At 41.3% G+C, this 72089-nt stretch overlaps 1 protein-coding gene across 1 annotated transcript; it reads left to right on the forward strand.

Moving 5' to 3' along the window:
- Positions 1–6927: 6927 nt before the first annotated feature.
- On the forward strand, positions 6928–44646 carry SMAP2 (small ArfGAP2; the record flags this gene model as incomplete). Its single annotated transcript, XM_084241558.1, has 10 exons — positions 6928–7194; positions 30091–30224; positions 32087–32172; positions 33472–33550; positions 36522–36608; positions 37650–37731; positions 38736–38845; positions 39629–39794; positions 40555–40871; positions 44521–44646. The coding sequence occupies exons 1-10, from the start codon at positions 7092–7094 to the stop codon at positions 44644–44646; spliced, it is 1290 nt and encodes a 429-aa protein (XP_084097684.1). The 5' UTR covers positions 6928–7091.
- Positions 44647–72089: the final 27443 nt, after the last annotated feature.

Below are 72089 nucleotides of genomic sequence, written 5' to 3' on the forward strand. Positions count from 1 at the left end.
GTTTTATGTGAAATTATCTGGGGGAGAGAAGGAAGAGAGAGCTATTTGATAGATGTGAGGGGCACAGTTTGCTTAGAGGAAAAGAGTGAGTGGTGAAAACAGTGGGTGGTGTGGCAGGAAATCTTTCTCCATCAGGCCACTCAGGTCCCCGGCAGTGAGCCATGTAATTTCACTTATATGTAGAAGGTAAAGAAATCAAACAAATGAACAAACAAAACATAATGAAGTCTTAGATTTTAAGAACAGCATAGTGATTATCAGAAGGCGAGCAGGTAAGAGATGAATGGGTAAAAGGTCAATTGCATGTTCACACAGGCGGAAACTTGACTTTTGATGGCAAACAGTGTAGTATATACAGATACTAATTTATAATGCTGTATTCCTGAAACCTTTATAATGTGATAAACCAGTGTTGCTTCAATTTATTAAAAAAAGAAAAAAAAGGAAATAGTGGTGGTTTCTGGTTGGAGTCAGCCAGTGGGAAGAACAAGCAGGAAATCAGAAGGCAGGGGTGGAGAGAAGTTGTTTATTTCCTGTGCTCTATCTCTGCTGGCAGAGCCTGGAATCTCTGCAGTGACAGCCCAAGCACCATGATCACACACGGGTTTTCTCAGCGAGCTCCATCAGCAATGGAACCGAGGCTCTTCTAAACGTGTCAGGCTGTGGAACGGCACACAGGGGAAGTGGAGTAGAAGAGGAGAGGAGGGGCATGTAGTTCAACCCCAGAGCTCAAAGAACTGGCTTGTAGAGCATATATATTTATGTTTTCAAGAGCAGAACGCTCAATCCACTCTGTGAGGCCGTGAAGACTTTTAAATCATGTCAAGTTTTCTACATGAAAAAAAATTTTAAAAGTTAGCTGAAGAAAGTTGATTAAATGGACTAGGAGTCCACATACAGACCTAGCCATAAAATGGCAACAATATTATCTAGCTTTTAAAAAAATATTTATGTATTTCTGCATACAAGAACTGGGGTGCAGGCCAGAAGGGGTGTGTGTGTGTGTGTGTGTGTGAGAGAGAGAGAGAGAGAGGATTCACCAAAGACAGAGTGAGGAACAGAACAGGCGGATTGACTGAAATACATGGCTGAGGGGAGCAGCAGGCAAGACAGGAAAGGTTTGTGACCCATGTGGATCACCTCCCTGGCCAGGGATCGAGCTCGTGCTGCAGAGGCTGTGGGTAGCTTCACAGTGCTGTGTTTTAACCCCTTGTGTCACCAGGAAGGCCCCTATTATCTAGCTTTGTTAATGAAATTTATTTTACGAGTGCTATCCTAAATAGGCACAGTGACTGATTTGTGGATTAGAAAGTTTTTAGTTCAACAAATGAACATTTCATCCAAAGATAGCAATCATCCAAAGATATTCACCACACTACCATTTAGGTAGCATTATAAGTATTCTATCACAGTTATTCTAACAATTTAAACACCGGTTTCTATTATATTTTGTTCTCTTATATCTGTGAGTTGGGGTTTCAAAATACACTAACATAAAAACCAAGAAAAGAAATCACCGAGGTCAAGCATGATGTGTAAGTCTCTTCAATGCATTCCTATTTCAGAATTGTATTCATAGATTAAATGCTACCAAACTGTCCAGTAGCCACTGAAACAGGAAACTCTTCTCTCTGGTGTGAAACAGTTTTTTTGATAACACAGTCATATTAAGGAACACAGGGAACATTTCTGTGAGAACTGTCAACGCAGCATATTGTATCAGCTGACTGCGCAAGGGAAGGCTTATGAGCTCCCAGCACTGGGTGGCAGGGTGTCCTGTGAGCTCCCAGCACTGGGTGGCAGGGTCTCCTGTGAGTTCACAGCACTGGGTGGCGGAGTCTCCTGTGAGCTCACTGCCTGAGGACTGGCCTCTGTCTTGAGCTCACCACTGTTCTAGGCCACCTCAGGCCTTACTGGCAGCGTCTCACGTGACCTCACTGTGTTGGGGGTGGCATCTTGCTTGAGCTTACCTCGTTGAGGTGTAGTGTCTCCCGTGAGTGCACTGCCTTCAGGACCACGGTGCCTCCTGGACGCTGGGATCACACAACCTTAGTCTTGACCCCATGCTGAGGGCCGGCAGGCATCTCTGGTCTATCACCATGGTGAGAAGCCTTGCGCAGAGGCTGAGATCAAGGCTGCTCAGATCACGCTGCCTTCCTTGGTCCTTTACCCTCTGCGTGGAGTGAGTATGGGAGGAGGAGGATGTGATGAAGTTCCTCTGTACGGTGAGGAGATTGAAATTTGGGAGGGTGCTGGAAGCTGACAGAGACAAGATAGTCAAAGCACCAAGAAGCATAAAATGGGCAGCTGCATCACAATGTTTATAAAAACCTACAAGTTCAGTCCACCAAGTGTTACTCAGCATCTCAGAAAACATTTCTCAGCAGTAAATCATACAATGCTTTGTAGCAGACATTGGGCAAGAAAATTATTCAAGAGATACCAATTAGAAAGCAACTAAGTGTTCACAGCATTTTCATCAGGAGTGGATTCCGTCTCAAGAAACAACTTTCCTTGATCATCCACAAGGGCATCTCCTCTTCTGTTCAAGCTTTACATCTTCAGGCTCCACCTCTAATCCTGGGTTTCTTGCTGTTTCTCCCACATATGCAGTGACTTCTTCCTCTGACATCTTGAGTCCCTCAAAGTCATCATGAGGGGTGGTGTCCACTTCTGCCAAACTCCCTTCAATGCTGACGTTGGAACCTCAGCCCATGAATCCTGTATGTTCTCCCTGGCACCTAGATTGGTGAATCGTTTCCAGGAGGTTTCCAATGACTCTGCCCAGATCCATCGGAGGAATCGCTATCTCTGGCAGTTATAGCTGTAGGAAATGTATTTCTTGAATAACAAGGCATGATCCATGAGCTGCAGAAGGGAGAAAAGCATCATCCATCTCTTTGTACATCTTCATAAGAACTCTCGGGTGAGAGTTTGTCAATAAGCAGTGTACTTTGAAAGGAACTCTTTTTCTGAGCAGTAGGTCTCAACAGTGGGCTTAAAATATTCAGTAAACCGTGTGGTGAATAGAAAAAAAAAGTAAACCTAGAAAAAAAAGAATTGTCAAGACAAAATTTAATATTTTTAAAAAATTGTACTTGGGAAGGGAAGAAGTTAGCTTTGATCATATTTTCAGACCTTGGCATATGCATTCACTTTAATATGCTATTAATATGATAATAATATCGGGATAGAGTAGGTTATACTACAGTAAACAGAATTCAGTGAGTAAATACAGAAAAATGCTTCTTTCTTGCGTGTGCTATGCATTTTTTATGTATTATCACACACGGGGTTCTTGCTTATCAAGTTCTCAGGAACTCAGGTTAATAGGGCAACCACTATTATGGACTGAATGTTTACATGCTCTCAAAATTCATATATTAAATAGAGCCTGCTCCCCAATTTGCAGGCCTTTGGGAAGTAGGCCTTTGGGGAGGTGATTAGGTCATGAGGGTCGAGCCCTCTTGAATGGGGTTAGTGTCCTAAGAAAAGAGACTCCAGAGAACTTTCTCTCACCTCTTCTGCCTTGTGAGGATGTAGCATGAAGGCTCCATCTGTGAATGAGGAATGGTTCTCACAACAGGCATGGGATCTCTCAGCACCTTGACCTTGGAATTCTCAGTCTCTAGAACTATGAGAAATAATTTTTTTTTAAGATTTATTTATTTATACAAGAACTGGGGTACAGGCCAGAAGCGCAGGAGGGTGAGAGGATTCACCAGAGACAGAGCGGGGAGTGGAGCAGGCAGATGGACCAGAAATACAGCTGAGGGGAGCAGCAGGTGAGCCAGGAGAGGTCTGCCGTGCCATGTGGGTATCTCCTTGGCCAGCCAGGAACCAAACCCATGCTGCAGAGGCTGTAGACAGCTTCACAGCACAGCACTCAACCTGCTGCACCACCAGGTAGGCCCAAGAAATAAATTTCTGTTGTTTATGAGTCATACATTCCATGATATTCTGAACTAAGGCATTTACTGTCTTCAACATTGATGGCCAGAGGGAAAGAGAATCAGAAGAAACTCAAAGCAGCAAATAAATGTTTAAGTTATGAAGTGAAATACCTTTTCTGCTCAAACTCATTGGGCACACCCAACAATAAGAGGATCAGGAAATAAAATCTCAAGAGATTCTGCCAAGGAGGCAGAAAATAAAAAAATGTTTAGTGAAGAACATTAGTTTTCTATCACTCAATATGCACCAAGACCTACTGTAAATATATACAGGTATTATGTCTGTTTAGCCTCACCACAATCCCATGAAATAGGTAGTATTAATATAATCATTTCCATTTTATAGATGAAATAACTGAGGCACAGGTTAACTAAACTGCTCAAAACTACACAGATAGTAAATTGTGAAACTGTGGGCTTAAACCCAGTCATTTTGGTCCCATAATCTGTGTGCTTAATCACCAGACTGTGATCTCTCACTAGATGGGAAAATATGAGAAGCATTGCTGATGGAGAGCCACTAAAGGATTTTTAAGCAGGAGGTGTGACTCACTCAGATTTGCCACTTAGGCAGTTCTCTAAAAAGTGATGTGGAGAATCCCTTCAACTAGGGTTGGACTAAGGCAGGAAGGCTATCTGCATAGTGAAGAGATGGAGGTAAAGAGGACTTCAAATTAAGGCACAATTGCCACAATTAATTATATAATCTTGAGCCTTTGTTTTATTGTTTCTTTAAAAATGGTTATAGTAACACCCACTATTTACCCAGTAGGTGGGTTTTTCTAAGGATTATAAAAGATAGCATTAATGAAGACTCTAACTATATTAAGGCTCTGCAGTCACAGAGATCTAGGTTAAAAATCCCAGCTCTACTACTCCTAAATGAGGGAGCTTATTATCCTAAGTCTCAGTCTGTTCATTTATAACATAGGTGTTAAAGTAAGAAAAGTAAGTTAAAGAAAAAAATACTACAAACTTGTAACAGGTTGAGAAAATCAGCTTAGATGGGAAGGCAGAATTCTTGCTAGAGAAATAACTGAGATTTTGTTTAGGAAAAACACCTTAATACACGTGTGCTTATGAAAGTCAAGTTTCCTACGCATGACTAGAAGGGAAGATGGAGATTTAATGTTTTTTTTTCTTAAAGATTTGTTTATTTATGCATACAAGAACTGGGGTGTAAGCCAGAGGTGGGGGGGGCGGTGAGAGGAATCAACAGAGAGAGTGGGGAGCAGAACAGGTGGCTCTACTGAAATGCACTGCTGAGGGGAGCAGCAGGCAAGGGAGGCAGGAGAGGTCTGCTGCACCCATGTGAATTGCTCCCTGGCCAGCCAGGGATCTACTTGTGACAGCAGTGGCTGTCAGTAGCTTGATAGCACTGTCTTTAACCTCTGCATCACTAAGGAGGCCGGAATTAAATGGTTTTGATTAAGAAACAGAAATTCTTAGTTTTTGAGTGCAGTCTGGTCTTGAGAGAAGGTAAACACAGAAGAAGGGGTTTCACTGGAGATTAAGTAACTAAGCATCTACTCTTACCAACTTTCCTGATCTGGTCTATCCATGGTAGCCTCAGTGATCTTTTAAAGCCACAAATCAGATCATAATGTTCCCACTCCCCCAGAAGGTCCTTGATACTTAGAAGTTTCAAGTCCTTGATTCTTAAAAGGTATGAGTGAATGAATAAATGAGTGAATGTTTGTCAGATGACAGGAGGATCCTTAAGAAAAAGAAGAGCCACTGAGAAATTCTCTGCAGCAAGGGTGACTTTGGACAATGACGTTTAACAATTATTTAAAAATAGTTGCCTATTCTGTACTATGCTGTATTCATCCCTCTACCACTCCCCCGAATAACCTTCAGTAAAGATCTGCTGCACCAAACTGCACTGTTTGGAGAAGATTTCAGGAAAGAAAGAACAAAGTATCTAGGCACCAGGCAAAACCATGTCCAAAGATGGCAGCAATTGCAAAAGGAAAGCTAATGATTACAGGGGCTGAGAATTCAGTGGGGAAAAATGTATTCCAAGTGAGAGGAGAGGGGACCAGAATCCTCTGAAAATTTGGGAAGGATCTAATATCTTGTGGGTTAGGGACTGTTGAAGGGAATAAATGCCATCAGGAGTTTGGAGGTATCCACAGGCTCAGGTTATATAAGGGTCCGAGGATTATATTGGGATATCTTGTTATGCGCTTTAGTACAGTGCCTGGTACATAGAAAGAGCTCAGTATATATTAATTGTTCTTTCCCCTTCCTTTCTTCCACCCCCTTTTTTTTTAAAATACAAGAACTGGGGTACAGGTCAGACCCCCTTTTTTTTTCAGAGGCACGGGAGGGTGAGAGGATTCACCAGCGACACAGCAGGGAGCAGAACAGACAGATGTACTGAAATACACTGCTGAGGGGAGCAGGGGGTGAGACAGGAGAGGTCTGCCGCGCCATGTGGGTATCTCCCTGGCTGGCCGGGACTCGAACCCGCGCTGCAGAGGCTGCAGACAGCTTCTCAGCCCGCTGAGCCACCGGGGAAATCCTCTTTCCACTCCCTTCCGTCAAGGCTTCATTCATTCTTTTCCAAGGACATGCAGGGGCGTGCCCGCGGCTCCTCCGTCCGAGCCCAAGCTCCGCCCTCATCTAGCCCCCGGGTTCCCGAGAGGCGGGGCCGCGGGAAGAGCCGGCGCGGCGCCGGGGAGGCGGAGCGCATGCGCGGGCCTGGCTGGGTGGCGGCGAGAGGAAGAGCTGCCGGAAGTAGGGGGCTGAGGTGGTGGCAGAGCAGGCGGCAGCTGCCAGGGAGACGAGGCGCGGGACGCGCGGCCCGCGGACAGGCGGGGGAGTCGTCTTCTGCTGCCCCCACCCAGGCGGCCCGGCAGCCCCTCAGTCTGGGTGACGGACCCCTGGTCCGGCCGCCTCCTCTTGTCTTGGGCCTGCGGGGGGGGGGCAGGGGCCCACACTTGGGGGGCTGCAGAGTGGGGGGCGGGCACCGCTGACCGGAGAAGGGGCGCCGGGGCTGCGTCGAGGAGCGGTTCTCTCTCGCTCAGGAGGTGCCCCTGGGCAGGGAACCGGGATCCTCACCCCCGAACTGCGGCGGAGGTTGCTGGGGGCGAGGAGGGCGAGTCGCCCTCTGCCCCCGCCGGCACCCTGGCCATGACCGGCAAGTCGGTGAAGGACGTGGATCGGTACCAAGCGGTCCTGGCCAACCTGCTGCTGGAGGAGGATAACAAGTTTTGCGCGGACTGCCAGTCTAAAGGTAGCGCATCCTCCCTGGGGGCGAGGGGTCCAGGCGCGGGGCCGAGCCGGGGAGGGGGCCCTCCTGGGGCGGGGGTGTCTGGGGCTTGGGCCGCCTGAAATGGAAACGCGTGCTGCTCTTGCTAATGAGGCTGGTGGGTGTTCTGCAGCGCCTGCTTTGGTGTGGGGAGAGGTTGCGAGGGCGAGTGTGTGTGCTTGGGGGAGGGGGTGGTGAGGGTGGAAGTGTCGGGAAACGTGTAGGTGAGAATGTCTGTATTTCAGGGCTCTGAATGAGTGCTGGGCCACCTGGCAGCCCAGAGGCAGCGCGGAGCTCTCAGCATGCCCCCTTGCAAAGCTGGGGGGTGAGCTGCAGTGTGTGTGTGAGTGTGTGTGAGAGAGAGAGAAAGAGAGAGAGAGAGAGAGAGAGAGAGAGAGAGAGGAGAAAGTGAGACACAGGAGGAAAACTGCTTAAATGATTTTTAAAGGTGGTGATTGTTGCTGCTATTTAATTAGCAGCTCCTGTCATTTTACAGCCTTTCTGAGATCTGACAGAGCCTCCGAGCCCTTCTTCCTGGATGTGTGCAGTCAGAAGCTGCCTTATGCAGTGACACAGTGCGGATTTCTAGACAGCCTGGCCCTGGTTTGTGGAGTGCGTTGGAGGCCTTATGTGTGTGTGGTGGGAGAAACTAGCAGATTGTGGCTGTAGTGCAGGATCTGCTTAACCAGTGAGGGAAAGGAAGCAAGGGATGCATCGAATTTGTCGCTTCCCTGGTGATTACCCTTCTAAAGGTGACATAGGATCATTGTAAAATGGCAGAGCCATTTAACCTTTGTTTTCTGTGGCCTCAAAGGTTCATGGTTTGATAAAATTGATATGACAGGAAAGCTTGATTATTCGAGAAATGTTTGCCCTCAAAAGGTACACATACCAAGTTCTGTAAATATTTTGTTTTCTTGTTTTCTTTCTGCATTCTTTGGTATATAATTGAAGGAGTTGGGATAATTCTTTTCTGCTTGATTAGGGGAAAAGAGATTGTTGCATTTGGGGAGCTATTGTTAATTTACTTTTGTTCATAATGCAGTGGATTTGCCAAGGTTATTGGCCATCTGCTTATTGAACGTATAGTACCCAGCAAAGATTCACATGTATTTGTGTTTATTAATATTGAGAAAGGAAGTAGATGCTTAATTGATACTTTCACTCATTTATCTTTTATTTTAGAAAAATAAGGTCATTTAAGGAGAATAAGGGAATTAAACATTGATTTGGATACCTGCTAATATAGTTTAGTGCACTTTAGGAAAACAGGTTCCCAGACTTCTTTCCTGAATTTTGTTTTAGGAAGAATGGATTTTGAAAAGTACCTTAGAATCAGCTTATTTGGTAAAGTTGTTTTAACTGACTTTTGTTAGATCTTGTATTAGGTCTATTGAAAGACTTGGTTTAAAATTTAGGAGTGTTTCTCTTGGCTTTACTAAAAATCCTGTGTCCTCAGTTGACAGATCTTGAGTCACAGTGAAACAACCAATTGGAGTGAGCATTGTTACATTTAGGGTGTCAAATGCCATTTTGATGATTCGTACTACCCCCAGCCTCCATTTCTCAAGCCAGTCTGATACTTACTCATATTCCAATAAAATATGGCATATGGGAGAGAGAGGTTGATTCGTCACTTCCTCCAAATTTTCCATTGCTTTTTATCAATAGCATTACTGGGGATCAGGTAAGGAAGCATTAGTTAATACTTAATAAGAACTAGTAACTGCTGGCATGTCAACTTTATTAACTGCTGTTCATGGTAGAATCCTGTTTCCTAAAACAATTGCTTTTCACAAATAAGTTTTATATTTTAATTTGGTAGCTTCAGTGGCTTGGTCATAATAACAAAAATCTTTTAGTTCAGTTAAATAAATCATTTATTGAGGCCTCAGTTTACCCAAATTGTGAATGATCTAGCCCCTTCTATAACTCCTCTCCTTTTCCCTAATTTTGGTTGTCTTAGTGATCACGTGAACAACTATCAGATCATGACTTAAAGAAAAAAGATACTATCACTTGCCATAGGTCCAAAGATGTGGTTTCCTCATCACCCCAAACTATCAAGTTATTGTGACTTTCGGTTAATATTTTAGGCATAACTTAAGTAGTGATACAACAGAGAACAAACATACTGAAAATTTCAAATATGTTCATAGTAATTCTACATATGGGTCTGCCTGGTTTTTGAATAAATCCTTGGTGATGTTGCTCAAGCTTTAGTTTTTAGGTCTTCAGTTCCACATTTTACCAGTGTGCCTGGAATGACTCGTAATCAACCTTTTCAGACTGGTTTCAATTAAATACTAACTTATTTACCATGAAAGGATCTCCCATTCTAGTGACCTGAATACTTGTGTCTGCTATTGGAACACTACTCGGTATCAAGTCTTGTAAAAAATTGAGAGCTGCTTAATGAACAAAGAATCACAATGGAAGAAATTTGATGGTCTTCAGGAATATTTACTTTAGACTCAAACACCACAAGAATTCTGGAGTCTGACAACACTTTGTAATAATTTTTCACTTTTCTTTCTTCTGCCACATCTAATTTCTGAAATATTTTACCTGAATCACCTAACATTGGCTTTACCTTTGTGCCATGAAAGGATATAAAATTTAAATTTATATATAAATTTGCTTTTTGGACAAGATAGCACTTCCATGTGGTTCGAAATTCAAAAGGTACAAAAGGGAATGAGTATAGTGAAGAGTTTTATTTTTGACCCTGATTCCTTAGCCACCATTTTTCCTTCCTAGAAGTAACCACAGTTGGTAATTTCTTTTGTGGCTTTAAGAGATAATATATACATAAACAGACAACTACAGTTAAATCTGTATTTTGCAGTGCTTTTATGCAAATAGTAGCATATCACCCATAGTTCATGACACCTTGAATTTTTCAATCAACAGCATAACATGGAGAGCACGAAGATTCTCCATGCACATTGAGGAACTTCCTCATTCTTTCAAGGTATTTTCTAAGGCTGTATCTAGGTTATCTAGGTTATCTGTATCTAGTCCAGTTGAACTATTTGCTTAAGTGACTTGGAAGACATCTGTTTTCATTGAAGGTTTTTGAGAAAGTATCCTAGATCCATCCTTAATTCTTATAAGCCCATGTTTCAGGTGACAAGCAGTTGTGGAGGGACTGGAGAACAGCCAGTTAAACTCTTTTATCCTGCCTGTTTTAGCTTTGTGACCTTCAGCTCATCACCTGACTTTTTCAGTTTAATTTTCCTCATTTGAAAAATCAAAGTGCCTCAAAGTAACGTGTTAGACAAATGTAAGCATTATTTATTGTTACCATTACTGGTCTTCTTATTTTATGTTTGTTTTATTTGCTTCACTTTCTGATTTTATTTTCTTAAATACTCTGGTTATTGGAAGCCCTGGTTAGAATGACTCACCCATCAATCCCCTAGTCTTTAAGCCAAAGCCATTTCCTTTATATAGGGGTTCTGGCTTTTTTTTTGCAAATGTTCTCTGTGGTACCCTTGAGCATGGTCTCTGCATGTTTCCTGACTTTTCAAACATGTAGGAAAGATGAGACTAGGGATCCCTTGTGTAGAAATTTTCTAATAGTAGTTCTAAATTTCATCCCCAGTAAACGTATCTCTAGCTTTGCTTTGTATTTGTTTTCCATAGATAGCTAAATCATTACTTGTTAAATGACACTCCATAGAACATGAACATTCCCATCAATTTTTAATTATTTTAGCTTTATCTGTGGCACATTTTAGAGTTAAAAAAAATTCCAACAGATCTAGACAACAGATGGAGTTTCTTCTTCCATTTCCAGTTGTTAAACACCCTTCTCCAGCCAAGATCAAATAATTTGCTGGGGTTTTAGAGCTAATGCACTTTACTCTGACAATTGTCATTAGGGCGACACAGTTTTACTGAAAGTAATTTTTCAGAGTCCCCATTAGATTGTCTTTTAATATCAACTTGTTAAACTTGTTCCCTGGGAGATACTTTTCTATTTGTTCTCCGTGTCCTTTAAATATCATCTGGGGCAGTGGGATAATGTACAAAATGCCATCTCTTTTTAGAGAAACTATTTGCAAGTCTGCAATACTGTACTATATATATTCATCTAGAAAATATTACTTAAGCACCTACTTTGTATTAGACACAGTATCAGATTATATAGATTAAAACAGGGCCTTTGGTCTCAACGATTTTACAGTTTAATGGGTAGCAGATAAGTAAACATATATGATGCAATGTAGTAATTAACATTAAGGCAATGTGTGAAGGGAGAAGTGAAAGCATTGAAGACATAAACAAGTCTGCCTCAGGAAGTTGTGGCTTTAAAGCAAGAAGTAGACTGCGACTTTAATGATAAGCATGACTTTGCCGGGTGATGTTAGGGGGCTTTGATTATAGACAGAAGAAACAATGTGCCAAGGTGCCAGGGTATGCGGTGTCATGTATTTGTGTGTGCGTGTGTGTGTGTGTGTGAGAGAGAGAGTGTGTGTGTCTATGTGTGTGCACGCGTGTGCACAGGAGGGGATTCTTTAGTATATTTTGACTACATGTTGGGGAGTACAAAGGAATAAAGTTTTTGACAGGTAGGCAGGGACCAATAAACTGAAAATCCAAGCACTGAAGTTGACTTGCTAATATGCTTTAGACCCCTTTTGTGCCAGAAGCCCATAGTCTGAGAAGTTCACCTACTCAAGTAGAATTATAAGTATTGCAGACATGAAATGTTTTGTAATTGTTAAGAGGAAGGAAGGTCTGAGTGTTGTACCCACAAGCTCTCCTGGGAAATGTACCTTCCCAAGAACATTGAATTATTTTAGAAAAGCCTAGTGAAATGCCAGTGGTAGTTATTATATCGTTTTTGGAGTTGATGAAGTTGACTTTGGAGAGGCTGAATATGCTTTTTATATTCAAGCAGTTGAAGAGCACTGAATATTTGATGTGTGCTCTTGGTTGTTCAGTGCTTGGGATGTGTAAACAGGTAGCTACAGTCACATTTCTCAATACACTTTTCAATGCCTTATCTGTAGTTTTCAGATAAGTCAGAAACCTACCTCCTTTCTGCGTTTTTCATCTGATGTCATTATGGTATGTAGGTGGCAGCTTTCTTGGGCACAGTTGTCTGTATAACTATTCAACACATGAGTCATTATCTGTTTCTATTCTTCTGCCTGAAAATACCATCTTAGAAACGGTGCCATGCATTTGGTGACTGCAGCACTACTCACCATGTACATTGCAGCTGTCTTTATGTTATGTTGATGGAATCTACCTGTGCCACAGAAAAGGGATAAAGTGACTTAGTAAATTGACTCAGACTCAATTCCTCCAAATGGTATCCCCAGTGAAAAAGATGCCATGCAAGAATCTGCATAAAACACACGTTTCACATTCTAAGTATACGACGCCTAACTTTTATTGTTGTGTCTGCTTAACTCCTTATCACAGTTATACTTCTGTTTGAGCAAGTGGCCAGTTTAAGTAGATACTAGCTTTGAAGAAGTTCTGTATTGGCCCCTGGAATGTGAAAGTTCAGCATACCACATTGAAAAGGTAGGAATCAAGCCTATTTAGAGCAGAACATCTTAAGCTTAATTCATTTTACCAAACTCCTCTGTTGTTAAAGAAATATTTCTATATTGGTTCATTTTTTTTTGAGCTGTAATTTGCCACATGTAAGCTCCGTAAGGGCAGGGATTTGTGTCTGTTTTGTTCACTCTAGTATTCTTAGCACCTAAAACAGCGCCTGGCACAGATTAGGCACTCAGTAAATATTTGTTTAAACTAATGGATTGCTTTTGCAATCTATAAATATTTTATTTCTTGTTAGAAGAAGTCTAAGGTTATCTTAATAATTATTTAATTCTTAGGAAATTATTCATTTTCTGAAAATAAGTTTAAAAAGGATTTTATATTCAGGGCTAGTCAGGGAAGCAGGAACCACTGTAGGTCATACAAGCAAAGGGAATTTAATATATGGACCAGGTCGCTGTAAGAGCAGAGAAGGTAAATGGGCTGGTGAGACTACCCAGAGACTAGCAACACCTGGAGCTGCCGTGCCCCTAAGGAAAACAGAGGCTGCTGGTGTCTCCAAAGGCCAGAAGCCTGAGCCATCTGGTATGAGCCAGGAACCTGGAGAGAATAGCTGTCTGGTGGCAACTGGAGCTCAGACACAGAGGAAGAGCGGTATGAGGGAAGGAGGGAGAGAGATAGCACATTACCTTGCCCTCTCCCCTCCTCTTGCTGCTTATCCTTATCGGTACCTCCCATTGATGAACCTTAGCCAGACACCAGTTGGCAAGGGAGCCTGGGAGATGTGGTTCCCTATGATGGAATGGGCAAGGACAGGATGCAAGTGGACACCGGCAAGGGCACTTAAAAAATTTCCCCAATATAATTGTTTCTCCTTATAAGTAAATAGTTGAATTATTTTAGATCAGAAGGGTTTTCAGGCAGATACAACCTGTGTGCTTTTAAAGGATTTTATCTGCTGCTGAAACAATAATTAGTCCCAGGAAGTAATGTAACTACTCAGTCATTGCCTATCTAATTAGGGTCTGTGAACAGGAAAATTGCTTCTGTTGATTTGGTATCTGACTGTTGGCTGCTGCCTGGAGTGAATTATCATCTGGTTACTCAGGAGATAAGTTCCCACCCTGTCAATTCTGGGAAGCCTTAGGCATGATGTATATACATGGAACTTGTCCCCTTTACAGCTGGATGACTTGCGTCAGTAACTCAGAAGATGTACAAAGAAGCTTTGAGGATTGCAGCTTTAAAATATGCTACAGATTAGTCTTAATAGTTAAGGTAATGATGGTGGACTCATTTCCCTGGTGCCAACATACTTTTGCTGGCTTCTCTGTCCCACCCTACACCCACTCCATAACTTCAGGTCGGGTAGCACTGGGAGAGGGAGGTGGGTTCACTAGATTCACTTAATTCTAAACTGAGCTTGAAAAGAACTTGGTCTAGTAAGGAAGGTTGCTGCTGTTCCATTTAAATGCAAAACTTCTGAAGTATTGCTACTAGTATCTAATGAGTTATAAGATATAAGTTCAGCACTTCCTAGAGGTGCTTTTTTTGTCAATCAGGTCACCTGCCTTTGGGCCCCTGCTACATTAATGGAATTGGTGGAACTAGGCCAGCAAATGATTTCAGTGGTGTGTGAATATGTTTTGCTTTTAGGCTGTTATTTTCTACAGAGGCCATGGATAAGGAGCGCTGATTGTTTAAGTAAAGTTACCACCTGTGAAAACTGCATAGGTTTCATTGTTTTTCTCTTTTCTCCAAAAGTTAATTTCCCCTTGGCAGGTATTGTTGTAGAGCAACCCCGATACAAAACGGGGTGCCTGACTGTGGGTCCTCATCCGCGCGCTTAAAAGGACTTAGTAATGCTCTACTGCAGGCACACACGAAAGGTTAATAAAAGGTTTATTTACAAGGGAAGGGGAAATGAGGAAATGTACAGCTTAGGGAGAAAAGTGGGAGACAAAGTTTTAAATGAGTCCTACCCGATCCCCCGATCAGGAATCCCAAAATGGCACTCTGAGAGCTGGCCGCCAGCCAGGAGCCCTGAAGCCAGGAGGCGAGCGATCGCGAGCCCCCCAAGACCCACGTGTTTGGTTTTTATATCCAACCTGGCTGTCCAACTCCACCCTCAGGTCCCAGCCACCTTCTCTTTGGTGGTGATGGGATTTGTCTTTCCCAATGTCTTGATGGCTTTAGTCTGGAGTGGGGGTGGGGTCCACAAAGCCTGTATGGGATTAATTCAGGACATCATTTCCCCCTAACAGTATGACTATGATCCACAGATGTGATTAAAATATGATTTGGTATTTTAAAAAGCATATCGGACTGCTTCCCAGGGTGCCAGTCCTTTTCAGCCATTTCATTTCAACTTAAGAGGTACATCTATGCATTTTTTAAAAAAAGATTTTATTTATTTATTTTTGAGTAGAATAACTGATGTGTAGGCCAGAGGTGTGGAGGATAAGAGGATTCACCAGAAACAGAGTGGGAAGCAGAACAGTGGGAGGCAGATCTCAAATACACTGCTAAGGGGAGGGATGGGTGTGACAGGAGAAGTCTGCTGCGCCATGTGGGTTAGCTCCCTGCCTGGGGATCAAACTCAGGCCCTCAGGGTGAAAGCGCTAAGACTTAACTCATAGGCCACCAGGAAGGCCCATATCTATGCATCTTTGAAGACTCATGCTGAATAGTTGTAACATATCTCTACCGTATTTGACGATTCCATTTTCCAAACTTTCCCTTTTCCTACCCCCACTCTTCTGGATCCTGTATCCACCCACAGGCTTTGTGGATGCTGATCTTTGATGGCTGAACTGCAGGTCCTTCCCCAGTGGAAAACCCCAAAGATGAGCCAACTCTGCCTTCAGTTGTGGCCACCCATCAGCATAAGGCTTGCCCTGGTGGTTGTCTTCAGTTTGTCCAACTCTACCCTTACGCCATCATCCTCCCTCACATGTGGCTGAAACTTGCCCTGAAATCCTACCTTGGTGACATATCACTTTTTGGAAATAGGATTTTTATTATTGGCTGCTTCTTTCCTTTTCAAGTAATGTTAAGTAGTTCTTTGGTCATTTGATTGACCCTTGCTCTTGTCCCCCCACCTGCCAGTTGCCTATTTTATGTGGGTAATCTGGTTTGCCATATACAGAGAGTATAGTTTTTTAGAAAGTGCTGGATTTTACAGCCCACATGGAGAATACTTTTTTATCTTTTTTAAAATTTTAAGTCAAAACTTTCAAAATGAATTTTCTTAATCCAAAAAAAGAAGAAATTAATCCTTCAGACTCCATGTCATTTCTCCAATCTTCCCCCCTCCAAAAAAATGTGCAACATGTTTATTTTATGATGATTTATTGAAAATAGTAAAGGAAGTAAGGGAGAAAGAGAAACCTACCCTCAGCTGTAGCTGTCCTAGCAGAGTAATTTGAGAAAATAGAGCAGCTTTTCTTTTCTTAAATAGCCATTCTGTTTGTTTGGGGTTTTTTTTGCAGAAATTGTTAGTGATGGAAAGACCGTAAATCCCCAAAACTCTGCCTCACTGTTTTCGTCTTTATATGTGGGTTTACATTAATCCTACAACGTTACTTCCTGAAATATACATGAAGTAAATTTTAACGTCTTCCTCTTTTCTTGTCTTACTGGAAAGTCCCCCAGTGTGGATTTAGAAATGAGTTCACTAGTGCCTGAAGTTAAAAATTTTGTCTTAATAGTGTCTGGATGGTTGTTTTGTTCTTATGTCTTCAAAAAATAACTTTTTACTGAATTTTTCTTAGGCTGCAGTATGAAGCTTGTAGGGCATTGGCATCTTTTTCTTGTTGCTACTTTACCACTTAGGTTATAACCGACACAAGCCCTTTAACAAGGACAGGAAGGAAAATTTTTCTTACCATGATGCTTTTGTTCAAAGTAACTGAAAATAGCAGAGCTAATGAAAGCCAATTTATGTGTGACAGCTGATATGAGGAAGAAAAATTAAAAGATTCAGGCTTTTCTGTTATGTTGTAAGCATTTTTCCTAAAAGAATAGCTGTTTTGGAACCAGTGACTTTGTCTCTCTACAGGTAAGCATGAGCAGTTTGGTTAGAGCAATTGTTTTACACCAAGGAGAATTTTGAGACAAGGTCTTTCTTACAGTGTGAGTGATATGTTAACGTTCCAGCTTGTATGTGAGAGAAGGGATGCCTCATTAAATGCAGCACTGGCATCTGGAAGACTCCAAATCAGCTCCTCTGAGCATTCTGACTTGGTTCTGAGCCTAGTCTGTGAACAGAAGCAGCTTGACACAAGTGGCTGAAATCAAGGGTCCATATTGTGGGCAAAGTAAAAATAGGATGGAGTTTCATAGACACACGTTTATGAAATTTAAGGGGGAAAAAAGATTTGTTACCATGGGAACAGACTCCAGACCAGTTGTATATTGGATTTTGGAGGTTGGAGAGGCAGGAGAGTCCTTGAGTGCTTATTAACTAAATATCATTAAATGCTATTTTTTTAAAAAAACAGCAAAAGCTGTTTTTCTCTGATTATGGAAATTATATCACACTCGTGATAAAAAAAATCATTGGAAAGTATGAAAAGTATAATGACACAAGATATTTCTCACAGTCCTAATAATAATGGGTGATAACCCATTTTTCACCTGTTTATACCATAATAATTTTATATAATCAAAGTTTTGTTTAACATTTAAACACTTATTGTATTCAGTCACTTGAATATGTCATTTTTAACTCTTGTCCAATTGTTGGACATTTGGATTTTTAGTTTTTCAATATTTTTTTAAAGATTTATCTATTTATGCATACAAGATCTGGGGTACAGGCCAGCGATGCAGGAGGTGAGAGGACTCACCAGAGACAGAGTGGGGAACAGAGCAGGCAGACTGACTTAAGTACACTGCTGAGGGGAGCAGTGGACGAGTCAGGAGAGGGCTTTTGCGCCATGTTGGTTGCTTCCTGGCCAGCTGGGGATCAAACTCGTGCTGCAGGGCCTCCCCGGTGGCGCAGCGGTTGAGCGTTGGGTTGCGAAACTGCGCGCGGCCTCTGCGGCGCAGGTTCGATCCCCGGCTGCTCCCAGGCCACCAGAGGAGGGTCCCACATGGCGTGCAGACCTCTCCTGCCGCCCGCTGCTCCCCTCAGCAGTGTACTTCGGTCCTTCTGCCTGCTCTGCTTCCCGCTCTGGCTCTGGTGAATTCTCTCACCCTCCCGCGCTTCTGACTGTACCCAGTGCATGTATAAACAAAACAAACAAACAAACCAGCAAACAAATAAATAAAGCATGCCTCTATAAAAAAAAAAAAAAAAAAAAAAACTCGTGCTGCAGAGACTGCGATTGCTTCATAGTGCGGTGCTTTAAAAACCCTAGCGCCACCAGGGAGGCCCAGTTTTTCAGTATTATTATTAATGTTACAATGTGATTTTTGTATTGCTATTAGACTGATGGGTTATTTATGTATTCAGAGTTGAATAGTCATGTGGATCTTCAATTTTAAAAAGTGTCAGGGAGGGACTCTTCTAAGTTGTACCCATGTAGAGAAGGCCTTGCTGTGGGTGCTATCATTCTGACCTACTTCACTACAGTGGATATCTGTAGAGAACTGGGAGAATCCTGCCTTGACCATAAAGAACAACTTTATGTGACATGTTCATAGCAAGATAGGCCAAGATAAATTCTCACGTCATGCACCGTCTTCCACATTATACACTCTATATGCGGGAATATTGTGCCATTGTCAGCATCTTACGTTGTTTGTACAGGCCTCCTTTACTTAATTAGTCCACTGAGGAGGTGGGTTAGAGGCCCTCCACTGGTAGAAAGGGGATAATAGCTACTGCTTTTGTTGTTTGCAGGACTTGCCTTAGACTGTAAATTCCAGGAGTCCAGGCACTGTATACCACGTATGTCTATATGTCTAATGGTCAGTGTCTGGCACATAATGTCTCTGTCTCCATCATGAACACTGTTATTTAAAAAGATCACATTCTATTTTGTTTTGCTTTGAAAGTCACCTTTATACTGTTAACTCAGGTATTTGAAGATCTGTGACAATCTAGAAAGTCGAGCAGGTGAATCTCAGGGCTGCTTTGTAGTAATTTTTTGCCACTTTTGTGTGCTTCTGCATCTGTGCCACGTTGAAAGCTGGAGCCAGTCATTAAGCTGGTACTCTGCCCTCTCAGTAGGAGGTTTTAGTGTGACACATCATCTTGGAGAAAATGTGGCATGGGGTGTGAAACAAGAGGCTGAAATAGCAGTCCTACAGCCTTTTTGTGGGATGGGAGTAAATATTTAGACACTGTTCTCAGGTGCTATAGAAATTAATAATAACCTTGCAGCACTTTTAGAAACTCTCCTTATACCCCTTGAAATAGGTTTGTTTAATTTGAAGAACCTTGCTTTGGCTCTTTTGGAGCTGTGATTTTTTTCCTAGACACCTGCCCTGGCTTTTTTTGGCAGGATCTTTCTATCTACATGGCTGGCATCTTTGTCCCACTCCCTTGCACCACACCTTCTAACCTGTCACCCAATTCTGAAACAACTAAGTTTTGAAACACTGTTGTGAATATTTTCTTTCTCAAAGGGCTCAAAGTACCTTTTGCTCTGCTCCCTAAGCCAGGGCTCTTTTTTTTTTAAAGATTTATTTATTTATTTATACAAGCACTGGGTACAGTCAGAAGCGCGGGAGGGTGAGAGAATTCACCAGAGCCAGAGCGGGGAACAGAGCAGGCATGTGGGACCCTCCTCCCCTCCAGTGGCCGGGGAACATCCAGGGATCGAACCTGCGCTGCAGAGGCTACTGGTAGCTTCACAACCCAGCGCTCAACCGCTGCGCCACCGGGGAGGCCCATAAGCCAGGACTCTTTTGATGATAAACATTCAGCTTGCCACGAAACCAACCATCTGTACTTTGATCCCAGATTTCATTTCTGTCCTGCTGTTTCTTTAGAAATGAAAGTTGTCTAGCTTATTTGAATATCATCCCGATTCAATTAAATTGACTCTGATTTTTTTTTTTTTTTGGGGTCTGTTTGCCATTGGTAGTGGCCCCTCTAATGTGCTCCGAAAGTTCCTGCACTCCGTTGTGGAAAGAAGGTCACGTGTCGGAGGTCTTGCACAAGGGTTAACTTGCTGACTCAGAAGGTTTTGTGTAAAGCCTCTGGGTAAAAGACATGAGCTTCCGTTCAAACATTCCCTTTCCATATTCTGCCTGGCCACATATTCTTTAAATCTAATATGTTATGCTCTTCTCCACTTCTAGGCTTCCTTTAAGGAAGAGGAATATGGTGGGACAGTATGTGAATAAACCTTCATGTGCAGTCCTAGATGGCGGCCTTCCCAGTAGCAGAGGAAATTGTATTGTGTAATAGAAAAGAACACCAAGAGAACAAGATTATCACTTTGGTGACTATTTTCCAGCACCTACTATGTGTAACAAACATTTGGGGTGTGTAAAGATGATTCTAATTCCAGGCCAGCCAACGATTTCTTCCATGAACTTGGGTAAATTACTTGACCACTCTAGGCCTTAGTTTCCCTAACTGCTTCAATTAAATCATCCTTAAAGTTTTTTTCCACCTTTGGAATTTTGTATGTGTTTATCTGTTTGTTATAGAACAAAAAAGGAGGCTTTTCTGTAGAGTTGGAGTGTTCTTGTATCTTACACGTCCCAAAGTAAATGGTTTCAACATGGTTCTTTTAGAGCAGGGCTTCTCAATTTCAGCACTATTGACATTTTGGATATTTCTTTTTTGTAGAGTTGTACTGGGCATTGCAGGGTGCTTAGCAGAGTCCCTGGCATCGCCCTCTAGATGCCAGTAGCACTGTCAACTAAAAATGTCTCCAGACAGTGACATTGCCCTTTGAAGGAGAAATTATTTTATTGAGCGACTGCTGGGAGAAGAGTGGTAATGCTTGAATATGGGCTATTTTTAATATTCATTTTCATATTGTTCCTCCTCTGCTTATTACCTACCTTAGGGCTGGAGGATGAAGAGGGATCTCATAGGTCAGTGGCCATAACATCCTTTAGTAGCTTAAAATAAACATCCTTTAGTTGCTTAAAATAAACATCCCCTAAAGTGGGCAAGCTCATTTTGCATCTTCAGTATATTTTTTCAGAATATGTATAGATGCTGGTTGTTTCAAAGAGGAAGTTAAGGCTTCAAACTGAAGTGACCTAAGAAATGTAAAGAACTAAATGCCCCCGAAGGGTAAAGACTTGGTTCTAGTGAACCAGCGTAGCTTCTGTTTCCTGAAGTGAGGTCATGAATGATAAGAAGTTAAATGATAATAGCAAGTTTTGAAATGTGAGTTTCATCTGTTATAAGTAGACTTTGAAATAATTGCCTAGCTTTTAGCCTAGCAATTCTTCTACACCTCTCTCTCCAGCCTGCCATTAGCTATTGAGGTAGTCAGTGAACTATATTAGAGCTCTTATGAGATCTAATATTTATACTTGCTGCGTTTGTTATAAATTTCAGTTTAGAATAACTCTGTGTTAGCCTCAGTGCCATCTTTTTTTTTGTCTCTTTTAAGTTTTGAGTGGGTCAGGCGCAGAATGACACTGCCTGGGGTAAATTATGTTCTGTGAGCATCTTTCCTGGGATGCTCTGGGTTCCCAAAGCCATGACTGAGACACTTGGGCCTGTGTCACTCCCTCCTGTCAATTCTGGCAGGCTCTGTGTTCTATTCCAGCTGAGCCTTTGCTGGAGTAATTGGCCACATGGAGCCTTCAAGCCAAACAATTGTTTGTTCTGAGATAGTCTCACTGTTTAGCTCCTAATGAAATAATCTCCTTCCTGCCCCCAATGAAAGCAGCTATTTTTTTATCTGCTCCCTCCCCCTTTCAGAGAAACCATGTCTCAGCTGCCACTCTTCTAGCTGATTCATAGTTGCTTTAAGTAGGGTCTTTGTACAAAGGAAATTGGCTAGAGCCAAAATATCATAGGCTAACCAGGAGACAGGGAACATTAGGGATGCCCTTTTCTCTAACTTTCTTTGTAGGATATTTGAGTTACCGTTGTGATTTTCTGACTAATAAATGATTTAAGCCTCAAACCCATACAAGAAAAATGCTCCCACTAGGGTTTTATTTATTTATTTTTTTTCCCACTAGGGTTTTAAGAAAAGTATTCTACATTGTTCCCTAAAGGTGCTTACAAAAATAAGCAAAACCAAAAATATAACCCAACAGCGGAACAACTCTAGATGAGTCCATAGGACAACAGTCAAGTACTGTGGGAGTCAGAATATGAAGGAGAAAAGACTGGTAGAAAAAGTAGATGGAGCAACATTTTCACAAAGTAATGTGTTGCAAATAGTAGTCACCCATGTAAAGCTAGTGGGGAGAGATCTTAGACCAGAAAAGTGTAAGTAGTCCAGTTTTCCCTTATTGGTCCTCCAAAATATGAACTTAGGAAGGAGAATTCACAAAATGATGAAAAGTTGCCCAGGAAGCCTCTGTGTGTCCTGCTTCTTCCCACTTAGGGTTCTTTCTCCTGCATTATCAATGCTTCATTACATTACTGCGTCTGTTCTGAAGCTTCGGCCTCATGTATGAACACAAATCATTTTCTTTGATTCTTTCCCCTTAACCCTGCTCAAGAGTGTTCAAAACCTTGAGTGCAAGGGAGAGAACAAAAAAGGACTTCATCACAAACTATGCAAAACTAAAAAAGTCACCCTTTCAGGTTTAATTGCTGATCCTAAACTTGTTCCCAGCCCCTATTCTGCTTCATAATCCTAAGGTCTCTGCCTCTTGGCTTTGTAGCTTTTTAGTTACCTTGCTTGATTTCTTTTTTTCTCAGCACCAGGCCCTCCTCCTTCATGTGAGAGGTGCTGTCTAATGCCACCCCACCCAGAATATGGTGCAGTTCTGGTGTGTACCACTGATGTTTTTATATACTTTGGGAAGTTTCATTTCTAACAAGTAAATTCCCTTCTTAATTAATTTTCTCTTTGTTTATGTTCCTGATACAGTTCAGTCAATAGTTGAAGTTTCAGTGGAAACTTTTGAATCTCATTTACACACTATGAATATTCAAACTACAAAGATGCATGCTCAATTTGGAAATTTCTTATTTGATCTTTATGCTCTTCCATTTGATTTTCTTCACATAATTTTTAAAATGCTCCTTGTTTTTTTTTTTCCTTGAGTCTTTTTAAGGGAACATGTCAATAAGTTGCTGAGTTTCTTTGAACTGACTTGACTCATAGTCTAGGTGGTCTCCATTTTCTGATTCATTCTTTTTGTCTAATCCCAAATCACCATCATTCATTTTATCTTCTCTTAGAAGAGCAGGCATAGATTTGATCATAGATTTTTTTTTTAACTGGCTCTGTTTATCATTTTCAACCTATTTCATTGAAGTTTTTAAGCATTTCATGGAAATTTACATTTTTCCCCCCTTCAGCTCTCTTCACTTACGTCCTGTGGCTTCTTGGGAAAGCAGTTCTAGTTGTTCCTGAACATGAACATTTCCCGCCATACCAACATTCTTTCTTTCCCTTGGAAATTGCTTTGCATTTTCTGAGATGCTTTTAGTTTGTTTTGGGCATCATTCACCAGGGGTTGGAGAGATTTTGATGCATCTCTCAGTGACCATGTCTGTCCTTGAAAGAGCTGTCATATCTCCATGCAGTGAAAGTTTAGTGTGTGTTGGTAGTGTCCCGAGATCAATTTCCAGCAGGGATGTGGGTGGACTTCCCTACACTGACAAGTAGTTTTTAGACACCAGCCAGGTGTCCAAGAATTCGACTCAATTCTGACTCTATTCACCCAGAGATAGTGTCAGATTACACAGATGGAGGGCTCAGTCTCCCAACACACCTTCCACTTCAGATGCTGGCCACCCCAGTTAAAACTGTGCTACAGACAGACGTTCTGGCTCTACTTATAGAGCCACCTCAGTAGTCACCTGGCTGTATAGAAGTCCTTATGTCCTCCTCCTTCAGGTATCTATTGCAAGCCCAGATTATATTATTGTGCTTCTGCCTGCCTATATGTAAATCAGAGGTCCCCAGGACACCCTCCTCAGATTTGATTCATTTGCTAGAATGGCACCAGAATTCAGGAAACTGCTTTGCTCACTAGATCACTGATTTATTACAAAGAATACAAATCAGTAGACATATGAAAGAGATGTAAGGGGCGGGTGTGGGGAAGAGGTACGGAGTTTCCATGCCCTTTCTGGGTACACAGTTCTCCCCAAATCTCCATGTGTTCACCAACCCAAAAATTCTCTGAAACCTTCTCCTTTTGAGTTTCATCAGATAGGCATAACTGATTAAGCCACTGGCCACTGAACTCAACCTCTAGTGCCTGTCCCTTTCCTGAAGGTAGGAGGTAGAGAGGGGCAGGTGGGACTGGAAGTTCCAACCCTTGTACATGTTGGATTCTCTGGCAATAAGCTTCCATCTTCAGATGCTTCTAAAAGGTTACCTCATTAACATAGCAAAACTCACCCTTGTCACTCACATCGCTTAGGAAATTCCAAGGACTTTTGGAAGTTGTAAGCTAGAAACTGTGGACAAAGACCAAATATGTATGAGAAGTATAACTTGGTCATCTGAATGACCAAATACATATATTTCCTATAAAACACAATATTGCAAGGGGGCTTACTTTTCTGTTCCTTTTCGATAAAATCTACTCAAGTGATAGGTGGACTTGCTCAGATTTGTATTAAGATTTGCCATATTTACTACACTTGATCTTCGCCAAAAGGTCGAGAAGCGATGGGATTTGCCATATTTAATGTTTGTTACGTCACAGGCCTGGTCTCCACTGGAGGCATCAGCTTGCATAACCAATTAGTGTAATCTAACCCACTTCATGAGATTCTTTAGCCTGGGCAGAAAATCTTTTAACTAGCTCTTGTCCTGTCATTGAAATATGTTGGTTCTTTACTATTTTAAAAGAAAAAAATCACAGCAGCACATACTAGAAATTCCCAGGGAAACCCCAAGAGATTTGGACCTTGTCTCAAGCTTTCAGATAGCACCACCAGGAGCACTGCACAGCTACTCCAAGACTGACTGGAAGGACATGTTTGTCACAGCCATGAGGACCTCTGTTTGGAATAGGACTCACTGTGCCCAGGAGTCCTTCTGATGGTGTCCCACCCCCGAATCTTTGGATGTATGTGGGTAGGATTCACGGTCTCAGGTTTCTCCATGTGGCTAGAACATAGCAGCTGGCATCTGTATACTCAGTTTTAAGGGGAAATGATGTCTTTGTTGGTATGTAGAAGTAGTCTGAGGGGTAGAGTTGGTAATAATAGTACAGGTTTGTTTGGTTTGGTAGTGCTTTATTACCAAAAATATCACCTAAGTATACACTAGTTACCGTCTACTGTGGGTATGGGCAGGAAGAGTGATAGCCTCGCCTACAGAAAATTTATATCTACTAATAACAAACCCAGAAAATAAGACTGATGTAGAGCTAAATTTACTGAAAGTTAACTGCCCTTCCATCCTTCTTTTCTGAGTGGTTTAATGAATTTTGGAGGTAAATTTTTAGAGATAATCTATTCAAGGTAAGAAAATTGATTCAGAAAAGTGAATAGACTTGCCCAAAGTCACACAATTGATTCGTGGCGCACCTTAGATAACTTTAACGTAACATACCTTTAACTGTAAACAGGTGGCCAGTAAATAACATGAGTTATGCGCAAGCTTGGTACTGTATTAATTTAGAACAAGGACGGTTTTCACTAGGATTTGAAAGGAAATGAATAGCCAGTGTACAGCGGAGCTAGGAAAGCTGCTGCCCTCATCTGTAGCTATGTCTTGTTTTAGCCGCTGGCCTTGACTGTTTTAGTGCTTTGAGCTTACTCCTTTGTGTAGGTTCATTTGCAGTTGTATTTGTGGTCCGACCTTGCATACAGGCTGAACACAGTCAAGACAGATTGTTGTCTGTAAGATGGTTGACAACTAGAGCAAGATGAAGAATGTCCCCTTCTTTTCTTCCACTAGTCCCCAGTCTGCTTCCCTAGTGATTTTCCAGTGTTAGAAACAATGTTTGTAGAGAAAAAACATTTTACGTTGACTGCTGAAATAGGTTTAGATGTAGACCAATGATTTTATCAGTGAATGCTCAGCAGTATCCTACTTCACCAATCTTTTTCTGGTTATCTGCAGAAGGATAATGTTGCTTTGTCTCACATCCATTGATGTCATAGCAATCTGATTGCTTAATCTGCTCTGTAATTTGCCTCAAGGATTAAGTTGGCTCAACTGGCTTGTATTTGGGTTGAGTATATGACTAACTGCTCTTGCCTGCTGAAATTTCCAAACCTCTATCTTTATCTTTCATACTTTGCATATATTTTATGCAAATGTAAAAAAGGAGACTAAAACTACCACCAGGAGGTAAAGTTGGTAAGAAGGCAGATCAGTGGGACTCAGAATAGGAAAAGCATCTCTAATAAGCAGTGCCATCTAGCAGAAAAGCTGATTACCCTTTGAAATGACACTTAACTGACATTTACCTCACATACTACTAGACCTGTTCAAGGCAAAACCAAGCGGTTGCTTGTAGAAGACTCTCCATTCAATGGAAGGTGAGGTACTTACCACCTCTGATTTTCTAAATTGAAACTTCTTGGGATAGTACCTTTATTTTGTGATCATTCTCATAAATGTTTCTATTTACCTTGTCTCCGACATTACAAAAGCTTAACTTCTGCTTTCTTTAAACATATAAATGTGTACAATCTCTGACAAAAGGAAACAGCTTTCTTTTTTTTTTTTTTTTTTTTTTTTTTTAAACATTTGTGCTTTATTTATTTACTTATTTATTTTAATTTATACAAGCACTGGGTACAGTCAGAAGCGCGGGAGGGTGAGAGAATTCACCAGAGCCAGAGCGGGGAGCAGAGCAGGCAGAAGGACCGAAGTACACTGCTGAGGGGAGCAGCGGGCGGCAGGAGAGGCCTGCTCGCCATGCGGGACCCTCCTCCGGTGGCCAGGGAGCAGCCGGGGATCGAACTGGTGCTGCAGAGGCTGCGGGCAGCTTCGCAACCCAGAGCTCAACCGCTGCGCCACCGGGGAGGCCCGGAAACAGCTTTCTTGCAAGATGCACTGAATGGAAAAGGACTTCTCTTGTAGAGCATTCGGAAGGCAGAGGTTGATTGAGTAAGTCTTTATTTTGGTTTCATGGTTCCTTAAAATGTTTGTACTTACAGAAGTTCAAAGTTACTGTTTATTGCTATTTTGGGTTAGATGAAATCTCTTGTATAGATGAGAATAGCCTGGTAAACATACCTCTCAGCAGCCTTACTTAATTTCTCCAAGGTGGCCCTGGTGTTTCTGCGTATTTTTCTCTGTAGTGTATTGGGGGACAAAGGTATATAATGAGTGTAATGGAGGCTGCTTGCATTAGATTTGTACTCAAAACAAACTCTGCTTCCTCTTTTACTCCCAAAGTTTGTGTTGGAGTTTGTGACAGGCAAGGTCAAAGAGAATTAACCTTTTTTTAAAATCAAAGTTTGTTGATATAAATTCTTCCTTACATGTTGTATCTGAGCCATGAGCTGAATTTACTTGCTGTTTAGGTTGCTCAAGACCTTATATTTTCATAAGTTGACTACCTTGTTTTGCATTTTCAGAACCATTGGATGTCAAGCAAGGTGGGACCTGAAAGTTACCTACCAATCAACTAGTAGAACTGTAGTAGCAGAGGAACCTCAGGGTTCATTGTTCACATACCCACTACAAGGATCATTTTTCTACCATGCCTGAGAGTTGATTATCTAGCTTCTGCTTGAATACCTGCACTTACTGGGATTGTACTATTTCCCGATACGCTACATTTGTTTTCACACAACTTTAACTGTTAGAAAAATCCTTCCCCAGAGTATGCTAAAATCAGCTTCTCTCATCCGTACTTAAATCCTGTCTTTGGAGCCCCTGTGCCATATTTTTTTCTGCAGCTCTATTTATTATTATGCCTCTATATTCTAACTACTGTCAGGTGGATATTGCACACACTTTATAGACGGGAAAACTGAGACTTAGGGAGTTTAAGTATCTTTCTGAAGGTTTCACCTAGTCATCGAGGGAGTTGACATTCAATCCTAAGCTTTTTTCTGGCTGCAGATTGTTCTTTTAAAAACAACACCATTTCCCCACATTTGCAGTCATATAAACAACGTTTGTCGCTTGTGTTTTTCTCTTCTCCAATTTCCTAATCTTTTATGGAGCCTTCAGTTACTGACTAATAAATCCAGTGGCTTGAAATTAAAGGAGGCCTAATGTCCAAGATAGACTGTCACTGTTTCACTGGGCATAGGTGGTGGGAGAGAGGGAGGAGGGATGAAAGGAGATGCTCCTCTGACTTTTCATGAAAATTGCGTTGCCTGTGTGTCTGTACTGCAGCCTTTGGAATTGGCTTCAGAGTATCAGGTCTTGATCTCACATTCATCAGAGACAAAGAAATTAACTGCTCTGGAATGGGATCTGGAGACAGTTACGACAGTGGTGTAGATGACTGGGAATTGCCTTCTCCAGAACTGGGGCCAGGAAGCAAATAGTGTAATAGTCCATGGCTAACTTTTAATGTTTTTGACTTCTGATTTTGTCAACAAGCACATATTTTTAACTACTTTATTTTGAGTTTCAGACTCTAGAGTAAAGGGAAAATAGTAAAGACACATGAAATACTAACTTTTGGTTCCATTTTTAATCCTATATAACTTAGATTTTATCAGAGTTCCCATATGAAACTGTATTTAAAATAGATATAGAGCATCCTAAGAAACCTCACCCACATCTGTTAGGTTTTCCCTTTTCTGTTTGCATGACTTTCCACCACCTGAGTATATGAATCATTTGTGTGTTTATTGACTCTGTGGCACACCTACTGTGCAAAACTAGCAAGGTATTTGAAGGCACTGAAGTCATTTCAGAAGATAAACCTGAGCCTATCAAGATAATAGTAATTTGAAGGTATTGGGATAAAATTTCAGTTAGAGAACACCACCTGGTGGCTATTAAGAGGATTTGAACCTTCTGTGCCGTGATATTTGCCGTAGTATATGAATGATGTATGGTATATGAGTGATGTAAAGTATATGAGTGATGTTTGTCAGAAAATCACATTCTTATTTGTAATAACCATGGATTCAAATTTCTAAAAATAATTTTCTGCCATACTAATCCTTCATTAAAACTGCTCTCAAAAACTTTCATACAAACAAATTGTGCCTGGCAGAACTGAAGTCTTGTACCCTTTGTTGTTCTAAACACATGTTGTATTTATCTTTATAGAAAATCAAGTAGTGTGTCTTTCACTTTTTTATTGCACCCTCTAACTTTAATATAATGCCTATATGGTAAATTTCTGCATAGTGGAATGGTGGAGAACGAACTGCTAGTGATTTTTCAATAAGACTTTGGAAGATGTTATATAAAAAGTAAGTCAGTTTTTTTCCTGTATAAAAATTATGAAGAGGAGTTTGGTAACTTTGCAGAGTAATCATAGGGCGAGCAAAGTTGGCACGGAATGGGAGATTATGTAACAGGTTTTTATTAAAATTCATATCTGAGGTTTCTTTTTTATGAAATAGGTATCTATTATTTGACAGTTTTGAGTCTAGATCATTGTGTAGTTGGGTAAAATAGGGACATCAGTCGAAGGGGAAAGGATTCTATTAAATTAATCTGGATGCATATTTTATAGGCCTATGGGGAGGGGAAGATAAACAAAGTCTTAAATTTCAAGTGGAGTCTGAGGCTGCCATGGCATGTCTGTATCTCTTTTCTTAGCAGGGGAACTGAATCCAGGTCCTACCACCATTGAAAAGTTTCTTGGGGGGAGGACCATTCATGTGAGATACTAAACAGAACAGCTTTGCACTCTTCTGGTAGCTTTCGGTATTTAAGTAACAGTATTATAACACCTGCATTTCAACACTTATTTATCAGACACTCCAAAAACCTACTCTGCACACAAATACCCCCACATATTATACGATTCCGTTTACATGGAATATCCAGAATTGGCAAATCTGTAGAGACAGAAAGGAGATTTGTGGTTACAGGGAAGGAAATGGGTAGTGCCAGCTAATGAGTTTTGTTTCTTTTGGGGGTGATGGAAATGTTCTGGAATTAGATAGCGGTGATGGTTACATAACTGTGACTATACTAAAAGGCATTGTATTGTACACTTAAAAATTTTAAACTGAAAAAAAAAAGCTAATCCATGGATGAATGAACGAACACCAACAAGAAGGTAACTGTGGTAACAATTTTGTCACTTCTAGGATCTTGGTAAAATGTTGCCTCGTAATCTAAATATTCTAGTTTGGGCATTAATGCTGTTTTAATTTCTACTTTATTGCCCTGTTCCTGATCTTCACAGGGCCACGATGGGCCTCCTGGAACATTGGTGTGTTCATCTGCATTCGATGTGCCGGAATCCACAGGAATCTGGGAGTGCACATATCCAGGGTAAAATCAGTTAACCTCGACCAGTGGACTCAAGAACAGATTCAGGTACTTAACTCGGCTTGAGTGAGTTAACTGATCCCTTATTTCCACATAAAAGTGCTTCCACATGAATTACAGTAACTATAGAAAGAACAAGATATTCAATTTGGGCACAAAGTGCAGATAAAGGAAAGTTTAGTTGTCAGACACTTATGTTAAATGCTCATACCTTACTAGAGAAATTTTTAATCTTTCTATTTAAGAAGCAGGTTATTCTACCTATATTTTACCTTCTTTAAACACAAATAGTCTGTAGTCTAGGACCCCCTGGGTCCATGAATTTATTTATTTTTTAAAAGATTTATTTATTTATGCATACAAGAGCTGGGTAGAGGCCAGAGCTATGGGGGGGGGCGGGGGAAGGGGTGAGAGGATTCACCAGAGACAGAGTGGGGAACAGAACAACCAGATTGACTGAAGTACGTTGCTGAGGGGAGCAGCGGGTGAGTCAGGAGAGGTCTGCTGCGCCATGTGGGTTGCTCCCTGGCCGGCCAGGGATCGAGCTCATGCTGCAGAGGCTGCAGATTGCTACCAGGGAGGCCTGGTCCATGAATTTATAAAGAGGAATCTTTGAATCATTTTCTGAGTCCCCCGGCATTTGCAGATCTAACATTTGCAGTTAGATATTCATATATATATGTGTATATATATATCCTTAGCCCATGCATTTATAATATTTATTTTTAAAGATTTATTTATTTATTTTTATTTATGCATACAAGAGCTGGAGTGCAGGCCAGAGATGCAGGGAGGGGAGGAATGAGAGGATTCACCAGAGACAGAGTGGGGAGCAGAACAGGCAGATTGACTGAAATACACTGCTAAGGGGAGCAGTGGGTGAGTCAGGAGAGGTCTGCCTCCCCATGTGGGTTAGCTCCCTGGCTGGGAATCAAGCTCTTGCTGCAGTGGCTGCTGATAACTTCATAGTGCCGAGTCTTAACCCCATGCACCGCCAGGGAGGCCCCAATTTATAATATTTAATTGGTAAAACACATGTATGAGTCTTGCTTGCTGTTAGGTTAGTGGACTGGGAATGAGGCACTTAAGCTAATGAGTGCAACTGGCCTGAGATCTGCATCTTAATGTGGCCTCATTGTTTTCTGTTCTCTTCTTGCATTGAAACTTTTAAAAATGATACATTTTTCCCCCCTTGGGGAGAAAAGAGAGGCCCCAAAGAAAACCAGATGCTAAAGTTGGTGATGGAAATTAGAGGTTACTCTTAATTAGAAAATGGCTTTAGAAGTTACTTTATACTGTTTTTTACAGATTTGTTAGCAGTCTAAAAGATTAGTTATATTTTTCAGTTACGCTTTGCTGTACCTTTTTTTTTTTTCAAACTGGGTTTTATGAAGGAAGTTATATGCCATGAATTTATGTGAGAATTTGAAGATTTAAAAAGATCTTGAGATTTATCCTTCACAAGCATTAAGGAGTCTATTTCAAATTCTAATGGGAAAGATTTATTGGTAATAAAATCCCATGAGTTAATTAATAGCATAAGTACAGAATTGTAGTTATTGCCTGCTTGATTAGGCGCTGTTTATTGCCTGCCAGGTAGACATTTTGGTTGGTAGCTTTGTATCCTAGACTTTCAAATGGGATCTTGAATTATTGCTGAATTAAATGGGTCTTGTCAGACAAATCTTTCACTAAAAGCAACTTAGAGAGGGAAGGGGAAAGAAAACTATAGGAGCTCATGGTAGGGAATAGAGAAAAGAATAGCTTAGAAATCAGAACACACAAGTATAAATCTTGGTTCTGCCACTCTCTAGGTGTTTCCTCAATTATAGAATGCTGCCATTGGGTGAGAAGTTTTCCAGTTCTTTCCTGATACGACATTTCATGTTTCCACATCTTTTTGATTGCAGTGCATGCAAGAGATGGGGAATGGAAAGGCAAACCGACTTTATGAAGCCTACCTTCCTGAGACCTTTCGGCGACCACAAATAGACCCGTATCTTTTCTGATGCAACTTATAAGGCTAAGTAGTACTGGGAGAGTCACACAAGACTCAAGTCCCATGATCTGACTGGGCTGTCTCTATGTGGATTAGTCAAAGTCTTGCTTTTTCTCTCTCCTGTAACCAAGACATACAAAAGCACATGTGTACTTTCTAATGTCAGAATATGGTATCACATGGGGGAACATGCATTCAAGATTTAAGACTGCAATGGCTCACTGTGAATTTTCCCATAAAGTGACATCTCCATAGCTTTTGACTTTGAAACTGTTGTTTTTTTTTTTTTTAAAGATTTATTTATTTATGCATACAAGAACTGGGGTACAGGCCAGAGGTGTGGGGTGAGAAGATTCACCAGAGACAGAGTGGGGAACAGAACAGGCAGATTGACTGAAATACACTGCTGAGGGGAGCAGCAGATGAGTCAGGAGAGGTCTGCTGCACCATGTGGGTTTCTCTCTGGTCGGGGAGCGAACTCATGCTGCAGTAGCTGTGGATTGACTCATAGGTTGCATCCCAACCCGTTGTGCCACCAGGGAGGCCCTGAAACTGTTGTTTAATAAAAAGAATAGTCTACTGTGTTATGTTGCTTCAGCAAAACTACCATTCATTTTAATGTCTTTTTATATCCTTTGTGAAAGAATTAACAGATGTTGACCAGTTAATAATTTTCTTCTCAAAATGTGGTTTGTAGACCACTTTGTTAAAGTTTACTTTTTGGTGGGTTCAGGTAGAACCTATTAAAATGCAGATTTGGGGCCTTGCAGAAGTCCTCAGATCACAATTGGACAGTGGAGCACAAGACTTTATTTTGTTTAAGGCCTGTTGACCCTAAGAGCTTTAAAATAATTGATGGCTTTACCTGTACAGGTGTCCTCTGCTGTCTAAAAGTAAAATGTTCCTATTTTGTGTGATTTGGTAGCATTCCCAGGCTACAAAAATAACCTATCAAATCATACCAAATAAGAACATTCTACTTTCAAATAGCTGGGGAAACCTGTATTCTATAATAGCCACAGGCTCCTCTGGTGTCAGTATAAAGGTTAATCTCATTTGCTGCTATCATTACTCTGAAGGAAAAATCACAGGAAATGGTATTTTAAATTAATTCCCTACAGAAACTGTAGAGGAAGCATTTCAAGGTTTTGGTCAGGGCCGCATGTGAAGAGACAACCATATGGGAAACCAGGCAGGAGGGAGAGAGGAGAACACATTTCATAGATACAAACTGACATTTTATAGTCATTCTGTGGAAAAGATTTGTTTGATTTATCCTTAATAAGCATTTTTCAGAGCTGTTGAAGGATTTATTCGAGACAAATATGAGAAGAAGAAATACATGGACCGAAGTCTGGACATCAATGCCTTTAGGGTTGGTTGTAAATCTTTCAGGTTTTCTTCATAATAGCAATTTGCTGATTTGCAGGCCAGGGAAGAATTTTAAGGACAACCACTGAAATACTCCAAAGCCATCATTGTGAAAATACAAAAATAGAAAAAGAACAAAAACCCAAACCAGTTATTGAATCAAGACCACAAGACATCCCTGAGCAAACTTTTGACTGGACGGGGCAAACCATCAGTGAATTATTTGCCTTGATCTGCACTTAGATGTTAGTGATTTCTAGTTCCAAATTATTTCTTCAAATTAATATGTTGGGCATACTAGCTCAAATAGAATAATTACATGTACACATATACGATACACATATACGTGTGTGCATGTGTGCATTTCTTTTTCTATAAATGAAGTAAATAAATTAGGTGTAGTAATTAAATAACCAGAGTTTCCTTCAGTCTGATCAATGTATATTTCTAGTGTGTTGATAGACTGATTGTCCATGGTATCTTTGGAAACTACAAGTTGCCAAGTACTCGTCCATCCTAGATATCATTAAGTACAGTGTGTCATGAATTCAATGATAACTAGAAGGTTTACAACGTGGTTTCTGAAAGAAAAAAGTAAGGTTGACATTATAACCAAAGGAGAGCTAATGGATATGATTATTTAGATCTTTAAAATGCCTTTGGCAAAATTGTATAGTAAATTTGTTTAGAAATGATTGACTATTTCTCTAGCTACAGAAGAAGAGAGTCTGGAATTCCCCAGTCCTAATATAAGTTCTATCTACCACCTATCCAGTTATTTATATAACTAGATAGGATTATGTAAACACTAGATAGGATTATGTAAACACTAAGTTTATGTGGAGGCTATAAGTTCTTCTAGGTAATTAAAAACCCATCTCATTGGAATCAGCACCAGATTTATCCTTTGAACTTTTGTGAAAAAGTGAATTTCAAGGCAGGCGAGTAAGTACAGAATAATACATATAGTTAGGTATAGATAATTCCTTCTCAACTCTAATGAAGTACCCCTAGCTCCCAGTCTTCCAGAACAAGGACCTGGAAGTGGTAACTGTTTCAAGAAAGAATTAGCGTGGTCTACAGCTACATCTTGGATAGCGTCATCAAAAAAGCACACACATTTCCTTTTATTTGTAGAAAACGGGTCTGTCTGCTTAGCGCTGTTCATTGTACTTGATGATAGGCAATCCAGTGAGCTCAGAAAAGGTTATCTGAGGTAATCCAGAAGATGGAGGGAGAGGGAAGAGTGGCTGTACTCATAATTATGTTCCTGGCGTACCTTACCCATGAAAATAGCCTGTTTTACTTACCACGTTTTCATTTAGAAAGGAAATATTGCCTGTGTATGAAAAATCTTATTTCAAAAAATTTTTATTTTAATGTACATAGAGTTTCAGAAAATTCTTTCATGAAGATTTATATGGCAAAAATTAATATTTGCCAAGTGAAGACATTTAACATGAGATTGAAAAGACACTGGCTTTGTTAAATAAGAGTATCATTTTTTTAAAGGGCAGATAAAATATTTGTAACCTCAAGAAATAAATAGTTTTGTAGGAAAGTGCTATACTTCAAAACATGTATGAAGCAAATATAGCTGCATGCATTCTTTGTGATCATGACATTTTGCAGAAAATATGAAAAAGAAAAATCCATGCCTACTCGTACCATCTCTGCTGATGAGTGTCATCTTGGTGTGTTCTCTGTTTTCTACATACTGCCGTCACTTTTCTGGAGGCATAGTTATGATACGGTTATGTAGAACGTCTCCTGCTTTTATTCACTTTACCATATGGATTTTTGTGTTACTTAAATAGTTTTCATAATTTTTAGTTGTTTCATCATCTTTCAGTGAAAAGCGAGGTCAGGGCCTCCCCTGGTGGCGCAGAGGTTGAGCATTGGGCTGCAAGCGAGGCCATAGTTTATCTTACCATTCTCTTTCTGTGGCATAAAGTTTGCTGTGGCATAATTTTTTTTAAGCATAAATAAATCTGGGGTGAACTTGTTGATGCATATAACCTTTTTGATATTTAGGATGATTTGCTTAAGACATATTATAGAATGTATTATCTGGGTCAAAGTGTTTCACTGTACTTTCTGCAAGTTATACTACTTTTTACCATCTTCTCAGCATTGTGTAGGACTACTTACTAGTTTTACTTCCTCCCTATAAGTATTAGGTGTTACTATTAGCAGGACCAAGCATCTTTTTGTATGTATGCCATGCTTTCTTTTATGTGCCTATATTCTTAGGTTTACCTTATTGTTGTTCTGTTTTGCTTCTAAATGTTAGATGTTAAAACTGTGACCAATAACATTATAATGTGAAAGTATTATGAAACTGTTCCTGAAGGTAAAGAGAAAAACTGAGATTTTCTAATACTTTATTTTTGATATGCTTTTTGGTTTTATGTAGGCAACTCATTCAGGGTACCCTGAAAGAGATACTTTAATCCTCTTTTCCTCTTTTTTTTTTTGTTTGTTTTATTTTCTCACTTTTTGTATTTCTAATCTTTAAGCTTCAAATTAAATTTTATTTTCTGATTTTAAAATGGGAGATAAAGATTGAGAAAATTTGTGATTGAGTTTATGAACTCAAAGAGGATATATGTTGAGTGAGAAGATACCAAGATAGGAGCTCAAAGCATGAACAAGTTAAATCAGGTCAAAAAAGGACAGCAAACTGGTGAAACATTTTAACCTCTGCAGCTAGTCCAGACAGCTCATTTTAGGAGTCTTAGTGAGTTAGACAGAGGAGGAGAGGAGCTGCTTAGATATTTGAGGATGCTGCCTACAGCATCGAGACTGACATGAAAGAGGTCAGCTCTCATGCCCCACGCCAATTTGTCAGATCCCTGTATTAGATACCATAGGGATTCTTTGTGTCCTTTTTGGACATTTGCAGTTATAATTTACTGAACTGTTAATCACCATGAAGCCCATGTTCTTTGTTTTGTCTTATTAAATCCTTATAGAAAGAAAAAGATGACAAGTGGAAAAGAGGGAGTGAGTCAGCGCCAGAGAAAAAAATGGAACCTGTTGTTTTTGAGAAAGTTAAAATGGTAAGAGGGGAAGTGTTTGCATGGTGTGGATGGTCTCTGGTGTGTTTATCTGTGTGATGGAGACGGGTGGGAGGTGCCTGTCTGGCGGGGTAGAGGTGATAACATATTGCATCATCACACCTGGGGTGAAAGGGCACCGCATCCAGATCAGACTGCTGATGCCTTTTCTGCTCCTTTCCCATTGCCTTGTTACTGCCTGAGCTGCTCTGTAACGTGTCCCTTGGTGGCCAGATGGGAGCTTGAGAACTGCATCTGTTCCACCTAAGCAAGAGGCACTTTCTATGCCAGGATACCATGTGACACCTTCTGAGCAGATGCTACCTCCTCATTAGTCCTTCTCTTGTTAGATCTTCTGTACCTCATTTTCCTGTTGTAGCAAAGAACAGTTCAAGAGCCGGGCCATTCTAGTTCAGTTTAAACAATTCCTTCTTCTGTTCTTGCTCTGTTTTATTGAGGTAGACACCTTTCTTTTTCCACAGATGTGTTGTGGCTGTAGTACTAGATATTCTAGTTGTAAGAGTTTGGAATCTTAGGAGAGAGGACTGCTACTAAGTGCCCAAGGGAGAGTCTTCTGTCATCATTCTGAATTATACTGTCTGCAGAATGTACTCTTCAGTGATAATTGGCAGAGTGAGATAAGTAGTCTTTAAAATGATCTCCCTTTAAGCATTAAGGGTTTTTCTAAACACTGGGAGATTTGTTGACACTCAGCTCTTGAACCATCAGACACCTACCTTTATTCTTGACTTTTTTCTGGGACCAAAACTGCTACTTTGGTTGAATCTGTGTTTATCTTGGTTTCAGAAAGATCTGCCTCTTCAGAAAGTCAAACAACTACAGATGATACCTTTGTTTTTCTCTTTAGCTCTGGCTTGTGCACTTATGCCTCCTGGCTTGATTCTTTCACCTGGTACTTCCTGAGTTCTGTTTCTTAAGTGATTCTCTTTGAATAACAGCAACCACATTATAAGAATAAGTGGAGATGGGGAAAAGGGGGTTCAAAATACCTGCTTATTTCTTTCTATAACATATTTCACTTAGCCACAGAAAAAAGAAGACCCACAGCTACCTCGGAAAAGCTCCCCGAAATCCACAGCTCCTGTCATGGATTTGTTGGGCCTAGGTAAGAGTTAGACTTTTCCACTCCTCTAATCTTAGAAATTTTGATGACTTCTCTTTGACCCTGGGAAAGTGGGATTCTTCAGTTTGTGTCTTTGTCACCAAGATGGTTCCCCCATGTTCTTCAAGTTGTTTTACATCTAAGCAATTGTTCTATGAAGTGCTTACTGGAAACTTTTCAGAGTGACAGCACAGCGTGGTGGTTAAGAATATGGCCTTGGAACTGAAGAACCAACACTGCCACTTACTCATGCTCTGACCTTGGGCAGCTTACTTAACTTCTGAATATTACTTTCCTAATCTGTGCAATAGGAGAAGGCTTTACCTCCCAGGTATTGTTGGAGGTAATGCCTCTGAAGCTCTTAGCCACTTGCCTGACTCATGCTAAGCACTCAGTAAATGTTAACAATTTTTACTAAAGCAGCACCTGTGAGGACCACTCTTCCCACTCCCGCCCCCCCCCCCCTTATTTCAGATGTTTCTGAGATGACCTGTTGCCTTGTGGTCATTTTCCTCTAAACCTTTGAAATCCTGAACTAGTGATTCTGCCCCTTTCTGAAGCAGAACCTGTTCTTTACCTTTCACTGTGTCGATGATTATACTTTGTTTTAGTTCATTTCTGCTGATTTAGGTTATTGGCCACTTAGGCTTCTACTTTTTGTATCTTTCATTTTTTCTCTGCAAGTGAGTCCTACATAGCTTTCCCCTCAAATAGCCAGAAGGAAGCCAGCTAGTCCCCTGCTGTCATGTTGATATAGCCTTCAGGCCTGGGTTTCTCCTGCCGTGTGCCTGATACTAGGGTCTACCATCTTCTCCAGGGTCCTCTAGGAATGTGGGATGAAGTCTCTTTTGAGGTGCCCCATCCAAGCTAGATGGTCCCAGAAGCCTGGATTTCCAGGTCCATGATGGAGCACATGGGCCTTCTGCTGTCTGCTTTGTGTCTAGAATAGAAGGACAGCATGGGCTTAGTGATCAGTGTCACATTTTAACTTTGATCTCTCTTTCTAGATGCTCCTGTGGCCTGCTGTATTACAAATACTAAGACAAGCAATACCCTAGAGAAGGACTTAGATCTTTTGGCCTCTGTTCCATCCCCGTCTTCTTCAGTTTCTAGAAAGGTAAGTTTTATAGGCTTCTCAGGATTAGAGTTCATTCTGAAAACTTAAAACTGCTAACTTCATCATGAACCAAGTCCAGTTTCCTTGGTGGAATTGGACTCTTGTTGTTGTGTTGTTTGTTTTTTTGTTTTTTTCAGCCTAAGATTGCTGTTCATTCATTTTGTCTGTTGTTCAAAAGATTAGCCTTTTGAATGGCTTTTAGCACAGGTGTGGCACATTGTAACCCTGATACTTTAAGTAAGCTTCTTAGCCTGAGTGATTGCCAGAGAATCTGTAGACTTGAAAGAGGAAACTTTTAATGGGTCACTTGTGGAATTCCTGCTGTGTACCAGACACAATGCTTGGTGGTTTTGTATGCCATTTTGTATTTTTCATTTATAATTTAAAAAATATTTACCACAGTCCTGCAAAATGGATATTTGATAAATAAGGAAGTGTTAGTCCAAAAAAAGTGACCAGTTGTACAACCAGTAAATAGATGCTCATGCTGGGATTTGAACTTAGTCCTCTAAGTGCATCATTTGTAGGTTGTTTTGTTTGTCGTTTTTCACCAAATCACAAAGTATTTTGCTAAACCACAAAGAATTTATGCCAGAGCTTCATTATCAGGTGTTTTCATGTATTTGTATGCTTAAAAAATGTCAGAAAGCTATTCATTTGGGCGATGAATTGCAAATGCAAATGTTAGAAGCAACAGAAATATGGGGGAGGAAGAGCAGTCCTTACAGAGACCCCTGTAAGAACCACTCCAATTCTCTTCTCCCCCTGCGTACTTTCCCTAAGGTTGTAGGTTCCATGCCTACTGCAGGGAGTGCTGGCTCTGTTCCTGAAAACCTGAACCTATTTCCAGAGCCAGGAAGCAAATCAGAAGAAACAGGCAAGAAACAGCTCTCTAAAGACTCCATCCTTTCACTGTATGGATCCCAGACACCTCAAATGCCTGCACAAGGTAGATTTCATGGGGCTTCTGGCAGTGTGACATATAGAGACATGAGGACTCTGTCTGATATAATGGAATTACTTGTGACAAGGGGCTGGTTGGTTGTTTTATGGGCCCGGACATCATGCCCCAAATCAGCCTGAACATGGCATTTCTTTTTTTTTTTTTAATTAATTAATTAATTAATTAATTAATTTATACATGCACTGGGTACAGTCAGAAGCGCGGGAGGGTGAGAGAATCCACCAGAGCCAGAGCGGGGAGCAGAGCAGGCAGAAGGACCGAAGTACACTGCTGAGGGGAGCAGCGGGCGGCAGGAGAGGTCTGCGCGCCATGTGGGACCCTCCTCTGGTGGCCGGGGAGCAGCCGGGAGCAGCCGGGGATCGATCCGGCGCCGCAGAGGCCGCGGGCAGCTTCACAACCCAGCGCTCAACCGCTGCGCCACCGGGGAGGCCCTGAACATGACATTTCTTGTGATGCAACAAAGTATAATATAGACAGATAATCAATGTAACTCAGCTATACTTCTGTGGGGTCTGGTGTCACACCTCTGTGAGGTCTGGATCCGGATCCTAAAAGAAAAGTGGGTCAGTGGCTCATTGATAAGCAAATCTTATGGAGAACCTCCCGAATTACTTTGCTTTGTGAAACAGCATTCTGAGTTGAGTAGTCCACAGAAACTCTAGCTAGAAAGTAGTAGCCAATGAGAGTTTGTGCTGACGTGTATGTGTTCCTCTTTAACAGACCCATATGTATGTTTTCTTGGCAGCAATGTTCATGGCTCCTGCTCAGATGGCGTATCCCACAGCCTACCCCAGCTTCCCTGGGGTTACACCTCCTAACAGTATAATGGGGAGCATGATGCCCCCACCAGTGGGCATGGTAGCCCAGCCAGGAGCTTCTGGGATGGTTGCCCCCATGGCCATGCCTGCAGGCTATATGGGTGGCATGCAGGCATCAATGATGGGTGTGCCAAATGGAATGATGACCACCCAGCAGGCTGGCTACATGGCAGGCATGACAGCTATGCCCCAGACAATGTACGGGGTTCAGCCAGCTCAGCAGCTGCAGTGGAACCTTACTCAGGTAAGTGACCCCATCTTACTCAGGCCTTCTTCAAGACTGTCTTACCTTATCTCACCCTTCCTTTGAAGCCTTCCAGTGTAAATGAGATGATATCAGAAATATTCTTAAGTTTCCTAGAATGTCAGACTTTCTAAGGAGTTCTGGCTTCCTGTAAAACAGAAGTAACTACCTAAAATTGAAATCTCTCCACACATTTATCATGGTTTTAGCGAAAACCATGACAATGCACACAGATAAACAAGACAGGCAAATAAAACCACCCATACCCCACAATTACTGCATCTAGTAGGCAGAATACTATGAACTTCAAACTGAATGGCAATAGGCATATAAAACTTTTATCCAGCAGAGCCAACATCATAGAAGAGACCCTGTGTAAAGCGGAAAGGGACCCTATGTAGAGCTACCATAAAATTGCCCTCTAGAGAGAGAAACCTACCCTCAATTGGAAACTCAAGTAAGAGTCAAAAATATGGGGCTTGGGGATCTCCCTGGTGGTGCAGGCAGTTGAGCACCATACTGTGAAGCTGTCTGCAGCCTCTGCAGCGCAGGTTCGATACCGGTCGGCTGGCAAGGGTCCCACATGCCGCAGCAGACCTCTCCTGTCACGCCCGCTGCTCCCCTCAGCAGTGTATTTCGTCAGTCTGCCTGTTCTGTTCCCCGCTGTCTTTGGTGAATCCTCTCACCTCCCCGTGCATCTGGCCTGCACCCCTGTTCTTGTATAAAAAATAAATTAATAAATCTTTAAAAAAAAATGCGGGTCTTGAAGTATGTAGGATTGTAAATGGCCTCAGACAAGCCTTGTTTCTAGTGGAGATGGGGAGACTTAGAAGGCGGAAATGCTCTTTGGAGACCTAGTGGTGAAGGGAAAGTGAGAAGTGGAAAACAAAATCACAAAAATCAAAAGATACACCTCCCTTTCCCCCATAATTATTTCTAACAGAAGAGGGCGCTCTTGCACTAAGAAATCAAGTCAGTCTCCCCAAACCTTACCTTCAAGCCTGTCCCTATTATTGCTGATTCAGAAAAATAAGACACTGAAAACATAAACAGAGAGTGACAGATGACGTTCAAGAAGAAAGTATAAAATCCAAATATTTCAGGAAATGAAAATTTTCTCCCAAAATATTCGTGAAGCAGAAGAATACTAACACAATCCACTAACCTGAATTAAATGTCCTTTAACAAACACTATTAAACAACTTTAATCAGAAATTTAAAAACTTAGTACCAAAATGACAGCAAACTGGAAGTTGAGAAATGAAAGTTTTACTTAACTTAGGAAAGAAATTGAAAAAGATACAATTATCTTAGAAATAATGACTGAATTCAGTTTGCCAGAGTACTGTAGGCTCAGTTGGAAAATGTATTTGGGAAGTAAGAAAGGCATGAAACCACCAAGAGAACGAAAACTAAATATAGGGATCAGGAAAAAGAATTGGAGAAATTAATATAGAAGGTAGGCCAAACATGCCTAAGAGGAATATATTTGGAAACTTCCAAAGGAGAAAAGCAAACCAGTAGAATTCTCATGTGGAAAAGTGTATGGGCCTATTGCTTTTTTGGGTATCAATTCTTTGATAGCTTTTTCTGTTTCTTCTATGGAAGTTAGTTTTGGAAAACTATTTACCTTAATAAGGCATTTAGGTTTTCAAATTTACACATCAAAAGTTATTTTAGGCAGTCTCATGAATTATTAATGTTTTTTGTTTTACTGGTTATTTCTCCCTTGTCATTTCTTATTTTGTATGCTTGTGCTTTCCTTCCTGCTCCCCCAGTTTTCAGTGAACTTAACTTTATGGTCTATTAATTTTTTTAAAAAACAGGATTTTGATTCAGTCTGTATTATTCTGTTTCCTTCTTTAATTTCTGGTTTACCTTTACTGTTTCTTCCACATGCTTTCTTTTGATTTGATTTGTTCTTCTATTCCTAGCTTTTGTAGTTGTGATTTTAATTCACATATTTTTGTTCTTTTGTTTTTATTTTATAAAGTGATGAGGTACTATAAAACTGATGGGAACATGTTGAAAAGTCACAGGAAGCAGCTTCTGGAGGCTGCACTGGCCAAATATGGGATAATTGCACATCAAAGAGTGACATTAATGAATTATAACACACTGAAGGAAAAAGAAATCCATGAGTCCATAGTGATGTTTTCTGTTAAATGGATGTGAAATATAGTGAGAAAGTCTTTTATATAGAAGACTGACAACTAAAAATTATAGATAGAACAAGATATTCACACATTATCAAAGAAATACCTTTCATATTACTATTAATTATGATAATAAAACCTAAATACTACTTTAGCCAAGTGCTCCAACATAAAATTATCAACAATGGCATAAATTAATGTCATATGCTTCCTGGTTATTTTGTGCCAAGAAGGACATACTTTTTACCAAAAGTATTTAACCTGATCCAATTATGACAGAACATGAAATAAATCAAAATTGAAGGATTTTATGCAAACCACTGACCTGTATTCTTAAAACAGTATCCAGAATAAAAATAAAAAATGGTAGGGGAATTGTTGTATATTAAAGGAAACTGAAGAGAAAAAATGAGATGTAATGTATATTAGATAGATATACATTAGAATATTGCATTGTTAGATTTCTTGAGTTATGTTAATATTAATTCTAGTGTTCTTATGTAAAATCTCCTGCCTTCTTAAAGGGTGAAATGTCATCATATCTGCAACTTTAAATTTCATAAAAAATTTTAATTACATATATATAAACTTGAAACAACTATATATCTTATATATTTAAAATAGATATATTTTCTTAAGTTTATATATCAGAGAGAAAATAGGCAAAATGTTAATAATTGGTGAATTTAAGAAAAGGATATATGGGTTTTGTTGTACTCTTTTCTGTATGCTTGAAATTTTCTTTAAAACTTGGTGGAAGAAAAATAGACCCTTTTTAAAAAAAAAGAAAAATAACTTATATAGAAAATATACTAGACTTGTGAAATTGAAGTCTTTAAAAAAAAAAAATAGATTCTTAAGTTCACTGCCAGAAAGGCCAGTCTTTCCATTAATTCATAAAGTGGCCCTTACCCCATCCAGGCCCCAGTCCCTGACTTTTTCCCAGCAGCTTCCCTTTTCATGCACTGAGGGGTTGGTGTTTTTATTGTTTTGTTTTTGCCTGCCTTTGTTCATTCTGAATAGTCCAGTTTCTTTTTCTTCTCAGCTTGAATGTGCACAAGCACTTTCACTGACACTGACAGTAATAACTGCTGGAGATAAGACAGCAGCACTGGTGTGGGCCTTCACTTTATGCTCTCAGGGTTGCCTGTGTCGAGTTAACAATAGGCCCCTTCTATTCAGGATAAAAGACTGGAAAGGATAAAGAGAATAACTTCTCATGCTGCTTTTTTATTGACTAGCTCCAGGATTCCTTCTTTCCCTCCCCTAGTGTTAGTCTCTGTCAACATCTCCCTTCTGAAAAGTCCCTCATTTATGTGGTCTGGTGTCCTTGAAATGATCTGTTACAGTTCAGGGCAGTTTTGTATCATAACAGAGTTTCCCTTTGTCTCATTCTCCCCCACTCTGCAATCAGGAGGACTCCTACCCTTCCTTTTGCACTGATTGGCAGGATGCCCGCAGCCTGATCTGAAAGTCTCCTCTCTCCCTTTCAGATGACCCAGCAGATGGCTGGGATGAACTTCTGTGGAACCAATGGCATGCTGAGCTATGGACAGTCGATGAATGGAGGAAATGGACAGGCAGCAAATCAGACTCTCAGCCCTCAGATGTGGAAATAAAAGCTGTATGGCTACCTGTATGGCTACCACTTTCCTTGCCACCCCCACCCCTTAGCTTCTTTCCCCAACTTCCCCCACCCCACCCCTTTGTCCTACCTCTCTGTTTGGTTTAGAAATTGCTCAATCTGTTATTTGGAGTCTGGCATTCTGCCCAGCTCAGCCACTTCCCAAACACACAAACCTCTCTGTTGCTTTATGTTGTATATGTCCCCCAGCCATGCGGACTTCCTCTGTAGCCTCAGCCCCAGTCCTCTCCTGGCACCAGCACCTTTAGAATTGTTAGCAGAAGGCACTTAAACTGGGAGAAATTTGCACACCTTTAAGTACCTTTCCTGCAAGTTTAAACCTCCTCTCAGGCTCTCCAGAAGGTCTGTGGATGTTGTGTTTTAGGCAAAGGGGAGGGTTCAGACGTCCTTCTATATGTGTTAATAAACGATTTCTATGTGTATAAGTTTCGGTTGTAAAGGGGGAGGCATCATGCTTCCCATGATTTATGAGAATGAAGAAAGTGCTGAAATCACATTAAATACTCCCTGGGTCTTAGATCGGGTTGACCCTAGCCTTGGGATGAGGAAAGCCCCCTCCTATGAGGATGAGCAAAAATATTATTCTACTTTGTCCTGAATTGCTTTCTGGATCTGAGCCTTCAGGACTCAATGCTTCAGCCAGCCTTTATTAGCACCAAAGACTTTATGAAGGTTACACACAAAAACACACACCCCTTCCCCACCTCCATCTTGCCTTCAGTCAGATCTGGCTCCTTGGCTAGAGAACCAGCCCCTTCAGTGGGAATGCAGTGTTTAATGTGCGTGCTGAGTGTGTGTGTGTGTGTGTGTGTGTGTATTCTACCTCCCACTCTCTCCCCATCTGCTCTGAGGACTTTTTGTTGTGTTTTGTTTTGTTTTAGTTTTAGGTTTACAACAGAGAGGAATTAATTTATCAGCAGCCTAAAACTGTTCTTACAGTTTAAAAGGAAAAAAAAAAAGCTGCAATCTCATTGATAGCTCCCTTCCTCCTCCCTCTCCCAGTCTGCCAATCACTCTTTCATGCCTGTGTATCACAGGCTGCTCTGTTTCCCCACCTCTCCCAGGTGTATGAGGCAGAGAGCCTGGACAGCTTTCCTCTCAGTCGTTGTTAACCCCACTTGGAATTAAAACGAGAACTTTGCTTAAAAGATTTCATTTGTGGGAACCACAGTTCCTGGTTGCCTTTCTCCTGTGTATGTGTAAATCCTAAATAAATATTGCAGGGAAGGACTGTTTGCTTGACTGTTACTGGGTATCACTCTTGGAAGAAGGGTGAGCTGCATCCAGATTTTCTGCTTTCCTGGGGGCAGTTCTTTAACTTTCTATATTTGAAAAAAAAAGTCCATGTGGGCATACCCAAGGGCCAGGCCCAGGCTTGGGCAGTCAGAAAGGGGGTCTTTCTCTTGTGGTGTGTAGAGTTGTGAGCTGAGAGAACCATGGAGATCTGCACCAGCTAGAGACACAGAACACTGGAACCAGAAGCACCCCTCTCCCCAACTATCTTCCTTTTGGTACACCTTTTGAATACTTCCAGGTGTAAGTGAGAATATAGCACATTGTCTAAGAAAGTGAACTCTGGATCAGGCTGCCAATACACACATCCCTTCTCACTTTGTGATCTCAGCAAGCTACCGAACCCCATGTCCCAGTGTAAAATACAGGTAATGGTAAAACTTAAAGTAGAATGAAGCAATTCCAATAGTGCATTTAGCACAGTATTAGGGCACTTAATTCTTGAAGAGTAACCTTTAATAGTGGTTTGCCTGCAATTATTGGTAATGAGAATGGATACAGAAGTCTTTGGAAATAATTTGGATACAATCCCAGATAAATGGCAGCTCGCTAAACTCCTACTTGATCTGTGTAGACAAAATTTCTCCAGGTTTGGTGACAGATCTCAAGATAGGAAGGTAGCCCTTCATTCTTTTGCTAGAACTTTTGAGTAATGGGAATGCTTGAGGAAGGAGCTTATAAATACCCCATATGTGCATATTGTCAGCTTGTCAGAGATGGAACATATGAGTACAGGTGGAGTTTTGACCCAAGTCAGCTTAACCACAGACCTAGAGAACTTTAAATCCCTCCTGTAGTAGTTCAAGTTGAGGGTCTAGATGGAAAAGATGGGCTTAGTAATTGATAGAATTCCCACATCAGCTTGCTGACCTTTGAAATAAGAACTGTTAAAATGGGCCTCCCTGGTGGCTCAGGTGGTTGAGCAGAGCGCTGTGAAGCTGTCTGCAGCCTCTGCAGCGCAGTTTTGATCCCGGCAGGCCAGGGAGATACACACATGTTGTGGCAGACTTCTCCTGTTTCACCTGCTGCTTTCCTCAGCAGTGTATTTCAGTCAGTATGCCTGTTCTGTTCCCCACTCTGTTTCTGGTGAATCCTCTCGCCCTCCTGCACCTCTGGCCTGTACCCCGGCTCTTGAATGCATGAATAGATTATCTTTAAAAAAAAAAAAAACTGTTAAAAAAGGAAATGGAGAAAAGGAAGCTCCTGGAGTCCCTCCAAAATAGTAAATAAATCAGTGGCAGTGTTACATCTCTGGGTTTAGTCTTACCATTAGTGACTTAACAGACGCAGCAGTGATGATTTCATCATGTCCACTAAACTTGTTAATCTAGCTAGTGCATAAGACAGATAGTTTGGGAGAATGATAATAGATTATCATTAATTTCATTAGGTGTGATACCCATTGCAGCTTCTATCAGAAGATACTTCCTTATTGAATGAAATCAGGGTAATATACATGTATTACCATGATCATTTGGGTGAAGTGGAACCAGTGGCTACAAAGATCACCAAGATCCTGGAGAATGGTTCCAGAGTGGACAAGAGAAGAGAACATCCTGGTTAAGGTGGTTTCTTTGAAGAGAAAGGACACCAGCAAGATTCTGGATTATTTAAGTGGAGTGGCAAATGATTTACAAACTGAATAGGGACTGTGACTTTGAAAGATAGTTTTGTTATGTATTTATCTTTTCAACTATTTAATTGAAGTATATCCTACATATAGGAAAGTATACAAGTTGTAAAAGTAAATGTATTCACCAATGGTCTAAGTCTTTTTTTTTTCTTTCTTTCTTTTTTTTTAAAGATTTATTTGTTTATTTATTTATACAAGCACTGGGTATAGTCAGAAGCGCGGGAGGGTGAGAGAATTCACCAGAGCCAGAGCGGGGAGCAGAACAGGCAGAAGGACCGAAGTACGCTGCTGAGGGGAGCAGCGGGCGGCAGGAGAGGTCTGTGCACCATGTGGGACCCTCCTCCGGTGGCCGGGGAGCAGCTGGGGATCAGACCGGCGCAGCAGAGCTGTGGGCAGCTTTGCAACCCAGCGCTCAACCGCTGTGCCACCGGGGAGGCCCTAAGTCTTTCTTTTTCATGTGTAGTTGAAGAAATACACCTGGTTCATGAAATATGGGGTTTCAAGGATGTATCGCTTGGGATGAGGGCAGGGTAGGCTGGTAAGGCATGATAACTCACCTTGACAAGGACTGCTCCACTTACAGGATCATTGTTCACAAGTTCGGTGACTGTCTAAGTTGGGTTCTCTCAGAAGCAGATCCCCAGACAAGGCTTGAAGTGCAAGTTTATCAGAGAAATAGCAGTACAGAGTAGGAAAATAAGACAGAGAAAGCAAGCCAGTAAATGGCACACTATTAAACTAGTTACCGCCTGAAGAGACAGCTGAATCTCACTGAAACTCTGGGAAACTGCATAACAAAGAAAGCACCTCAGAATCACACCACATAGCAGTGAGCAGGCTGAGCATTCTCATACCAACTGGGGAGAGTCATTGGTTGAGGGCCAGTGTCAATTCTCTGCATTTGAGGTAACCCAGCTTCAGGCACAGAGATGCAGACTCTCTTACCCGCATCCACCGCAGCTCGCTGGAAGATCTAAAGGAAATACCCAGGACACAAAAGCATCTGCCACAGGTAACTAAACTTTCCCTCATAAATGTTTTAAACCATAGATAGTAAAATGATTCTGACAGATTCCTCCTACATTCTTTTCAGTATTCCCTTGGAAGTTCACAATCATTTGTTATGGAAAATATGTAGAATTAAATAAATTGGATTTGGGACTGTCATTATTGATAGTTAATTTTTTCTTAACCCTTTCATAAATCAGTGGTGAAAATGGTATGTCTAAATGATGAGACTGAAAATTGTAATGGATATGTGAATAGTAGTGGTGATTTGAATAAAATTTATTTTATTGAATGAAATTCCCCCTGTGATTCTGCACGGGGAGCCTGGGCATGAAGATTTAAGGCAAACACATAACAAAGCTGTTAAGATTGCCATTCATATAATAGGTCACTAAATTCTCTTTTTCTCAATTTCATGAAGAGATGGGCATTGATTTCAAATAGCTTCTGTTTAGTGCAGAAGCTCATTGGTTTTACTGCAGAAGAATCACCCATTTGTCTCTCCAAGTCGTTAAAGTAATTTCATCCTTCTGGATTGCATATATTTTGTGAGAGCATGTGCCTAACTGGAACACGCTCAAATTAAATTTATCACTTGAGCAATCTAAATTTAGTCCTAGAGCAAGGCTAGGTTTAAACCAGTTTTCCACTTGAGAGATCAAGTACATTGAATTACACTGTTGAAGAACTCAAATTGTGGGGTGTACCTCTTTGCAATGGTGGGTTGGGTTTGATGTGGCTATTAACTCATCTGAACTACTCCCTGAAACTATTTTGAAGATTATGAAGAAACACTTGAAAGACTTGATAAAATGTTTTTGCAGGGATTTTCCAAAATTGATGGCAGAGATGAATAGATAGGGACCCCTTTCTCTAGTATCTTGTAGATAAAACCAAGTAACTTGACACATTTTGAAGAACAGAGTCTAGACATTAAATTAGATGTCTTCTTGAAATAATAGTTTATTACAAAAATTTCTCATAATTTTGGTTGGTTTCTAGATCAGAGACTGCAGTTAAATGTCTTGCCCTTATACACTGCATGAATGTGAATTAGGATTTCCATCCATTTCTATCACATCTCATACTGCTGTTTCTGTACCTTTTTATGAACATAATTTTTTTCATGCAATGCCAGATTACTCTGTAACTATTTAAAATAGTAATTAAACTCAACACATCCAGTAACAACAATGTACACACTCAGGTTCTATGACACTGATATCTCAGCTATGATTTTAGGTCAGCTTCGGCCATATGAAAGGGGTGGGGTGGGGTGGGGAGATAAAATAATAGCTTGATGGGAAAATGGGCAAAGGATATAATACAATTCTAAGTAGAGAAAGTCAAGTAGTCAATGAACATATGAAAAGATAGCCAAATATGAAAATTAAAAGTAATGAGATACCACATTACACCCAAATTGGGCAAAAGAAAAAAAACTATAAAAGCTATTACAAGTGGGACTGCAGTGAAAGAATATTCTCATATATTGCTGATAGAATTGTGCATCAATCAGCCTTTCTGAAAAGCAATCTGGTAATATCTTTAAAACATAGGGCCTCCCCCGGTGGCACAGCGGTTGAGCGCTGTGTTACGAGGCTGCCCGCGGCCTCTGCGACGCCGGTTCGATCCTCAGCTGTTCCCCGGCCACCAGAGGAGGGTCCCACATGGCGCGCAGACCTCTCCTGCCGCCCGCTGCTCCCCTTAGCAGTATACTCTGGTCCTTCTGCCTGCTCTGCTCCCCTCTCTGGCTCTGGTGAATTCTCTCACCCTCCGTGCTTCTGACTGTACCCAGTGCATGTATAAAACAAACAAACAAACAAACAAATAAATAAACATGCCTCTATAAAATAAATAAATTAATTAATTAAAAAATTTAAAACATATGCATATGTAGTATATATATACTTCAATATAAAAATTTGGATGTGTGTGGGAGGGGCACATTTAATTTATAACAGCTAGCAACCACTATAGTTTAATTTTATTTTCTAAATTGGAATGATGTACTCCTTTTGAGATAAAACTCAACAATAAAATAGCATCACAGCATAACAATTTTTGCAGAAACCATCAAAATGCACAGAAAACAAAAATGGTGTGTGTGTGTGTGTGTGTGTGTGTGTGTAGTTAGGTCTGTGCACCAAATGTTAGCAAGGTGATTGCTGCTTGGTGAGGTTATGTAAAAGGGCTGTCCCCAGGGAAAGGGGAGGTTCTAGGTTTCCTGCCCCACCCAGGGAAGGATGGAGCTGAGCAGCAGGGATAAGCTGAAGAGGAGCCTGGAAGAGAGAGAAGCAGAGCTGGAAGAGGGAAGGAGAGCCCGGAGACCTGGAGGAGACACATGGAACAGAGGGACAGGTGAAGAAGCTGTGCTTGCTTGTGGGTCTTGGACTTGTGCCAGAAACTTGGAGGACATGGAAGGAGACTCTTGAAACAGACGTGGGTGAGAGACATATGGGGAAGTTAACAATGGCAGACTTTATCTTGATTTTGTTCTTTTCCTTCCAGGCTTGTCTTGCCCCTTTCCTATGAGTCCCCACCAGCAGGTGCCTTAGACTTACAGTAAGCTTTCAGGCCTCAGTGACCCTGCTGTGGGCCAACCCTGTTTGGGCATGTACGCATGAGGAGATGGGTAAATGGGGTGCTTGATTTGGACGATTTTATCTATTCTTTCCCTTTAGTGCACTACTTGTACTAAAGTTCCTTTCCATTCAAGTGTTTACACACTAGAGTATATTTTGGCTTGATGGGGCAGATCGCAGAACCTATTTAAAGCTGGCAGGTTTGGGGTTCTGGAATGCCCCTCATCCCTGCCCCATGGTTAGAGGTGACGTTATGTTTCTTTTTGTGTATTTTCTGGCATTTCGGCAATATAAGGAAAGCAATTAGCATAAGAATTTTATTGAATTGCAGAACAATAAAACTACACTGGATTCCATTTCCAGTCTTTTTCCACCTATTATTTTTTTAAATTTTATTTTATATATTTTTTTACATCATTTTTCATTTTTGCACAATGTATGCATTTTCATCTAGGTTATAGTCCCCATACAATTCCCACCCCCCTTATTTTGACCCTAATCCCTCCTCTCCCCCCTCCCCCCCCCGTGTGTCTCTGGTTTAATAGTTGCTTGTTGACCACCTAATTATTATTAAGGAGAAGCGGTATAGATTCTTTCATAACAACGCTGTCTCAACAAATTAGTGATAAAGATGTTTCTCTTTTGTTGAGGGTTCCAAACAGCCCACGGAACCATTCACGTGCGCACTCTGCAGAGAACTAGTTCTACGCCGTTGTCAGCGGCAGTGGAGTTGAAGACCCAGCTCAATTTCCTCCCGCAGCAGCAGAGCCGGGCGGCCTCACCCTGGTTGGGGGTCTGGGGGGGGGGGGGGACCCTCCCTGAGAAGCCGCGAGCGGCGGTGCTGCCCCGGAGGATGCCGGGAACCAGGCGCCGAGCCCGCTGCCGCGCAGGCGCACCGGCCCGGGCCGCGCGACGTGGAGCGTCTCCGCGCTGCGCGGGGCGGGCGCTGCGGGGGGGCGGGGGGCGCAGGCGAGCTGTCAGGCCGGAAAGAGGGGTGAGCGGCGCGCTCTCGGGTCTGGGGAGGGGGACGCGTGAGGAAGCGCCGCGCGAGCGGCCTCCCCGGGGCGCAGTGGGTCGGCGCCCCAGAGTCGGACCCAGACAAAGGCGGCTGGGCAGGGCCGGCGGGGCCTCGCGGGACGAGGGTTTATCCCTCCGTGTCGTGGGCGCGGACGCACGGGGATAGAGGGTTTTCGTGATTTGCCACAGCGGACGAGTGATTCAAACCCAGACCCTTTTTGGGTCTCCCTGGTGGCGCAGGCAGTTGAGCGCAGCGCTGTGAAGCTGTCCGCAGACTCTTAAGCGCAGGTTCCAGCCCGGCCAGGCTGGGGAGATACCCACATGGCGCGGCAGACCGCTCCTGGCTCGCCCGCGGCTCCCCTCAGCAGTGCATTTCGTCAGCCTGCCTGTTCTGCTCCCCACTCTCTCTGGTGAATCCTCTCACCCTCCTGCACATCTGGTGAATCCTCTCACCCTCCTGCACATCTGGCCTGTACCCTGGTTCTGTATAAATCAATCTTTAAAAAAAAAAAAATCCTTTTTGATCCCAAATCTCACTCTTTTTTTTTTTTAAAAAGATTTATTTTTATTTATTTATACAAGCACTGGGTACAGTCAGAAGCGCGGGAGGGTGAGAGAATTCACCAGAGCTAGAGCGGGGAGCAGAGCAGGCAGAAGGACCGAAGTACACTGCTGAGGGGAGCAGCAGGCGGCAGGGGAGGTCTGCGCGCCATGTGGGACCCTCCCCCGGTGGCGGGGGTGGGGGGGTGGGGGGCAGCCGGGGATGGAACCGGCGCTGCAGAGGCTGCGGGCAGCTTCGCAACCCAGCGCTCAACCGCTGCGCCACCGGGGAGGCCCCCAAATCTCAGACTCTTAAGATTTGGGATTTACTCCACCAATTATGCTTCATGACACTGCACAAAATATTTTGGACCAGGTAGGCTCTGTATATACAAAATCTCCATGTATCTTATCTTTTGCAAATTTTTTCCCTAAAATTCAGGTTTTAGAATTCTAGATTCTTTTGTTGACTCTGTTTTCTTTCTGCCTGCATCGCCAGGGACCCAAGGTTGCTGCTGAGATTAAACACCTGGACCCCCCAGCTGACAGAAGGTGCTCCAGATGGAAGGTGTTAAGATCCTCACAGGAGAAGGCCTCGGGCCCCAGGCTTGCTGCAGTGTACGCTGGTTTCCTGAGCGTGGAAGACTCTGAGTAACAGGAGTCGGTAATTAGAGGAGAGCCTTACAACCCCAAAGCCTCCAGGCAGAGGTGCTGGCAGTTTCCTCCTCAAAAGTGGCCAAGACCATCCAGGACTCTGCCTCGTGGGCTGAGGCCAGATAGCCCCTGAGAACTGAGTGGTCAGGTCATCATGCTGCAGCGGCTCCTCATCACCCTGCCTGCCGAGGCTGGCACCTGGGTGAAGTTGCACCATCCCAACAAGGCCAAGGAGGGGGCCCCTCTGTGGGAGGATGTGACTAAGTTGTTTGAAAGAGAAGGTGAGAATAGACATCGTGGGAGGGAGGAAAAATGTCATCCTCTGTTGGCAGAAGAAAGGCAGCTGTTGAGGAGACAATGAAGTAAAAGGTCCCTGGAATTCTTGATGATGGTTCTTGGCCTGGGCTTTTCCTGAGTCCTAGTGGTGGCCACCTCAACCTAAAGCCAGTGTTAGCGCTGTCTGGTATTTCTTTTCATCTTCCCTGTGGGGATGTGGGGCAGGGAGGACCTGCCTTATTTTCTGAGGAAATGTGAGTGAAATAAGAGACCTGCCTAGGTACTTGGTGTCTTAGTCAGAGGTACAAGGGAGCAGGGAAAGGACCCAGGTGAGCCTGGAGCGTCTTGTACTTGAAAGCACAGCCAAACTCAAAGACGAGTGGCATGTATGAGAAGGATGCTACCGCTAGAGTCCAGGGACTTCCCCTGTACTGATAGGGGACAGTTTGTGTCACATTGATTGTAACACCTTGAATAAACAAAATTCCACAAGTTCATTATGAACTTAAAATAGGAAGAGTAGGTGAGAAAAACTCACCAACACTGGAAGTGATTAATACACTGATTTCTTACTTTGAAAATTGAGTATTAGGGGAATGGATGATGCATTTACTTTCCTTTTAGATCATTTCCAGTTTAAGGAAAGTTCTTTACAGAAAATACAAAAAAGTGAGAATATTTTACTGTACATGAAATAATTGAACGGTTAATAGGGAACTGTACATTCACATGGCATCAAAGTATTGACCCTGCAGATTACTTGCTAAATGCCAACAAGGTAAGAACAGACTTTTGCAGTGGTGAGATCTGGTGGTCACTGCCTTAACCAAGTGTCCCAGGAGACCTTTCACCACTGATGGGCTAACTTGCTATTTCGTACCTTTTGGATAATGTCATATAAAGCACATGGTATCACCCTTGAAGTATTTCTGCCCCAAATGCTTAACCTGCATTTCTAGTTTACAGAAAATACAAGGGACAGAGAAATAAACTCCACTGTGAGGATATAGTTCAATAGCTCTGATCACTTAGAAAGTCAAAGTCATGAAAAAAGAGAAGTACTATTCTAGAGTAAGACAGACAAGAGATAACCATTTTGAATATGTGGACCTTGATTGGGTCGTGATTTAGAAAAAATCCAGAATGAAAGACAGTTTGGGAACGGTTAAGGAAATCTGAATATGGACTGAATATTTAGATGGTCCTATGTAATCATATCAGCTTTCTTAGTTGTGATAAATGGTATTGTGGTGATGCAAGAGAAGATTTTTTATAAAGTAAGATAAAGTCTGATGTTTGCACTTTGTGGTTCAGAAAAATATAGATAGATGAAGCAAATATGGCAAATTATTAGTGATCATTGGATTCAGGTGGTGGATATATGGGTGTTCAATATTCATGATAAAAAGTTGGGGAAGTGGTCTCCCTGGTGGCACAAGGGGTTAAGCGTCAGCCCTATGAAGAAGCTATCTGCAGCTATTGCAGCACCAGTTCAATCCCTGGCCAGGGAGCTGACCCACATGGCTCAGCAGACCTCTCCTGTCTTGCTCGCTGCTCCCCTCAGCAGTGTATTTCACTCAATCTGCCTGTTCTGCTCCTCACTCTGTCTCTGGTGAATCCTCTTATCCCCTGTACCTCCGGCCTGTACCCCAGTTCTTGCATGCATAAATGAATCTTTTTTAAAAAGTTGGGGAAAATACAAGGATAATAATTTGTGTGCCTTAAATTCTAGTTCATATTTTTAATACCTCAGATTCAGCCAGTGTTTCTTGAATTCCAACAACCTGGCAGGGTGTTATGATTAACACATTAACAGGTTTGGAAAACATGAGCAAGATAGTTTCTACCCTTCTACTCATACTAATGCTCAGTGGAGGGAGATAATTATACAAATAAATATAATAGAAGACAGACTAAGATAGATACTAGAGGAGATCTAAAAAACCAAGCTTTTGAGTATGCAGGGGACAGGAAGCTGTCTTCTCATATCTGAGAATACTTCTTTTGAACTGCTCCTGAAGGGTACCTCAGTTTTTCACCAAGTAGGACTTGGGAAAAGTATTAAGGTAGGTGCTATCCTGGTATGCTCAAAGAATGGTGGCTAAGGATTATGTGGTTATGTGTCTAGCAGGTGAAGGATGTGTTTATAGAGGAGCTGGTGGTTGAGAAAGCAACTTGAAATCCACAATGAAATGCTTGGAGTTTTCTTTTTTATCAGTGGGAAAACTTTAAAATTCTATGAACAGAGGAGTAACCCGATAGATGTGTGATTTTGGACTGACACTGACCAACATTCATCCCCAAAACAGCCCACTGCATGTCATCACTATGGAGGCTGTTCTTGAGTTGTCCCAAATGTTTCTAAGGGAATCTGCATTCAGTGGGTCTGCAGGCAGTTTTTCTACTTGGGGCTTTTGAGGAGATGCAAACCCCATAGTTCTTTCTCTTCCCCAGCTCTGCTATCTCAGGATGCTCGTGAGACACAGGGAGAAAGTTTAGAGGATGAAGTGGCCTCTAGATCCCTGACAGTGGAATCCCAGGTGGGTTGGATTTTCTGTTACTTTCTTGAAATTATTTCTTAGATTTTAAGGAACTCGGATGATGATTTTCTGTGACATGATTAACTGAATTGGATTTTCTTAACCTGTTTGAAAACAGGCCTCATTGATTGGTTTTCAAAGGTAATTTTCCTAGCAGTAGTCTCCTTTCTCAATAACCTTATTTCTAGCAATCCTCTAGCCATTTATTCAGCAAGTTTAAAAATTGTGCTGGGGGTATGCATGTGCTGAAAAAGCATGTAATGCAGTTTCTGCATAAACTCACGGGTGTCATCTGGGGGAAAGACAAACACTGTAAAACATGTTATGGGCCTAGCAGGCTTCCACTGCATCTCTGCTATCTGTAAAACATTTTAAACAACATTTCAAAATGAACAGAACCAGACTCTCTTATTTTTGGAAATATATATACACTTCATTAATGACCTTTATGAGAGTGTTTTTGGTCATGCTTGGAGCAGAACTGTAGCTGGAAAGAAATGAGAAGCTTCTGGCTGGTCAGGAGGGGCACAAACTAAATTGACTGAACAGAAAAGGAAGGAAAACTTTTAAGAGCAGTTTCATAGTACTTGTGTGTCTTAAATGAGCTGATCATAAAACCAGTGGCTCTGGCAACTGGTACAGCTGTGTGCTCCCCAACCCCAGAAGCATAGAGAAGCTCAAGATTACAGAGTGATCAGAGAAAACCAATATAGAAACAGCTGGTAGAAAACAGGAGAGTTTCAAAGTGGTGTGATAACAAGCTTCCAAAGCCACATGGTACAGGGTTTAATCCCGTGTGTTTAAACCTTCCTCAAATTTATTTTTCTCAGCAGTTAAATGTGGATACTATTATCAGCCTAATGGGCATGGAACGCACTCCATAATTACGCCAGTACATAACAATCATTGAAATAGTCTCCATCCTTACGGAATTTGTTATTACCTTAGGCTTCTGGCTTCTCTTTGCATGTGGCAATACTTTTATAAATAACTATCAGATGGTTATTTCATTTGTGTAGGTCATATGCAACAGCTTTTGTACTTAACATGGTGTCTGCTTCCATCAAGGGATAGACTTTACAAGGCAGAATTCCTACTCTTGCCAAAAACATCCTGTTCTCTCACACTTTTCTCACTAGCAGAAATACCCAGCTAAGCATAGTTTGCCCATGCTGAAATGTTCTCATTTTAACTAATTCTTTCAGCACAAAAGAGGTGTCTGTCTTCTCTTGTGGCCTTAGCCCCTTTCAACTCTCGTCTTTCTCATATACCCCTGGTCTTTATTATCCTTAATCTAAATTACTACACACTGTTCTGTGACCTTCTTTAATATTTCATGAGTATTTTGTCTTCAGCCAAATTGTCAGTTGCCAAAGATAACATATATACTCTTTGAATTGCTTTGTATCAGCCAAACAGTTTCTAAGAGGGTGCTCAGGAAAACTTGACTGGGATCTCTTTTCACTTGGCAAGGTCAGAACAACTTCCCAAACACTGACTGAAAGGAGCATATTTGCTGTTCTAGGAATTGTTGACCTTCAAGGACATATCTGTGGACTTCACCCAGGAGGAGTGGGGGCAGCTAGCCCCGGCCCACCGGAATCTGTACCGGGAGGTGATGCTGGAGAACTACCAGAACCTGGTGTCAGTGGGTAAGGACAAGTTCTGGAATTGCCTGTTGGAAGTCAGTTCTAAATCAAGTGCTATACTTAGGCTTTGGGTTCTGGGTTCTCTAACCTTTTGAACACTGAGTAACGGTTGCCATAGTCTTTTCTGGCCTGGTCTTTCTGCTGTGCCCTTTAGAAGGCCTGAATACCCATAAACTATCTTTTTGTGCTTGGGTTGGCTCTCAGTACATACAGTCTTTTTGTTCTCTATGCACAGGATATCAGTTTTCCAAGCCTGGTGTGATTTCACAGCTGGAGAAAGGAGAAGAACCATGGCTGATTGAAAACGCCATTTCAGGAGGTCCAAGTTCAGGTGAGAGAAAAAGAGATGGGAGTCTTTGTTGTGTTTCCCACTTCAAGTCTCTCCAGGACGTGGGGAAGGCCAAAGCCTGGATGGGACCCAGAAGAAACCTGATTACCACTCTTTCACCCCGTCCTGCTCTAATGTTAGTCTCTCTCATGGAGGTTAGCTTTCATTGTTTCTCTTGACCTGAGTTCACTGTTTTCTTACTTTCTCCAGCATTCTAGATCTTACCCTGATCATAATTTACTTCTACTATACAATCAGATACACATGGATCTTTTCATTAACTAGCACCCTTCTCGTGTCCTTTTATCATATATTTTACTTTCTCTTATGATGCCACTTAGATTTTTTTTCCTAAATCTTATTCTGTGATCTTAGCTTCACTTCTGATTCTCTTTTTAACCAGTGTGATTGAAACCTTTTTTTTTTGGGTGGGGGGGCATAATTTATGAATCTTTGAGAACTCAACACAGAATTCCTTCTTTTTTTTTTTAAATAGATTTTTTTTTTAAGATTTATTTTTTATTTATACAAGAGCTGGGGTTCAGGCCAGATGCACAGAAGGGTGAGAGGATCTACCAGGGATAGAGTGGGGAGCAGAACAGCAGATGACCGAAAGCACTGCTGAGGGCAGCAGTGGGTGTGACAGGAGAGGTCTGCCGCGCCATGTGGGAATCTCCCTGGCTGGCCGGGAATTGAACCCATGCTACAGAAGCTGCGGACAGCTTTGCAGCGCTGTATTCAACCTGCTGCACCACTGGGGAGGCCCCAGAATTCCTTCTTACCATATCCTGTGATTTTTTTTTTTAAGATTTATTTATTCAGGGCCTCCCCTGGTGGTGCAGCAGTTGAACGCTGGGTTGGGAAGCTGCCCGCAGCCTCTGCAGCGCCGGTTCGATCCCCGGCTGCCGGCAAGGGTCCCACATGGCGCGACAGACCTCTCTGCTGCCCACTGCTCCCCTCAGCAGTGTATTTCGTCACTCTGCCTGTTCTGTTCCCCCCTCTGACTGGTGAATTCTCTCACCCTCCCACGCTTCTGACTGTACCCAGTGTTTGTATGAATAAATCTTTTTTTTTAAAAAAAAAGATTTATTTATTCATACATACAAGAACTGGGGTACAGGCCAGATGTGCGGGAGGGTGAGAGGATTCACCAGAGACAGAGAGGGGAACAGGCAGATGGACCGAAGACACTGATGAAGGGAGTAGCGGGCAAAACAGGAGAGGTCTGCCACGCCATGTGGTTATCTCTGCAGCTGGCCAGGCTGGAACCCATGCTGCAGAGGCTGTGGATAGCTTCACAGTGCTGCGCTCAACTGCCTGTGCCACCAGGAAGGCTCCCATATCCAGTGACTTTTAACAATCATATTTTCAATTTCTAGGAAAGGTAATAATGACAGCTATTTACCCAGCTGGCCTCTGTCAGTCCTCTAGCTATATTTGCCTCATCTTAAAAATGAACAGAAGAAAGCCCATGGGTTAAGAAATTTGTGCAGGGTATTCACTAATCGGTAGAGTCAGTATTGAATTCTAATCATTCTGATGGCAGAGTTTGTGTTCTTCCGGTGTTACTGCATACAACAAATTTGACTTATGTAGACTTTGTCTCCTTCTTGGTACCCTTTCCCCCTCCAGCTAGTCTAGTAATTTTTGTCTCCTCTATTTCCTTTTCATTCTTCTCAACAATATCCTCTTTAATGCAAATATATCATTTCTACCTTTGTTAGGACTTGCTAAACAATTGTAGCAAATAGAGTCTAGAATTTGACTCAGACAAAATAGAAACTTCTTGCTCATATAATGGTCTGGGAGAAGTGTTTGGTCCAAAGGACAGTTCTTTTCTATCTTGCAACTCAGGGACTGAGATTCCTTCCATACGGTACACTCTCCATTCTCTAGGGCCTCAATCATCTAAATTTAGCCAGAAGTAGAAAAAGAACACAAAGAAATTCATTTGAGAGGTTTTTATGGGCCATCCTTTTCACTTGTTCATTGTTCTTTCACTCAATCATATTGAAGGAAGATTAGAACATATAATGTTGTTGTGTGTCCAAAAATGGGTAGAATCCTTAATCTTGAAGTTGCTTATTATTTTATTGTATGCATGTATATTTTATTCAACCTATCTCTTAGAGTTTAGTATTGAGATTATTTCCCATAAAGTTCTGTTACAAAATAACTCAATAAACAAACTTGTATGCATAAAATTTTGTATTATTGAATGCTTACCTTCAACATAAATGACCATAAATGTTATTGTTTACTGAAAGTGTAAATGTGTAAAAGTAGTTTATTTATTGCAAATTTATCTCCTTGATGTTATAAGATTTCATATGCCATCAAAATTATGAGTTGTCTGTGTTCACAATTTTTTCACTTTCTTCTAAACATTTCTTATGATAACAGAGTGTCTTCCACTTGGTATTGATTTAAAAGGTGATTCTCAGGCCTCCCTGGTGACGCAGGGGGTTAAGATGCAACCTATGAAGCTATCTGCAGCCACTGCAGCACGAGTTCAATCCCCAGGCAGGGACCTACACACAATCCCCAGGCAGCAGACCTCTCCTGACTCACCTGGTGCTCCCCTCAGCAGTGTATTTCAGTAGATCTGCCTGTTATCTTCCCCACTCTCTCTCTGGTAAATTCTCTCACCCCCAACACCTCTGGCCTGTACCCCAGTTCTTGTATGCTAAATAAATAAATCTTTAAAAAATAAAAAAAAACAACCAAAAATGGGTAGAACAGATTTCAATGAATAGCCAACAGTATCTCCCACAATCCCTGAAGGGCCTCTGTCTTTTTTTTTTTTTTTTTAAGATTTTATTTATTTTTGTGTAGAAGAGCTGGATGTCAGCCAGTGGTGTGGGGGGCAAGAAGAGAGAGGATTCACCAGAGACAGAGTAGGGGAGCAGAACAGGCAGATCTGAAATACACTGCTGAGGGGAGAAGCAAGCGAGACAGGAGAGGTCTGCTGCGCCATGTGGGTAGCTCCCTGGCCAGGAATGGAACTCAGGCCACAGGGATGGGTGAGTGTGACAGTGCTGAGACTTAACCCTTACAACACCAGGGAGGCCCCTGGGTCTCTGTCTTTTTACACTGTGGTTCTCTTTACAAACTCCCACACATGCATGACAATAATTTCAGCTATCCAGTTGACACCTATTATTGTCCATATTTTCATCTTTGTTATACATACGTGTAAACTCTATTCTCACATATCCCTGGTATTTAAGATATTGCTATACAGAGGTGCTGTTGTCACTGCAAACCCAGTACTTCCTAAAACAGAAACCATTTTCTCCCCTAAATTTTTTTCTGTTCTTTTAGTCTCTCTAAGACTAGAAATCAGGGTATCAACAAGAATGTGTTGTGGTTTTTATTCTCAATGTTTTCACTTTCTTTTTTGGTATTTTCTTTTAGAGCCACTTCAACTCTTCATCTCTGTTGATACAGTTCTAAGCCAAGTTCCCATCATCTCATGGCTATTACCACAATTTTCAATTGCATTTAATGATGTCTTATTTTCTCTTTCTAAATACTTTTGAAGGTTACAGATTTGGCAACTTGAAATGTGAAATTTATCTTGTTCTTATCCTAAAAAGAAAACTTAATCAACTCCATATTCTAAACATTTTTGCTTGTTTTTTCTTGTTAAGTCCAAAATTTATCCAATCACTATTGAGCACTTTGTATGTGCCATTACTAAAGTAAGGTTAGAAATCCTAGGGAGGGGCCTCCCTGATGGCTCAAGGGGTTAAGCACCACACTGTGAAGCAATGCGCAGCCTCTGTAGCAAGAGTTCGATCCCCTGCCGGCCAGGAAGCAACCCACATGGCGCAGCAGACCTCTCCTGTCTCGCCCGCTGCTCCCCTCAGCAGTGTGTTTCAGTCAGTCTGCCTGTTCTGTTCCCCGCTCTGTCTCTGGTGAATCCTCTCACCCCCCGCATCTCTGGCCTATACCCCAGCTCTTGTATGCATAAATAAATAAATCTCTAAATAAAAAGAAATCCTAGGGAATAAGATTTCACTGTAATGGGAAAGATTGGTACTTTAGGATGGGGGAGTCCAGAATGGATGGATAGGAATAGAAAAAATGAAAATAAGGAAAAATCTCTCATCCAAAAATATGCCATATATACAATAAATAATTTACATAGCCTCTATCCTTTAAGACTTTACAGTATAGTTACTGTTTGTCACAAATTAGGAAACCATTTTCTCCCTCATTTAGAGGGAAAAATTATGAAGAATGATAAAAATCCGAGGAGTTTACAGGGAAACCCACATTCACGAAAGCACACATACCCATAACCCAATATTCCTCTTTAGTAAATCCTCTGAAGTACCGATAGGTGTGTACTAAAGTGATGTATAATGATAAGGTGAAAAATCTATCTGTTTTTCATCAGGGAAAATTCAAATAATGAAATATCCATAAAATGGAATCTAATGCAGTTGTTAAAGAATGAGATAAATCTAAATGTATAGACAGAGAAGGGGACCCAAAAGATACAGTGAAGTTAACACAATAGATGCAGAACTACATATATACACACTATGATCCCTTTTTTAGGTATAGATGTTTGTCATTATATAAATGCAGATAGGTAGACAGACAGGAAATGTCTGAATGGATGCTTTCTAAAATATTGGTGCTATAGAGAATATGGATGAGATGAAGAGAGGCTGTCTCTTTTTAGTGAATTCATGCTAATTTAATGTTTTATTTTAATGTTTAAAAAGTATTTGAGATAAATATTTCAAATATTTTAAAGTTTTGTAATAGAAATAGGGGCTTGAGATGATACCGTGTTAGAATCTTATCTTAATGTTACAGCTTGATATTTGCCTTTACAATCCATGCTCACTTCATAGACTATTTACTCTTGAAATTTACTTAGATGAGCTCCCAATTTCTTAGTCACTTCACATACTTTTAACAGCTTCTTTCTTTTGAGCATTTCTTCATTTCCTTTTATATCAGCTAAGTCTCAAGATAACCTTTGAAGACACTCCAACATATACTATACCTGGTATATGTTGTTTTTCCCCCTTCTGTTCATACTGTGGCCATTTATTTTTTAAAGTAGAGTGAATATGGGTTATTTATATATACTTTTTTTTTTTCAGAATTGGGAGACAAAATAGAAACCAAAGAATCAACCTTAAAGAATGACATTTCTTGGGATGAATTACATCATGGTCTGATAATGGAAAGGTCCACAAGAGGAAGCACCTTGTATTCCACATTGGGAAGAATTACCAAACATGACAACTTAGAAAACCATCAGGAAAACCAAGACATGGGTGAAGAGCACGTCCCCTTGATCAGCCAGAAAATGCTCACTCAGGAAAGTGGCCGAGAATCTAACAGATTTGAGAAAAGTATTAATGTGAGCTCAAAATTTATTCCAGGACCAGTAGGTTCTTCAAGAAAAAGAGACCGTAAATATGACATACATGGAAAGAGAGGTAGATACAACCTAGATTTGATTAATCATTCAAGGAGTTACACAAGAATGAAAACCTTTGAATGTAGTATTTGTGAAAAAATATTCAAACAACTCATTCACCTTACAGAACATATGAGAATTCATACTGGAGAGAAACCTTTCAGATGTAAAGAATGTGGAAAAGCCTTTAGCCAAAGTTCATCACTTATTCCACATCAGAGAATCCATACTGGTGAGAAACCCTATGAATGTAAGGAATGTGGGAAAGCCTTCAGACATCCATCATCTCTAACTCAGCATGTTAGAATTCATACTGGGGAGAAGCCCTATGAATGTGGTGTATGTGAGAAGGCATTCAGCCAGAGCATTGGGTTGATCCAGCATTTGAGAACTCATGTTAGAGAGAAACCTTTTACGTGCAAAGACTGTGGGAAAGCATTTTTCCAGATTAGACACCTTAGGCAACATGAGATCATTCATTCTGGTTTGAAACCCTATATTTGTAATGTGTGCAGTAAAACCTTCAGCCATAGCACATACCTAACTCAACACCAGAGAATTCATACTGGGGAAAGACCTTATAAATGTAAGGAATGTGGGAAAGCCTTTAGCCAGAGAATACATCTTTCTATCCATCAGAGAGTCCACACTGGAGTAAAACCTTATGAATGCAGTCATTGTGGGAAAGCCTTTAGACATGATTCATCCTTTGCTAAACATCAGAGAATTCATACTGGAGAAAAACCTTATGATTGTAATGAATGTGGAAAAGCCTTCAGCTGTAGTTCATCACTTATTAGACATTGCAAAACACATTTAAGAAATACCTTCAGCAATGACACATAAACTGTGTTCAACAGCAAAGAATCCCCATATTTAAGCAAAAGCCTCTTAATCTGTGATATTTTGACTTAGATTTCAAGAGTCAATAATTTTTTAATGGCTTGACCAAATGTTAAAACTATTAATTTTACCATATTTTATTTTATTTTTTAAAAGATTTATTTATTTATGCATACAAGAGCTGGGGTACAGGCCAGGATACAGGAGGGGTTTGCCCCGCCATGTGGGACTCTCCCTGGCTGGCCGGGAATTGAACCTGCACTGCAGAGGCTGAGGACAGCTTCATAGCACTGCACTCAACCCACTGCACCACCAGGGAGGCCCTAATTTTACCATATTTTAAAAGAAAGGATATTTTGATACTTAAAAATAGAGAAAGGATATAATCAAAAGATAGCTCTTTACTTTGAATTAAGTCAGCTCTTTGAAAATCTCCTAAATTTGCCTTTATTTTTCTCATTTCACTAAGGGCCAGTGAAAACTTCGTCATGACAGGTCAGTGATCTATGGATTCATTTTTGAGAATCACTGTTTTAAATTCCCCTTCAATGAATCAGAATAAAATGTAATCTTTTGCTATAGCCCTTTATATTGCTAGGAGAGGTATAAATAAAATATCCATTGACTCATTTCTAGGAGACATGTTAAAGGGAGTTTTCAAAAATTGTTTATTATATATAACATATTTATTTTTATGGCTTCCTGTAGAGAAGAATTAGCAAACTTCTTCTGTAAAGGGCCAGATAGTAAATATATTAGGTGTTGTCTATAATATGTTTTCTGTCAGAACCACTCAACTCTGCCATTTTAGTGCAAAGAAGTCCAGACAATACATAAACCAGGGTCTCTCAGCCTTGGTACTGCTGATATTTGGCCTGATACTCAGTAATGAGCAGCTGTTTTGTGCATAGTAAGATGTTTATGAGCATCCCTTGCTACAGAACATCAGTATTAACCCCAATCATTGTGACAGCCAGAACTGTCTCTAGACATGTTCAGATACCCCTAGACAGCAACATTTTGTCTAGTTGAGAACCACTGATATAAATAAATGGATGTAGCTGTGTTCCTATAAAAGTCATTTAAAAGCAGGTGTTAGTTACATTTAACCTCAGGGCTATAGTTTGCCACTCCTGCTACACAGTATGTAAAATGATTAGTAATGGCAATAGAGTATCATTTCTTGTTACTGGTATGTTTGTATTTGTAAGTCAAGTCTGCCTGTAATTCCTTATCAATTCTTTTGGTATTTTGTTGCAAGAATTAAAAAAAAAAAAGCACATGTATATGCTGTTCTGGAAACCTAGGAATTTTTTGTGGAGATATTTATACAAACTTCAGTCCCTAATGCTTTTTTTGTTTATAAATACTCTGGGATATAGCTCTAAAAGGTCAGCACTTTTAAAACATACCCTCAATGCTAATATTATACCTAAAAATTAATCCATAATTTCTTAATAAATATTGGTGGCTATCATTTTGATTGTTTTTAAATTTCCGTTTGCCAAGCATGCAGTTGTAGGTTAGAAAATGTGCTTTATGTTGAGTGGAAGGCTCTTTGAGATAACCCCAGAACAATACATGTAGAGCCCCACCAAAGAGGACCAAGTAGAAGGTGACTACAGAGGCCATATTGAGGCAGGGAAATATGAGAGGAAGTGTCAGAATTGACCTTAGCACTTCACTGTACTTTAGAGGTACTCCATCCTTCCAGGCATAACTGGACATAGGTCAAGGTCAACTGCTTACTCTCATGTGCAGAACAAAAATTTAAATTGTCCGACCATTGTGCAAACTACCAAAAGTAAATCCATTTATATGGATTTAAATCCATTTATATGTGTGTAAATCCATTTATATGCTGTAAATCCACTTATGTGTGTGTGTGCGAGTGTCTGTGTCTGAGTGTGAGTGTGTGTATCGTTATCATCTGGACTTTTCTCCTTTCCTTAACAAAACAAAACTGGTTTCACACTCTTAAGTTCTTGTATAACTTTGATGGGCAGAAAGACCAGGGATATATACACTGTACCTTAAATATGTTCTATGCCTTAGATTTCTCATGAACTTGGGTTTCTCTGATTTTTTTTTTTACTTGATTATTTTCTTACATCTTTGGTTAATTTTTAGACAATACTTGATTTTTCCCCTCAGGTGTAACCCCTGTAGTTCTCCTACCACCTTAGCCCCTGTGATCCATCATCACAGTCCTTATGTTCTCCTCTCCCCTGTTTTGACTCCTCTCCCTCCCTGTCCCTTGCTGTATGCCTCAGATCTATGGTCAGCTTGCAAGTTTTGTCTTTTTCCCTGACCGTTGGTTTGGTTTTTTTATATTTCCCAGGTAAGTGAAACCATGTCTAATTGATTCTTACAGCAAAAGGCATAACTATCACTTTTTATATACAACTCCGGCCTTAGTGATCCTACATGGTCTGTAGCTTAAAAATACTGTCTGTACCTAACTGCCAAATTTGTGTCTCTAGCCCCGCTTCCCTCCTGAACCCCTGTCTTATTCCTGCCATGGGGTCTTTGCACTAGTGGTTCCTTCAGATTTCCTACACCCTTACCTTCTGATCTTTGTTCACTTTGCTTTTCCACTGAAGCCTGCGAACAGTGCTAGTTAATCCTATAACCTGCCCTTTACCCCCTGATTAAGCTCCCTTAATTTGCTCTACTTTTTCCATATATCACCTAACCTAGTAGATACTTTACATATCTATTATGCTTATTGTTATTGTTTCCCCCACCAGCATGTAAGCTCCATGAAGGCATGGGTCATTTGTTCGCTGATGTATCACAAGTGCCTAGAACAGTGCCTGGCACACAGTGGGGCTTCGATAAATATTTGTTGAATTGTTTTTATTTCAACTGAATTGAATTATGTACCTATGATGAAAATAGAGAAAGGCAATCCCTACACTTTCCTTCCTATATTTCATAAATGGGAAAATCTTTTTTTTGGTTTATCTGCTTTTTTTAATCTTTGGAAATAGATGAGACTGCATAGGCATTTAAGAACTGTGAATCATAACAGACATACTTTTAAGATAGAAGACCTAATTTTAAATTAATTTGCTATAAGTAAAGTTCATTGTGGCTGATTAACAATTTTATCTTTGTTTTATAGAGGCAAATTTATTTTTAAAATTAGGGAGAACAAAACACCATACAGCAGCAAGTGGAGCAAGAGGAGAATATGGCAGCACATTGGAAACGTCAACACATTTTAGGCGTGAAAAAAATAAAGTGCCTAATAATTTAGCAGAGACTACAGAAAAGTAGAGAAGGTCCTGGGAAGGTTGATGCTTTGGGGACATCTGGGCATCAGGAAGATCCGGGACTGAAAACTCAGATTGGCTGAAATTCTGTAGTTAGATCCTAAGGTCCTCACACCTACTCCACACATTCCTCCCTCTCATGCCTTTCTCTGTCCCATCACCACCTTCCCTCACCCCAAAGGAGACTATAGGTCTATTATCTGGGAAGGGTCAGAGTTGCTCTGGGGTCAATACCACATACAGCAGAGACTCGGGGTAAGAAGTGAAGGTAAAATGGAAACTCATGCAAGATTGATACTGACCTATGGGACCCTCAGACCACTTTGCCAGTGAAATCCAGGTTCTACCCCCTCAACAGATGTGACCTCCAACCCCATAAGGAGTTTGGAGGAGTTACCTGAGGAGAAAATGGATGGCCCAATAAGAGGGCACATTTGTCAGCGAAAATCAAGGTCAGTGGCCCAAATGTCAGGCCCATGTAGACTGAGCTTCCAATCTCCAGAAAGAAAAGAAAATGAAGGGTATGAAATAACTTCATTAATTACTAAAATTTTTAATCTATAGTGTGAATGACTATTTAAATTTAGTCACATATTTTCTGTGTTGGTCTTTCCTTTTTGGCATCATTGTTCTTTTTTTATGAAATCATTTTCTTTCTACCTGAGTTTCAGTCTTCAGAATTTCCTCACATGTTGTCAGGTTGTGGTAAACTCATTTTTTTGTTTGCCTGAAAATATCTTTATTTTGCTGTTATTCTTAAAGGATTTTTAAAAATTTGCATTGAATTCTAGGTTCTCAATTATTTCTTCACACTGCATTGAAGATTTCACCCCACTATCTTCTGACTTCCATTATTGTTGATGACAAGTGAGTTGTCATTAGTGATTGTCACATGATAAATTCAAACTGTCATGACTTAAGAAAGGCATTTTTTCAATCTCACATTTTTCTTAGGACAATAATTCAGAAACTGCTTAGATGAAAGTGCTGGCTTGGGATACAGTCCATTTGAGGGTGCATTTAAGACACAAGCCAAAACTGTAGTCATCCAAAGGCTTGACTGGGGTTAGAAGACACAATGACAAGTCAGCGCTGGTTATTCTGCTGGTTTTCCTCAGAGCAGGCAGTCAAGAGTGTGCAAAGCAGAAATGGCTGTGTCTTTTATGACTTAACTCCTGAAATCACACACTCCCACCGCATTCTGCAGAAGTGAGTTTGCCTCACCTCCAAAAGGAGAGGATTAAGTCTCTGCCTATTGGAGGGAGGAATAGGCATGTTTTAAAACCACCACAGTCACTTTTAAGATTTTTTCATTTGCACTATGATGTGTCTAGGTGTAAATTTCTTTTTATTTACCCCTTTAGAGAGCTATTGGCTTCTTATATCTGTGATCTGGTTCCTTCATAGGCACTGAAAAAATATTCAGCCATTTTCTCTTCAAATACTGTATGTTTCTCTCCTCTTAAACTTATGTTTTATCTTCTCTCTGTATCATCTATGTCTCTTTTCCTCTTATATATTTTGTCTTTTTGTTTCTTTATTTTAGATCATCTTACCTTCCATTTCATTTATTCTCTATTCATCTGTGGTTTTTTTTGGTTTGTTTGTTTGTTTGTTTGTTTTATGCTGCTGTGGTAAATTTATTTTTTATTGGGGCCTCCCCGGTGGCGCAGCGGTTGAGCGCTGGGTTGCGAAGCTGCCCGCAGCATCTGCGGCGCCGGTTCGATCCCCCGGCTGCTCCCCGGCCACCGGAGGAGGGTCCCACATGGTGCGCAGACCTCTCCTGCCGCCCGCTGCTCCCCTCAGCAGTGTACTTTGGTCCTTCTGCCTGTTCTGCTCCCTGCTCTGGCTCTGGTGAATTCTCTCACCCTCCCGCGCTTCTGACTGTACCCAGTGCATGTATAAACAAAAAAACAAACAAAGAAATAAATAAATAAGTAAAAGCATGCCTCTATTAAAAAAAAAAAAAAAAATTTATTTTTTATTTTTTATTTTTTTTTTAGCCATGACATCTTTTTTTAAAATAAATTTTATTTTTATATTCCCCATACAATTACAACCCCCTTATTTTTACCCCAAGCCGTCCTTTCCCCGCCCCCCACCCCCATAGAGTGTCTCTTGTTCATAGTTATTTGTTGATTTTGATATTTTCTTTCTTATAGTTATTATTTTTCCTGGTCCCTTATTTAAGTTTTCTAGATTCCTGCTATGAGTGAGACCATCCGGTATTTTTCTTTTTCTTTCTGGCTTATTTCGCTGAGCATGATCCCTTCCAGCTCCATCCATGTTGCTGCAAATTGCATGTGTTTATCTTTTTTGAATGCTGAGTTCTATTCATCTGTGTTTAATCTGCTGTTATTGCACGGACTGAATTCTTAATTTTGTTACTGTATTTCTCAGTCAGAATTTCTATTAGTTCTTTTAAAAATATTTATTCTATCACTTTTTATAGTTTCCAGGTACCTGCCCAAACTGTTACCTTTTACTTCTTTGAACAAAGAAAACAAATTATCTTATCATTTGCATCTGATTAATTCCACAGCAGTGGTCTTTCAGGTCTATTTCTGTTTGTATTTCTGGTGAAACACTCACTAAAAGATCTGGTTTCCTTGTGTACCTTGTTGCCTTTAATTCTGTACTTAATATTTCTATGAAAACTTAAGTATAGGAACATTTTAAGGCCTACAATTATGCTGCTTTATTCCAGAGAGGATTTGTATTTGCTTTTGCCAGGCATCTGGTGGCAGAACAATCAGAGACCAGCTTAAACCAAGATCAAGACTTGAGATAGGCAATTTGACCACAGTCTTTAAATTCTTCTAAAGCTCTCCATTTCATCTTGGGAGTGTAGTCCTTTGGGTACCAGTTTTTGTTTGGAGGCCTTCTATTTCACTCCTTAACATAGTGTTTTATTCATTTTTTTCTTCTTTGAGGTTTAAAAGGAAGATTGTTTCAAGCTAGGTAACTGGCAAATGGGCAGAAGCATCTTCCAAGTTGAACTACCTTCCTGAACAATTACTTCCCTACTTTTGGTATGGTAATTTCCTACTATCTTATCTTAGACACCTTGTTACAGGCTGAATTGCAACTCCCTACCCCTCTCCTGCCTCCCCACACATACCTGCCTCCCTGCAAATATATGTCAAACCCTAGACCCCCCAGTATCTCAGTATGTGACTGTATTTAATCACATCTTGAAGTAAGTCTAATCACTTTTAAGATGTGACGAAGTTAAAAGCAGGCATTAGAGTATGCCCTATTCCAATTTGACAGATGAAGAGGAAATTTGAACACACAGACACCAGGAGCATGCAAATACACAGAGAAAAGACTAAGCCTTAGAGAGAAGGCAGCCACTTGCCAGTCAAGGAGAAAGACCTCAGGACAAACCCTCCTGAGACCTGGTTCCTGGATTTTCAGCCTTCACAACTGGGATAGGATAAATTTCCAAGTCACCCAGTTCATGGTATTTTGTAATGACAGCCCTAGCAAGCTAGTTGCTCCTTTGAGAACATTGAAAATAATGACTTCAAATTTTAAAGTTTTATTGTTGTCTTCCAAGGGGCTAAAATAAATATCCTAGTTCACTATTATGAGAAAGGGGAACTGGTCAGCCTCTCTCCCCACCTTCACAGGCTGCTTCCTTTCTCCTCAGAGCCACGACCATCACCTGAGGTGTAACCTATTTATTTTCCTACTTATCCTTGTCCATTTAATTTCACCGAAATTAAAAAGCAGAACTGCGCTTTGACAACTGCTGCTTCCCCAGCCTGGAGCAGCGGGTGCAGAGGCTTGCCCAGGGGAGGCAGGTGAGGTGAGGGAACGCACAGCAGGCAAGGCGTCCCCCCTGGAAGGGCCGGCGCTCCCCGGGCCGCGCGGGGGGTGCGCGGGTGGCCGCGTCCTCCGGGTCTGGTGGGGGTTGGGGGGATGGACGCGGAAGAGGAGAAGGTCCGCGGCTTCCGGGCTCCGGGTTTTCGGGAGCACCCGGCTTCCCCCGAGAGGACAGGCCCCCCGACCGCCCCCCGTGGGCGGAGCCGGCCGCGGGTGTGAGGAGCCGGCGGGAAGACGTCCGGGCCCGGGAGCCGCCGGGCCGCGGGGGTGGACCGCACCCGGGGGTGCCGGGGCAGTCGGCGCGCGGGCTCCGCGAGGGCGCGTCCGCAGGGCAGGGGCGCGGGGGGGCGCGGGGCTGCGGCCCAGGAGGCGCGGCGCGGGGTGGGCTTGGCCGCTCCCGGGGTGGGCTTGGCCGCTCCCGCCGCCCGGGGCTGCGGCCGCCGCCAGCGAGGTGCAGCCTCCTCGCCCGGGTCTGCGGGCAGCCGGTTCAGGG

This window comes from Talpa europaea (assembly GCF_964194135.1).
Source record: "Talpa europaea genome assembly, chromosome: 9".
Classification (NCBI taxonomy): Eukaryota; Metazoa; Chordata; class Mammalia; order Eulipotyphla; family Talpidae; genus Talpa; species Talpa europaea.